Below are 72,089 nucleotides of genomic sequence, written 5' to 3' on the forward strand. Positions count from 1 at the left end.
GGCGGTATAATAATAAAACGCTAGAAATTCAACAGGGTCCTTTGTATTGGTGATACTGGCCCTGTAATTACTTGGTATTGAGTCATACCAAAATGTTTGGTATTTGGTGGAATTTGTGTTTTGTTTAATTTCTTATCCAAAATTACTCTCTTCAAAGTGATGCATACACACGTTTAAATGATACGTCAAGGGGCGTGATTGCATAAGTCACAACGTGTGGATTGGAATGTACTATATTTTATTACGTCCCTGTCTTTATTTCCTGGTTCAGTAACGTTCAGTCACCTCGGTTACACTTTTGGACTCGTCTGAACCGTTTTGTCCATTTGGAATGGTGCATATCGAAACCAACGTAGCGTGTAATAAGAGTATAACAGGTGTAACGTGTTCCAGGGAAATGTGCTGTACGTTTTTTTTTTTAAAAAAAAGCGGTTGTTTTGATAACCGCTGTTTCCGACGCTACGCCTGCGACTTGAACGCAATCCAGTGCACTCTGCCAGCTGGCTGCATGTCGGCGTGATGGGAAGGAGGAGGGAGGGAGGGGAGGGGGGAGTGAGCTGTGTTCTCCCCAGTCTTGTTCAGCCATGTTAGATTTTTCTGCTCTCCACTAACGATGAGCGAGGAGCCATGGCCTTGTCATTGAGCGGAGACGATGAGGAATATGATTCAGAGTCCGAACAGGTCAGAAAACAGCTTACACAACCACTATTATTTTATAATGTCTTTTACAATAATTCAAGCTTAACGCTATTTTTATGGTTTTTTAATTTTTTTTTTTTTAACGCGGCGTCGTTTTCGCGCAATTAACGATCTATGTTCACTGGCGTTTACTGAATCGCTGTGAGAAATGCGTTTTTTTTTCGCGGCTTGGTAATAGTGCACAGTAACGTAATTGCAACCGTTTAGTTGAAAGGGACCCGTTCAAAGCACGGCGTCCTCTGTGGTCACCGTCTATCTGCTGAGCACTGACCCATTTAGCCCTGTCCACCTCCTGAAAACAACACAAGTTTGGTGACATAAAAAGAGTCACATGTCACATGCTGCTACTACTTTGTCTGGTTGCCTCCATGTGCTGCTGCTACCTCCGCGTTTCTTACTGGAAAATGATGCATTTCATCACACTTCCTTAAGTTGCACTGTCTTTTAAGAAGGCATCAAGCCAAGTGTTCTCAAAGCACTGAAAGCAAGGGGCCGTAGAAGGTGGGGGGGGGGATGGGGAGAGGGAACAATGAAGTGTGTCTCCTTCTGTTGCATGCACAACATTGGTCCTAACACAACCAAGTTGACCCCTTGTTTACAATAACACAAGTATTACCTCCCATGATGCACTGCAAGGAACATGGCTACTCCATCAAACTTCATGTGTGACAATAGAGCAGTGTTTTTCAACCACAGTCGGGTGTGCGGTGGGAGATGATGTCATTTCACCTAATTGGGTTAAAAATATTTTGTGCATAATCCGCAAATAACGTGCCGTTGTTGAGTGTCTGTACTGTCCGGAGCTCGGCAGAGTAACCGTGTAATATTCTTCCATATCAGTAGGTGGCAGCAGGTAGTTAATTGCTTTGTAGATGTCGGGAACGACGACGGTGGTTTGTCGCGATCGCAATATGCAGGCGACAGCTGGAGGCAGCGTATGGGTAAAAAGGTATCTAAGGCCCCGTTTACACTAAGCCAGTGTTTCTTAACCTGGGTTCGATCGAACCCTAGGGGTTCGGTGAGTCGGGCTCAGGGGTTCGGCGGAGGTCAAGACACACCCGACTCATTGTGTAAATAAAAACTTCTCCCTATCGGCGTATTACGGATACGGCAACAGCAGAAGTCAGACTGATTTGCAGGTGTGTAATTTGTTGTGAGTTCATGCACTGTGTTGGTTTTGTTCTTTGAACAAGGTGATGTTCATGCACGGTTCATTTTGTGCACCAGTAAAAAAACATGGTAACACTTTAGTATGGGGAACATATTCACCATTAATTAGTTGCTTATTAACATGCAAATTAGTAACATATTGGCTCATAACTAGTTATTATTAAGTACTTATTAATGCCTTATTTGGCATGGCCTTATTATAACTCTAACCCTGGCCCTAACCCTCGAACCTTAACCCTAACCCTAACCAAATAACTCTAAATTAAGTCTTTGTTACTTAGAATATGTTCCCCTAGTGTCCAAATAAATAAATGATAATGATAAATGGGTTATACTTGTATAGCGCTTTTCTACCTTCAAGGTACTCAAAGCGCTTTGACAGTATTTCCACATTTACCCATTCACACACACATTCACACACTGATGGTGGGAGCTGCCATGCAAGGCGCTAACCAGCAGCCATCAGAGGCAAAGGGTGAAGTGTCTTGCCCAAGGACACAACGGACGTGACTAGGAAGGTAGAAGGTGGGAATTGAACCCCAGTAACCAGCAACACTCCGATTGCTGGCACAGCCACTCTACCAACTTCGCCACGCCGTCCCTAAATAACTCTAAATTAAGTCTTTGTTACTTAGAATATGTTCCCCATACTAAAGTGTTACCAAAAACATAAATTTGTCTTGAATTTGAAAAAAAAAAAGCATTTAATTTTTCACTAAAGAAGAGTTCGGTGAATGCGCATATGAAACTGGTGGGGTTCGGTACCTCCAACAAGGTTAAGAACCACTGGTCTAGTCTCTTACGTGAATGAGCTAAATAATATTATTTTATATTTTACAGTAATGTGTTAATAATTTCACATAGAAGTCGCTCCTGAGTATAAGTCGCACCCAAACTATTAAAAAAACTGCGACTTATAGTCCGAAAAATATGGTAATTGCTTTGTAGATGTCGGGAAGGACGACGGTGGTTTGTCGCGATCGCAATATGCAGGCGACAGCTGGAGGCAGTGTACAGGTAAAAAGGTATCCAAGGCCCCGTTTATACTAAGCTAAGGTTAAGGCTAAGGTTATCCAGGGTAAATCACACCTGACATATTTTTCGGAGTATAAGTCGCACCGGCCGAAAATGCATAATAAAGAAGGAAAAAAACATACTGTATATAAGTCGCTCCGGAGTATAAGTCGCACCGGCCGAAAATGCATAATAAAGAAGGAAAAAAACATAAGTCACACTGGAGTATAAGTTGCATTTTTTGGGGAAATTTATTTGATAAAATCCAACACCAAGAATAGACATTTGAAAGGCAATTTAAAATAAATAAAGAATAGTGAACAACAGGCTGAATAAGTGTACGTTATATGACGCATAAATAACCAACTGAGAACGTGCCTGGTATGTTAAAGTAACATTATGGTAAGAGTCATTCAAATAACTATAACATATAGAACAGTGGTTCTTAAATTGGGTTGGATCGAACCCTAGGGGTTCGGTGAGTCGGGCTCAGGGGTTCGGCGGAGGTCAAAACACACCCGACTCATCGTGTAAATATAAACTTCTCCCTATCGGCGTATTACGGATACGGCAACAGCAGAAGTCACACTGATTTGCAGGTGTGTAATTTGTTGTGGGTTTATGCACTGTGTTGGTTTTGTTCTTTGAACAAGGTGATGTTCATGCACGGTTCATTTTGTGCACCAGTAAAAAACATGGTAACACTTTAGTATGGGGAACATATTCACCATTAATTAGTTGCTTATTAACAGGCAAATTAGTAACATATTGGCTCTTAACTAGTCATTATTAAGTACTTATTAATGCCTTATTCGGCATGGCCTTATTATAACCCTAACCCTCTAACCCTGGCCCTAAGCCTCTAACCCTAACCAAATAACTCTAAATTAAGTCTTTGTTACTTAGAATATGTTCCCCATACTAAAGTGTTACCAAAAACATATAACTTTGTCTTGAATTTGAAAAAAAACATTTTATTTTTCACTAAAGAAGGGTTCGGTGAATGCACATATGAAACTGGTGGGGTTCGGTACCTCCAACAAGGTTAAGAACCACTGCACTAAGCTAAGGTTAAGGCTAAGGTTATCCAGGGTAAGTCACACCCAATCTTATCCGTGTCCACACAAAACAATGCCACCGTTTAAGTCCCCCGCCTCCCTCCGTCGACCTGGTACGCATGCGCGGAAAATGCACACGTCATAGTCACCTCCAGTGTTGCTTTGTGAGCAAGTTCTTAGATTAAATTTATCTGAACTAGGGCTGGGCGATATGGCCTTTTATTAATATCTCAATATTTTTAAGCCTTGTCACGATACATATCTCGATATTTTTCCTTAGCCTTGAATGAACACTTCATGCATATAATCACAGCAGTATGATGATTCTATGTGTCTACATTAAAACATTATTGTTCATACTGCATTAATATATGCTCAATTTAAACTTTCATGCAGAGAGGGAAACCACAATTAAGTCGATTTACCAAAACTGTATTTATTAAACAGTTACTAAGCAGTGGCACAAACATTCATGTCATTTCAAAACAGAAAGTGCAAGATTGTCAGAGACATTTTTAAAACAAGCTATGAGTGCACTTTTGTGCATGATGTCCCTAAGATGACATATCAAAACAACACTAAATTAAAGTGCACTTTTTGTACAGAACGCAACTACAATAGTTTAAAACAAATAAAGTGCACTTTTCTGCATGATGTCACACAAGATATTTAAATAATTGTCAAATAAAAATGAGCTGCATAATAGGAAATCAAATGTTTTATGTCCTTCGCTATGTGGTAGGTTCCTGTGGACGTTATCTCCTTCTGTTGCTGACTATTTTTTTCATATGGTGTTGATCTGGAAATGGTATCTTCGGCGTTTTGTGGGTATGGCACCGAACGGAGATGTTGACATGCGGAGTTTCACGCACTCTTCATTCTCTACCGGGTGACTTTTCAAATGATGCTACAAATTAGCAGTAGGTGCTACTTTTTGTAGCAACGCTTTTGCCGCATACTTGTTCGACGTCTTCCCGCTTGAAGCCAAACCACCGTCAAGACGATGGATCCCGTGCTGTTTTTCTTAGGAATAAATTCTTCCTTCATTTGTTACCAGATTCACACCTTCTTTCTCTCGTATTACCACTCGCACCGCTCCGCTAGCATCACAGCTAATGTCACCCATGCTGCTACCTGTCTGCTCCGCGAGGGCGTATGACGCGACAGTATGTGACGTATGTAAGAAGGTGCGCTTGTTTTAAGTCTCTGTGAGAAGGAGAGACAAGAAAGAGTGAAAAAAGCCTGTAGTGTAATGCCCGCAGCTAAAAGCAACTGCGTGAGAACGTATACTCGAATATCACGATATAATAATTTTCTATATCGCACAGAGACAAACCCGCGATATATCGAGTATATCGATATATCGCCCAGCCCTAGTTAAGGCTAAGGTTATCCAGGGTAAATCACACCTAATCTTGTCCTTATCCACACAAAACAATGCCACCGTTTAAGTCCCCCGCCTCCCTCCGTCCGCCGGCGCAACGCGAGTTAGTACGCATGCGCGGAAAATGCACACGTCATAGTCATCTCCAGTGTTGCTTTGTGTGCAAGTTTTTAGATTAAATTTATCTGAACAATATCCAGTGTTGTGGTATTTCAATTAACTGGAATCCAGTGTGCTGTGGGGCCCTATTTTAGTGAATCACACCCGAGCCATCATAAATTAATCAAATCTTTATTAGACACGTAAACAATGTGATAAAGAACATTTTAACTCAATCAATCTAGGGATCTAGATATCTGGTCAGGACACTCCTCACTCTTTTGCATTCACCTTCATTGTCCTTTAGTTTTTGGTGACTTTGTATACTCTGGACCTAGGCGTTGAGTCCGCGACATACATGGCGGACAATAACTGATACAGTCTGCTTTGCCAGTCCAAATGCATTCGCTGTTTTCCGTAGTTTTCCCTCGACGGCCAGGTAATGCAAAGCACACGCTACCTTTTTTAACACATCCACGGGAGCTCGCATTCTCGTTGACTCTCCTTCGACAAATGGACAAAGTTTTTCGCTAAGTAGAATCACATCTGACGTGGACATTTGAAAGTTATCTTGCCGTCTGAGAAGTGTTGTATCCGAAATAGCTGCAATCGCTTTCTCTTAAGGTATTCATGTGTGATTTGCACAAGCGTTTGTACACGTAGAAGAATGAGAAACACGGGCATGTCTGGATGACTCTCCTCCATCTTTCCAGTGGTTAGCTCCGAGTTACGAAACCGCTTTCTGTGTAGGGCGCGGTCCTTCTGGTGTCACTTCCTCTCTGAACTCAGTTTGTAAACAATCAATGAGTCCATACAAAGCTAAGTGCCGGAGATTCAAGAAATACACGGCGCACTTAGCCGTATAAAAATTTGTCCGAGGAGGGGGACCTTAAACGCTGGTTTAGTGTGGCTAAAACGGGGCTTATGTTAAATATGTATTCGTTTAAGGCGTTAAACGACTTAGTGTAGACATGGCCTACTGTTTAAACCAAGAATAAACAAAAGGTGAGTGCCCCTAAGAAAAGGCATTGAAGCTTAGGGAAGGCTATGCAGAACGAAACTAAAACTGAACTGGCTGCAAAGTAAACAAAAACAGAATGCTGGACGACAGCAAAGACTTACACCATGTGGAGCAGAGACGGCGTCCACAAAGTACATCCGTACATGACATTTAACAATGTCCACACAAAGAAGGATAAAAACAACATAGTCTTGATTTCTAAAAACAAAGCAGGTGTGGGGAATTGCGGTCAAGGGATACATGAAACTGCTACAGGACAATACCAACAAAACAGGAAAAGCCACCAAAATAGGAGCGCAAGACCAGAACTAAAACACGACACACAGGAAAACACCAAAAAACTCAAAATAAGTCACGGAGTGATGTGACAGTAGACCTACTTTGAGTCAAGAGCTATATTGATGCATGGTTGGTTATGGTTTAAAGTCATACCCAACAATTGTGACAACGACTTTTTGCTGTCTGTCGGCTGCTGAGTTTAATTTTTTTAATGTTTTCTGCTGGTGGTGTGCCTCCGGATTTTTTCAATGAAAAAAATGTGTCTTGGCTCACAAAAGGTTGAAAAACACTGCAATAGAGCATCCATGTTGTTTTTACATTTGTGTTCCCATTCAATGTTTTTTGCAAAATGCATGTAATACCTCTAAAACAGAAATTCCATTAGCCGCATTCCATACAATGCATGGTTGTGTTTATATCCGTGCACATGTAAGTTTTTAAAATATACATCCATGGAATACAAATGCATCTGCCTACTTGTAAAAAAGTGAGAGGAAAATGCTAACTTGCGTAATCGTGATTCATCAAAAATTAATCCGCGACAACCTGTTTAAAATGATTCATCATTTGACAGCATTAATTATGGCTAGAATGTGCAAAAGGCTTTTGACGCCCCAAATCACAAAAATAAGACATGCATTGAGCACTTTAAAGCAAGTTGTTGCATCATCACATATAGAAATCCTTTTCGACAAGGGTTTCAAACTCATTTTCACCATGGGCCACGTCGCAGTTAGGTAGGCCATTTGTAACTGGGAAACTATACAAATGTATGATCGCCACTTGATATAATTACACAATTGTCCCTTTGATTTGAATATTATTATACTGTTAAACTAACTGACAAATGGCTTTACAATCATAAATCAAGGTTACAAGCAGATATTTTGAAGTACAGCTATTGTAGATTTAAATAAGAAGAGTTCCAATTAAAAATTGCTTGGAATAGCTTTTTGCATCAAATAATATTGAGTTAAGAAGAGCTGCAATTGCATGTGATACAATTGTTTTCTTTCATAATAGTAACATTTACCGAAAATGACAAAATGCCTTATTGACATACATTTCCAGGTATTTGCGGGCCACATAAAATGAGATGTAGCCCCCTGTCATCAAGTTTGACAGCCATGCTTTTAACTATAACACTTTATTACAGATAAATAGTGTGGATGCTTAAAACTCATAGAAATAAGATGGAGTTTTAATTTGATCGTTTTTTTAAATGAAAATTTAATTAAGAAGAGTTCCAATGAAAAAATACTTGGAATAGCTTTTTTCAAATCAAATAATATAGTTTTAAGTTTATCATTTTTAAGAGTACTGTATTTTTCGGGCCAAAAATGCAAAACAAAGAAGGAAAAAAACATATATAAGTTGCACTGGAGTATAAGTCGCATTTTTTGGGGAAATGTATTTGATAAAACTCAACACCAAGAATAGACATTTGAAAGGCAATTTAAAATAAATAAAGAATAGTGAACAACAGGCTGAATAAGTGTACGTTATATGAGGCATAAATAACCAACTGAGAACGTGCCTGGTATGTTAACGTAACATATTATGGTAAGAGTCATTCAAATAACTATAACATATAAAACATGCTATACGTTTACCAAACAATCTGTCACTCCTAATCGCTAAATCCGATGAAATTTTATACATCTAGTCTCTTACGTGAATGAGCTAAATAATATTATTTGATATTTTACGGTAATGTGTGTATAATTTCACACATACGTCGCTCCTGAGTATAAGTCGCACCCCCGGCCAAACTATGAAAAAACTGCGATTTATAGTCCGAAAAATACGGTAATGGTAAATGACCAAATACAGTAGATTAATAATACTTTTGACAAAATAATACAGCTGGGAACTCCATATGTTAGAAGCCAAATTAGCAGCCCTTCTAAGGAGGCTGCGATATATAATCACAATATGGATTTTAGGCCATATTGGCCATCTTTAATGTAAAGACAACTGATACCTGCTTTAAGGATCACATAGCATTTCCGTATGTTTGAAACTACAATCGATCAGCAGAAATTGTGGCACAACCTTGCAGCTTCATCTCTTTCAAACAATGGCGTCAGGCAAATAGAGAGTTTGCTATTGGCAATGCATGAAAACTTGTGCACCCCAGAGATTATTTTGACATCAAAGCTACAAAGTATTTTATTTTGGCACAGTGCACCCTTGTGAAAATAAATAATATAAAAAGTAGCTGTGGTATTGGATGACATTGTATCGGACAGGTGTACACAAACTATCCATCTTAACTTCTCCAGAGGGCTAATAAGGAGTGTTTGTGTTCAACATGAAGGGACATGTTGTTCACTTCAGATAATCAAGGCAGCATAAATGATCTAAGTTGACTTTTTTTGGCTGAGGCAACTGAAGCTAGACCGGCTTTTGTTTTCTTCCTAGGTAGTGCCACCTTAAACACAATGCTGGTTTCTCGTTAGCCTGGAATGTCTTGATTGGTGGGTCTGCTGACGGGAATTTGGATTGCACTCAAGAGACACGGCTAACTTGCTCAAGCAGTTTATCTCATTTTTATGCAGGAGACTGTCAACAAACCCAGATGAGTGGCAGTCAAATAGTGGGCAATAAAGAAGGCATATTTGTAGTACAACAATAGGTGGATGCTCACTGTAAAACATAAACCTCTGCAATATCATTTTTCATGCATCCCCTGCAGTCATTTAAAAATCATATCCACCAGCAGCAAGGCGAGCGTGTTGCCTAGGTAACATCCCCAGTTGGAATAAGAAGCTCTGTAATACCCTGTGATTTGTCGTTTTTTTCTCTCTCTGATTTAGCATTCTTCCACAGCAACCATAAAGGTATTAGGAGATGAGAGCAATTCACATGGAAATTATATTTGAGCGATGTGTGTCACATGTTGTAGTCGTCATTCTGCTTTTTGTTTGTGTAGTTTGTTTTGATGAGTCACTTAGTTTGAGTGTAATTCATCATTCTGCTTTAGAGGATCACATTGCGCACGGAGATTTGAATACACAATAATGGCAACAACGAGTTAATTTTACATTCGATTGTAATATTCCTCAGATGTATTTATAACCCTGCCTTGTGTTACACTCTTGCAGCAGCGTGCAGCCAATCGTCCGAAGCCCAAGATGGCGACACCGTCGGCTGTTAAGCTGCCGTCCAGTCGCAGCTCGTCAGGAGCCAGACGGAGGAGAACGCGTTGCCGAAAGTGCGAGGCGTGCATGCGGACCGAGTGCGGGGAGTGTCACTTCTGCAAGGACATGAAGAAGTTTGGGGGTCCTGGCCGCATGAAACAGTCCTGCATTATGAGACAGTGCATAGCGGTGAGTCAGCAATTATTGATTTGAATGGTAGAGGTGACACTGTAAGCAGACTCCCCCATTGAGTAACAAATAAATGTGTGTAAGTGATACATACAAAACATAAGAGTTGTGTTTTACAAAAAAGCATTTTAAAATAAATGTTTTTTCCCCCTCTTTGCACTCTCCCCCTCCATGCAGCCTGTTCTGCCTCACACAGCGGTGTGTGTAGTGTGTAAGGAGGCTGGGAAGGAGGATACACTGGAGGAAGAGGAGGACAAGTTCAACTTCATGCTCATGGAATGTTCCATATGCAATGAAATTGTCCATCCCAACTGCCTCAAGGTACAAAGTAGCAGCCTGCGAACGGCGGCTTTCCCCCCCTCACTCGGATCACTCATCTGGTGACTCATTAGTTTGAGTTAGTCGTACGCCAGGAATGCGAGGTCACTATAACATCACGGGAGTTACTCAGCGGTTTTGAATGAAGGTGTATGAGCAAGAACGAGGGATGTTCCGGTCAGGGGTTTATACTGCCGATTCCAATACCGATCGTCCGTAAGTGAGCTCAGCCGATACAGATGTAATAACTTAAAATGGGTCAAGTCATACAGTCCTTGGTTTTCTGTCATCTTCATTACTGTCCTACAATATGGTCCGCTACGACTAAGTCTGACCTGAACAAACTGCAACTTGTTCAGAACAGAGCGGCTAGACTGGTACTTAAATGTTCTTTGCGCACTAATATTTCATTTATGCATTCACGTCTGTCCTGGTTGTCTGTTGAACAAAAGATGCTTTGTAGTCTCCATATGTTCTTTAGAACTATCATGTTAGATCAATCACCAGATTACTTTTACAAACAGTTTTTAAAATCAACTAACACACATATTCATGACACTAGGAATGCCAGCAATGGCTATTTGGCACTTCCTGCTCCCAGGACCAATCTCCTCAAACATAGTCATGAATGGGTTGCCATCTCACATTAATCTCTCACAAAGTAAATTGTCATTCAAGACAGCTTTGAAGATACACCTATTGCAGCTGCCCACATGACGTGAATTTTTAATACTGGGTTTAACTAACTTTTTTATCTTATGTTGTATTTTTCCTTTGTATAATGTTTGGTAATGCATGTATTCTTTGTATTTTTATTTTGTATGCTCCTATATGGACCCCAGGAAGACTAGCAGTCGCCTTGGTGTCAGCTAACGGGGATCCATTCAATAAACAACACCATTTTTAAAACCTAAAATGTTTCCATTAATTGTTGGTAACACTATTAACACAATATTTAAACTAGTGCTTTATTCTATATTGTTACATACAATTGTTTGAGCAAAACAAAGTCAGTATTACTCAGTAGTGCAAAAACGACTATCTACTACTCGACTTAATCACTTCAGTGTCGGATTTAAACTAGTGCTTTATTCTATATTGTTACATACAATTGTTTGAGCAAAACAAAGTCAGTATTACTCAGTAGTGCAAAAACGACTATCTACTACTCGACTTAATCACTTCAGTGTCGATAATATACTGATACTACTACTACTACCAATTTGTGGATCGATCCGCCCTCCGTTTACTTGTCGTGCACATGTGACAATTCTGACACACCAACAGTTATCTAATTCGCTCTTTAGACTCTTGTTAATGTACTTGAAAATGTCCTGTCAATAGCTGCTTACTTTCTGCTGCCTTCTACACTTCTTAAACTTTACTAATCACTTATTTCTTGATAATGTTTAAAGCTAGCTTGGTTATTCACATGCCTGCTCTCGGTTTGTAACCTGTTTAGCCTCACCCTCCAGTGATAATGGTAATTAAGATGCCAAGAAATGCAGTTTGTTTGGCGTAATGGAGGTAATTACTGAGAGGAGCAGCTCTACACTGTTTATGGAGACACATAACTAGCTGCTTGTCAGCCAGGGGACTATAAATAAATATGTGTCAGCCAGAAGGGATCTGTGTTTGTGATCGGTATTAATCGGCAATGGTGATTACGTACTTTTTAACGAGAACGGCTGATACTGCTTAGTGGCCGATGGATTGGCACATCCCGAGCAAAAACACCACTGTTTAACCTGATGTTTTCATAACCTGAGCATGACATCATCCAGTGCTTCATCACATCACATGGATGACTCGAACAAGACAAAACTGAAAATGTGTGTGTGTGTGTGTGTGCAAAATGTCACAGCATCACAGTTTCTTAGTAAACCACCACACCCTAATGTTAATTTGTGTATAAACGGAACAGGTTATCCTCAATATAGCGTAGGCCTGGTCAAACCAGTTCAACAAACGGCGTCGGTCTTTTTACCGCGTGCTCCCACTTTGGTATCGCTGACAGTGTCATGTCTAACATAACAGTCTTAACCTCATCCACTTATTTTGCACGTCATTTTTGGCTAAGGGCAAAAGTCACTATTGCTTTTTCTTCGTGGCACTTGCATCAACGCAAACTGTGCACATAATGCTGTTTAAGCTTTTTATTGTTATTGTTCTCAGGTGAGCGACGCCTCTGGCGTAGTCAACGACGAGCTCCCAAACTGCTGGGAGTGTCCGAAGTGCAACCATGCTGGAAAGAGCGGAAAAGTGAGTACAAATATTTGGGAGGCGTTGGATAAGGAAACATTGAGATGAAATTTGAGATGATTCTTAGGACAGGTATTTTTGCTCAAATAGTTAGGTGAGCTATTAAAAAAGCAGTACTACTTTCTGTATTTAAAGGGAAACTCCACTTTCGGGGGAATTTTCCTTGTCATTCACAATCTCTGTATGAGACAAGAACATTATCTTTTCTGTGCAGTCAAATCGTTAAAAAAAACTGCTAGCAAGAAGCGGCTAAGAATGCAGGTTCAAAAAAGCATTCACAAACCTTCCAACATTTTATATACATGCTGTAAGTATGTATGTAATGTAGTAACAGGTTCATGATAACATGTGCTTTCAACAGTATTTTGGGCATTACCGAAACTTCTTTTTCCGACGCATTGATTTTACAGAGAGCATAGCAACATTCTTTATATCCGTCAACAACAGCAACAACTACTAATCATGGCAGATTCTGTGAGAGCCAACAATGATTACTTTGGGACAAATTATGATCCAGAATTATTGAATTTAATTAAAGGCCGAAACACCCAATGACCCAGAGGAACACTACTGATGATGCGCACCTGTAAATTTTATCCGTCGGGTCTTCCATTCACGTTCACTGTTGTAGTCATTTTAATGTGTTAAGTCATTTTATGCATTTGTGTTTCGCACAAGAGGTAGAACATCTCTCTGTGTTTTCTGGAATCTGAACCTTACCTTTTTGGGTCTCACTACAAGGAGGATGATCAACAAGTTTTATATCCTGGGTGCTCGGCAGATCCAGCTATAGTGAAACTTTAAGCTTAATGTAGCAGTTTGTTAAGTTCTAAAGAAGAAATACAAACATAATAAAACAGTATTTGCAATGTCCGCTCTCACTGGGATGCAGACTGATTGGATATTTGTATCTTTTAGCAATACCCCCTTGTAGGCCTGGGTGATATGGCCCAAAATAAAAGCTCCAATTTCCCCTACTTTTCAAAGAAACCATTGAATACAAATGGCAGAGATAATTCAAAACATATTTTTCTTTTAATTGATCAGAAACTTTTACCTTAGATTTTTTTGTAGGAATTACACTGCATTTTACTCTTAGCAGACTTCTAATTTGTATTATGTTGTTCCTTGTAGATCAGATATACATTTGTACTTTTTATGGGATATTTTTTAAATAACTAAATTAAGAGCTTCCTTTTGACAAAATTGTTGCCTTGTACAGTGCATGCAAATCAATAATAATCTCTAACATTAAGATCAATAAAGTGCAAACTTAAAACTTCTGTCTTGAATAAAGTACTTATGTAACTAAAAATGTAGTATTCTACATTGTATGCAAATGAATAATCAAGTAAAACTTTGAGAGGACTATAGTTTGTTTCAGTAAGTTGATAAAGGCAGGCTTTATCATTCACACAACTTGGCGGTGTGAAGAGCGACTGCTTTAGTGATCGCTCTGCGCATTGTTCTTTTTTTAATCATACGTGGTACCATCATACATACCTGGTGTAAATAATTCCACCAATGTAAGCTGCTATTTAGCCTGTAGTTTGTTTGTTGCGGTCTTGTTTGCCTAGTAAACCTTTGCATTTCTCGCACTTGGCTGAAGGCTTCGGTTTCAGATGCTGGAATTAGTTTGTCTTTTCTCAACAAACTTTGCAGCGTAAAGTCATTTGTTCCACGTCTGTTGCAACAAAACCAAACTACTGACAACACTTTTATTTGGAACAAACATCTCGCTCTTGTTAGCATTAGCATAAGATATGTTTTGCTTGGTGTGTCACTAAGGAAGTTAGGTAACGGCGCAAGCTACGGAAGCTCCTGAGGGGCACAAATCATGCCGGAACAAGAAGAGAAAAAAATTGATTTAAAAATTTTTTTTTAATCATCTGCAACAAAAAACTGAAATATATCGATTAAATCGATATACCCCTGGCCTTTCCCCTTGTTTAGCTGTTGAAGTCATTATATCCTCACTCCTCAGAATAACAACAATGACCGTATTTTTCGGAGTATAAGTCGCTCCGGAGTATAAGTCGCTCCGGAGTATAAGTCGCACCGGCCGGAAATGCATAATAAAGAAGGAAAAAAAAATATATAAGTCGCATTGGAGTATAAGTCACATTTTTTGGGGAAATGTATTTGATAAAACCCAACACCAAGAATAGACATTTGAAAGGCAATTTAAAATAAATAAAGAATAGTGAACAACAGGCTGAATAAGTGTACGTTATATGACGCATAAATAACCAACTGAGAACGTGCCTGGTATGTTAACGTAACATATTATGGTAAGAGTCATTCAAATAACTATAACAAATAGAACATGCTATACGTTTACCAAACAATCTGTCACTCCTAATCGCTAAATCCCATGAAATCTTATACGTCTAGTCTCTTACGTGAATGAGCTAAATAATATTATTTGATATTTTACGGTAATGTATTAATAATTTCACACATAAGTCGCTCCTGAGTATAAGTCGCACCCCCGGCCAAACTATGAAAAAAACTGTGACTTATAGTCCGAAAAATACGGTAGTTTGTTGCGTCTTCCTAGCAATTTCTTTGGGTTCAAGTTTGATTTGATTTGATTTAGATTTATTGGTCCCCTTTGGGGAAATTCATTTTCACTGCCATACATTTGAATAATAGACATTACACATCACAAACAAAAATAACAAAAAGACATCATACATGACCAACACATTTACAGGCTTGTCAAAGTTGACCCCCTTCTCGGTTTATGTCCACAACCTTCTACTATACATGTGTGTGGCATGATTTATAATCTAGCATTAACTTTGACCAACTCAGAGACGATTCAGCAACAATAGCTCAATAGCTGCAGTAGTGAGCTTCCCTTTGTGAGCAAGTTGCTGTGTTAATCTCGTAATTACAATGTTGCTAATACTTGTTTAACATGCAGGTGACGGCATGTAAATGGAGCGTTGTTGGCAGTTTTTGGGTGTTTTTTTAGAGGGCTTTATGGACAGAATAAATTCCAATAGCTATATTGTTAGCCACCTTATATAAAGAGATTTTACAATTTGGAATGCACAAAAAATTTGTGAAAAAAAGTGTGTGTTCTTGTCCCACATAAGGATTGTGAATGACAGGAAAATTCCAGAAAAAGTGCAGTTCCTCTTTAAGACCAGTTAGCATTTTTAACCTGTCTTTCGGCGGCGGCACAATAGGCTTAAGGTATAAAGTTGTCTCGCACTTTTCACCCCTTTTGGTATTAAAGCAAAAAAGGGGTCCAGGGTTCAAGTATGCCTCCAACCTCCCTGGCTCTCTGCTGAGGGAACAGAAGCCTGTGAAGGAGGATGGGGACATGGTTGCTGCATTCAAAAGGAGGCCTGACAGAGAAGAGACGCCCAGGCAGCGGCCTGAGGATGCTCTCCTTCGGCAGCCGCCCCTGCTGTCCCCGAGCAGCCTGCCCCGACCCCGGCTTGAGGACAAGCTGAGGAAGAAGAGGAAGCTCTTTGAGGATGAAGAGGAAGAGGACTTCCGAGCAAGAAAGAAGGTTGGTGTCAGATTGTATTCCAAACTTCACTTACAAGGAATGTTAGGTGTTGCTACATTGTAAAGTTTCACAAAGTACTGTGTCAATGTAATAATTCACTAGCATCATACTGATTCATTTCTCTTCTCTATCTGTAGGAAAGGTCAGACGACCCATGTTTTTCTAAACTCTTGCACCAGATTAAAACCGAAGAGGAAGATGTCTATGAGGATGATGAGGAAGATGGAAGAGAACTTAATTTCCGGGGTTTTGTGGAGAGAAATGGGCGCCTGGGTGTTGCCGAGGACTTGGTAGATGACAGAGACTACAAGAACGAGCTTTTAAATTCTTCTCTCAAAACGCCTGTTATGGACAGCGACCAGTCGCACTGCAGTTCTCCACAAGCCGGTCCGAGCAGTGAGGGCGGAAGCGAGACGCAGGAGAAAGGTCCTCGGCCCAAAGCTCGCCGTAAACGCCGTTTACCCAACCGGGAGCTAAGTAGAGAACTGAGCAAAGCACTGAACCAGGAAATTCTGAAGACCGAAGACTGCCTGGCCAATGAAAACCGCCAGCCACTCAAGGTGGAGCCGGAGTCTGAAAACGAAGAACCCAAGAGGTTGTTCCGTAACAGCACTGACCTGGGAGAGCAGAGGCCCCATCTCAAGACCAAAGAGATGAACGGGACTCCCTGGGAATTGCGCCACTTCTACCCGAGTCAGATCACTCCGTTGGGCTTCAACAGGAGCACGCCGACAACACGACCTGTGCCTCCACGCTCACCGCCCAAGTGTGTCCAAATGGAGCGGCATGTTATTCGGCCTCCGCCAATAAGTCCACCTCCTGACAGACTGCCGCTAAAAGATGGGAAAATGCACGTTCTTCAGCGCGAGGTCTGGATGAAGATATTCAACCATCTCACACATCAGGAGCTCTGCTCCTGCATGAGAGTGTGCAAGACCTGGAACAGATGGTAAGTGCAACACCCTCAGCTAAGATAGCAATTAAGCATGTTTATGTATGTTATCAACCAGAAAATACGATTTCATTGGCGTAAAATACCACCAATGAAATAACCAAAGTATTATAATACCAATAAAAAAAACAGAACAGATGTAACAAACAAATACCTTTGGCACGATTAGATGTTATACTTTGTTTTAAAAAAGAATTGCTGTGCGGCCTAAATAAGATTATTGGCTTTCATGGCCATTAATCACGACTCCCGCCGCGAAACTATACTATATTTCAGAGATGTAACGATATGAAAATTCCCTATCACTGTTATCATTATTATCGAGGTATTGTTTTATGTGCTTAAAAATACTTACCGTATTTTTCGGATTATAAATCGCAGTTTTTTTCTTAGTTTGGGGGTGCGATTTATACTCTGGAGCGACTTATGTGTGAAATTATTAACACATTACTGTAAAATATCAAATAATACTAGGCGTATATCAGCAATCGTCACACACACACGTCAACCAATAAAAATTTGGCGGGGGCGGGTCATGGCAGAAGTGCATTGTGAAAAAAAAGATGCTACCTGCTACTACTTCCGTACCTATGAAAATTGATAATTTCAACATTGGCGTTAACTTATAAAAACTGAGAAGGGCTGAACAAAAATGGCACCGAAAAGGAAATCATATACTGCAGGTTACAAGCTGGAAGTAGTGAAATATACAGCTGTTGTTCACTATTCTTTATTTATTTTAAATTGCCTTTCAAATGTCTATTCTTGGTGTTGGATTTTATCAAATAAATTTCCCCCAAAAATGCGACTTATACTGTAGTGCGACTTGTATATGTTTTTTTCCTTCTTTATTGTCCATTTTCGGCCAGTGCGATTTATACTCCGGAGCGATTTATAATCCGAAAAATACGGTATACTGAAAATCCTTAAACCAATTTTTTTTAATAACTAAAACTAATTGTGGTGTCCTACTCTGTTCAGCGGTCCTTGAATGCACCGTAAAAACATCTTCTCATATTCCCCTGAGTATAGAGCAATTAGTCTGTGCAAAGAAAGCACAGCCTGTAGGTTCAGTGTGCACAATTGAATAGCTTAGTTGCTCAGAAAGTAATGTGTTTCCATAAGTTTAAATTGGGGTATGTTTGTTAGTGGGGACTGACGTTAATGGCTCTTGTTTTCATGTTAGCATTTAAGCCATGGAGCTGACGCCAGTAAGTCTGAGTTTTTCAAAATACAGTTATCAATTAATTGTAATTTTAAAACTGTAAGCAGTTTACTGTGGTTATCATTCATGCTGTCTATCGTTACATCCCTACTACATATTGATATTGAACCACGGAGTGAAAACGTGCTTTTCCAAACACTGCTTTTGCAATGCAGTATGTCAAGGTTTTTTTTTGCATACATTTGGTCGTCATCCTAAGAAGAGTGCTTAAACACGAGCCACCTCTGGGCATCCCCAAAACCGTGACAGAGTATGAATAGTGCTTCTGTCAAACATAAAAGGGTATTTATCAAGTGTTACTTTCACACATGGCAGCATCTAAAATAGTTTTCACCAAACTGCACAATTCACTGTTTTGCAATTGGTGTTTCTATAGTTGTACTTCTGTAGTTGGTAATGGAATTAAGGGATAATATAAAGTAGAATGGTGCACATTGGTTAATTGGTTAAGTTGTAGCTAGACAGACCAAATTATTTGGTTGACCTCCATGTGACAATAAAGTTATCTTCATTGAAAAGTACAGTGCTTTTCCTTCAAAAATAAGGACATTTCAATGTGACCCCAAACTTTTGAACGGTAGTGTATGTATATATATATATATATATACACACTACTGTTCCTTATTTTTTAATGAAGATAACTTTAAACTAGTCTTAACTTTAAAGAAGTACACTCTATACATTGCTAATGTGGTAAATGACTATTCTAGCTGCAAATGTCTGGATTTGGTGCAATATCTACATAGGTGTATAGAGGCCCATTTCCAGCAACTATCACTCCAGTGTTCTAATGGTACAATGTGTTTGCTCATTGGCTCAGAAGGCTAATTGATGATTAGAAAACCCTTGTGCAATCATGTTCACACATCTGAAAACAGTTTAGCTCGTTACAGAAGCTACAAAACTGACCTTCAGATTGAGTTTCTGGAGCATCACATTTGTGGGGTCAATTAAACGCTCAAAATGGCCAGAAAAAGAGACCTTTCATCTGAAACTCGACAGTCTATTCTTATTCTTAGAAATGAAGGCTAGTGTATATATATATATATGTGTATATATATATATATATATATATATATATATATATATATATATATATATATATATATATATATGTATGTATGTATGTATGTGTTTACATACTATATTAATATAATGGATATACAATTAATATAATTAAATATTGAGTATGTGAAAGTTCGACTTTTTACTTAATTTTAACATCTTTGGTGATTTGTTTTGTTTTACAAAAGTGAAAATACTGGAAGGATGTCATATTAATAGAACATCCATCACCAAGAGAGTTACATTATTACTCAAAAGTAATTGGACAAATAAACATAACCCTAATAAGTAAGTACAATTTTGCTTTTCAACATTTTGTTGAGAATACTTTGCAGGCAATGACTGCCTAAAGTCTGGTACCCATGGACATCACCAAATGCTGGGTTTCTTCCTTTGTGATGCTTTGCCACGCCTTTACGGCAGCTGTCTTCAGTTGTTGCTTGTTTGTGGGTCTTTCTGCCTTAAGTCTTGTCCTGAGCAAGTTAAATGCATGATTGACTGGGTTGAGTTCGGCCATTGCAGAATATTCCAATTCTTTGCTTTAAAACACTCCTTGGTTGCTTTTGCAGTTGGGCTGCCTGATTTGGAGAAAAAACACAATTGCAATTTTTTTTCCCTCCAAAATTTCGATTGCGATTCGATTTGCTATTTTATTGCGATTATTTTATACCTAAAATGCATAAAACTGTGAAAATAACAATTGAAGGAAGACATTTTACTTTAAGACTGTCAATCAACATATTCTTGTCTGAAGGTGCCGCACGTTAGAATAATATGCAATAATTTACTTAAAAAAATATTTGACTTTATGCAGACAGACACAGAGGTTTTGTGTACAGCACGCTCTTAAACTGCCCTGCCCCGCTCTTGTCCCCGCCGACACAAAGATTGTGTCTGAATGAAAAGAGCGGTCACTGTTCTACAGGTAAATAAATGCGCTGAGAGCAATGTACAAAGTAAGATCTCTTTCTTCTTCTGAAGCGAGAGACAAACAAACGTGAGGCTCAACAATTCTGATTGGCGAACATGGCAGTCAATGAAACGCCGGTGACGGCAGAGGAAAATAAAACCTCAGGCTCTTGTGGTAATTTACCGCACTAATTCAAATCTCGATGTCGATTGGATTAATATTAATCGTGCAGCCCTATTTCGAAGTATGTTTTGGATCATAGTCCATTTGTACCGTCCAATCAACTTTTCTGCATTTCTGAGCAGAAAGTATGTCACTATCCACTTCAGAATGTATCTGGCTGCTTGTCTTTTGTCACATCATCAATAAACACAAGTGACCCAGTGCCATTGGAAGACATGAATGCCCATGCCATCACACTGCCTCCACCATGTTTTGGTGCTCTATGGATCATGAGCTGTTCCAACAATTCTCCAAGCATTCTTCTTCCCATTATTTTGGTATAGGTAGATCTTAGTCTCATATGTCCAAAGAATGCTGTTCCAAAACTGGGCTGGCTTGTTCAGGTGTTTTTGGCAAAGTCAATTCTGGCCTTTCTGTTTTTAGGGGATTAATGATTTGTGGTGAATCCTTTGTATTTACTCTCATGAAGTCTTCTCTTTATGGTAGTCTTAGATACTTATTGTTCTTCACTTGAATAGATGTTGTGAAAGGGTTTTTCTTCACCATGGAACGGATTCCGCGATCATCCACCACTGTTGTCTATGTGGACGTCAATGCTTTTTTCAGTTCTAAGCTCACCAATGCACACTTATTTTCTCAGAATATGCCAAACTATTGATTTGGCCACCGCTAACATTTCTGCTATCTCTCTGATGGAGTTCTTCTTTTTTTCCAGCCTCAGTATGGTCCGTTTCACCTCCATTGAGAGCTACTTTGACCGCAATGTTGTGTTTTCACAGTAATAGATTCCAAATGCAAACGCCACACTTGGAATCATCTCCAGACCTTTTAACTGCTTAATTGATGACAGGTTAGCAAGGAAAGAGCCCATGCAGTCTTTTTTTTCTTCTTTTTTTCAGTCAATTGTCCAATTACTTTTGGTCCCTTGAAAAAGAGACGGCTACGTAATAAAGAGCTGTAATTCCTAAACCCTTGCTCCAAGTTGGATGTGAATACTCTTATACCAAAGACTATAAAAATGGGACCCATTACCTCCCTGCTTGGCACTCCGCATCAAGGGTTAGAATTGGGGGTTAAATCACCAAAAATGATTCCCGGGCATGGCCACCGCTACTGCCCACTGCTCCGCTCACCTCCCAGGGGGTGAACAAGGGGATGGGTCAAATGCGGAGGACACGTTTCACCACACCTAGTGTGTGTGTGACAATCATTGGTACTTTAACTCTTTTTAAATTACAGCTGAGTCTGCACTTTAAACCCATATTGATGACATAATTGTATCCTAAATATGTTGGCATAAACAGCTGAAAAAACCAAACTTGTGTCACTGTCCAAATATTTCTGTGCCTAACTGTATATCATGATATAGATTATCCTATGGTTTTGTTTTGTTACATAATGTGTGGGAATTACTGAGCTCTTTTGTTTCGCTGCCGACGTCCAGGTGCTGTGATAAAAGACTCTGGACAAAGATTGATCTCAACCGCTGTACCTCCATCACGCCGCTCATGCTCAGTGGGATCATCCGTCGACAGCCGCTGTCATTGGACCTCAGCTGGACCAACATTTCCAAGAAACAGTTAAGCTGGCTTATCAACAGGTTGCCAGGTACCTATTACCGAGATGACTATTCTGTTGATGTTGCGCTGCTTCAGTGTGTCAAAGTGCTGCTGTGTCTGTCAGGACTGCGAGTGTTAACGTTATCGGGGTGTTCGTGGGCTGCCGTGTCGGCGCTCTGCACCTCCAGCTGCCCGCTACTACGAACACTGGACATCCAGTGGGTGGAAGGACTCAAGGATGCCCAGATGAGGGACCTCCTATCACCTCCCACAGATAACAGACCAGGTAACTAAAGTGACTTCTAATATCAATGTCTATACACTGCAAAAAGCCAGTGTTCAAAAATAAGAAAAAAAATACAAAAATGAGGTGTATTTTATTTGAACTAAGCAAAATTATCTGTTAATAGAACAAGAAAATTTGTCTTGTCAAGACTTTCCAAAACAAGTAAAATCAGCTAACTTCAATGAACCCAAAAATACCTTAAAATAAGAATATTCTCACTAATAACAAGTGCACTTTTCTTGGTAGAAAAAAAAATTAGACCTTTTTGCTCAATATGTTGAAAAATATTCTTAAATCAAGTAAATGCTTGTGCCATTATCTTGACATAATGACATGCACTCGGCATTACATTTCTTGAAACTTATACTAAAAACTAATTTATTGTTCTTAATGGAAAGGCAACCGCTTGTTACTCTCGGGGTCTCCTAGCCGCTCAGGCAAATCATATGGTCTAAAAATGCTTTTTTCCATCGATAACATGACATCATCGCGCCAAGTGCGTGCTCTTTCAGTCAATTAGTGCGCATATATACAGCCTGACCCCCGGCCAAAAATGTTTTAATAGTAATTTTGAAGAATTTATCTGAACGTGCATGAACTATTTCTGTTCAAAATTGTTACAAATGTCACACGTTAAATGTTTAAATATTAATATCAGTTTGCTGTACTGTGCCAACTGTACTACTATATGAGTACGTGTTTTCTATTGTTTCATTGAAAATAAAACAGCAAAGTCCATTTGGCCGTCATCCGTTTTAATTGAGACACAATTGTTTTGATTTTTTTCATGTTTGAAATAAGAAATTATTACTTTAACAAAGTAGTTTTACACTCGTGAGTGTTGAAGACACGGCTTTTCAACAGTTGATATTCTAGTTTCAAGCATGTTTTACTCGATATAGGTCATCAAATCTCAGCAACAAGCTGTAATATCGTACTGAGATCTATTAGGACCAAAACCCTTAAAACAAGTAAAACACTCTGACATAAAATCTGCTTAGTGAGAAGAATGATCTTATCAGACAGAAAATAAGCAAATATCACCCTTATTTGAGATATTTAATCTTACTTAGATTTCAGTTTTTGCAGTGTAGTTTGATCATTCTAATCCAGATAAAATGTTTCCGTATAAGAAGGCAAAGTAAATGTCCCCAAATTTACGTTTATCTTCTATGACCGACTGGAATGGATTGGTCTCAAATGATTTCTGTGTCGCGATAAGCTTGCATCATTTTAACTGAAAATTTTAGACTTAAGACTTAGACAAACTTTAATGATCCACAAAGGAAATTGTTCCACACAGTAGCTCAGTTACAAAGGATGGAAAATACAATGCAGGTATAAAATAGACTAAATGCAGTATAAAATATAACATATATACGTAATATTTACATAATATATGTACAGTATAGGATATATACTGATATGTTTATATCATATATACAATATATAACAATTACCATGTACTACATTACATCGACGTCCCATTGGGGTTGTGAGTTTTTCCTTGCCCTTATGTGGGCTCTGTACCGCGTATGTCGTTGTGGCTTGTGCAGCCCTTTGAGACACCTGTGATTTAGGGCTATATAAATAAACATTGATTGACATTGATTGTTAGTGTGAATGTTGTCTGTCTGTCTGTCTGTGTTGGCCCTGTGATGAGGTGGTGACTTGTCCAGGGTGTACCCCGCCTTCCGCCCGAATGCAGCTGAGATAGGCTCCAGCACCCCCGCGACCCCAAAAGGGACAAGCGGTAGAAAATGGATGGATGGATGGATGACATTGATTGATGTACAATATTACAGTATAGGTAACAGCTGCAGCATAAAATAGAGAGTAAATCCAGCAGAAAATAGACACTATAAACAAAGAGAGGTAGCTAACATAGAAGGTGTCAGGTAATAGACAGAGATCATCTATTGCTGTATGGCGAGTGATTATACAGCTGGATGGAGTGCGGAATGAAGGAGTTCTTGAATCGAACACTGTGGGAACGAAGCTGAAGGAGCCTGTTGGAGTATGAGCTCTGCTGTCCCTCAACTGTCTGGTGGAGTGGGTAGGCAGGATTGTCCATGATGGCCAGCAGTTTGTCCAGTGTCCTCCTGTCCCTCACTGACACAAACACCTCTAACTGCGTGCCAATAGTTTGGCCGGCTTACCGGATCAGTTTGTCAATCCGGTTTAAGTCCCTTTTGCTGGTGCTGCTCCCCCAACAAACACCTGCAAAGTACAGGGCACTGGCCACAACAGCATCTCCAACAGCTTGCTGCACACATTAAAGGACCTAAGCTTCCTCAGGAAAAAAAGAGTCTGCTCATACATTTCTCGTAAACAGCTTTGCAGTTGTCAATAATATTGAAAATATTATGTATGCTACTCTCTGACGGACAGGTCAGATGGATAACCGCTACAAGTTGAGGAATGTGGAGGATTTGCGTCTGGCGGGCTTGGACATCACCGACACGTCTCTACGTCTCATCAGCCGCCAGATGCCTTTGCTGTCACGGCTCGACCTGAGCTACTGTAACCACGTCAACGACCAGTCCGTCAACCTGCTGACGGCGGCCGGGACCACCACTCGAGACTCGCTCACAGAAATCAACCTGTCAGGTAATGAGTTTGTGTAATAGATTATATAGATAATATTAAATGTCACATGCTCCCTCTTAAATATCCCTGATCCTGTTTTAAGTGGCGTTATTGCCAAGCAATTTGTAAAGCTGTAGAGCAGGGTCTAGGGTCGCACGATATGTATGATATAAAATGATACCAATTTGGCCGACGATAGAGCTTTTACTACTATCATCATATTGTGACAATGCATGATGACCTATTCTAGCTGTGTCTCACAACTGAGTTAGCGACAAGCGAACAAATCATATTTGCCAACCCTCCCGTTTTTAGCGGGAGAATCCCGGTATTCAGCGCCTCTCCCGACAACCTCCTGGCAGAGATTTTCTCCCGACAAACTCCCGGTATTCAGCCGGAGCTGGAGGCCACGCCCCCTCCAGCTCAATGCGGACCTGAGACTGAGTGGGGACAGCCTGTTCTCACGTCCGCTTTGCCTAACGAATTCAAACGAATGGAAACAAGAATTTCAGTTCATCCAGGACAGTTCGAAGGGGAAGGTGTATGTTGCCTGTAAATATGTAGAACAGACTTCTCCATTGAACACGGTGGCCGAAATGATATACTCCTCATGAACGGAGAAGTTAAACAGGACAATACTGCCATCTAATGGATAGCCACCGGAACACTGAAATTCAAGTATTTCTTTTATGTAAATAAAATACATATATATATATATATATATATATATATATATATATATATATATATATATATATATATATATATATATATATATAGCTAGAATTCACTGCAAGTCAAGTATTTCATACATATATATATATACATATATATATATATATATATATATACATATATATATATATATATATATATATATATATGAAATACTCGAGTTGGTGAATTCTAGCTGTAAATAACCACGCCCCCAACCACCCCCCACCCCCCACCCCTTACCCCCCACCTCCCGATATTGGAGGTCTCAAGGTTGGCAAGTATGGAACAAATAGCTATTGGCTAATGTCCCTCCACAGTGCAGCTTCTAAACCGCTAATCTTCGCATCCATGGTAGCAAGTAATCTGTGTTTATTTTACAAGAATAAATATGACTGGAGGACTAGAGAACAAGGAATAGCTAAACATGCTACACTACACACGGAGGAGGATACAGAAACATGGCCAACTGCTAAGCTAGAGCTCTTGAATGTAAACATGGGTGGGCAGATAGATACAAATATTGACCGAAATTATTACAGGTGTGAATGAATGATGGGTTCTCACTTCTCTGTGAGCGCTTTGAGTATCTAATAATAGAAAAGCGCTATATAAAATCTAATCCATTATTATTATTATTAAGTATTGGATCAGTTAATGGTCAATACTACGAATATTGTAATATACCACAATCGTTTTTTGTTGTTTTTGCAAATGCAAGAAATAAGAGCCAATAATAGTTTTTACTTGTATTTCTTTATTTTGTACTATTTACTTTATTATTAGAGATGTCCGATAATGGCTTTTTTGCCGATATCCGATATTCCGATATTTTCCAACTCTTAATTACCGATTCTGATATCAACCGATATATACAGTCGTGGAATTAACACATTATTATGCCTAATTTTGTTGTGATGCCCCGCTGGATGCATTAAACAATGTAACAAGGTTTTTCAAAATAAATCAACACAAGTTATGGAAAAAAAATGCCAACATGGCACTGCCATATTTATTATTGAAGTCACAAAGTGCATTATTTTTTTAAACATGCCTCAAAACAGCAGCTTGGAATTTGGGACATGTTCTCCCTGAGAGAGCATGAGGAAGTTGAGGTGGGCGGGAGAGTCCTGGAAGAGTTAGTGCTGCAAGGGGTTCTGGGTATTTGTTCTGTTGTGTTTATGTTGTGTTACGGTGCGGACGTTCTCCCGAAATGTGTTTGTCATTCTTGTTTGGTGTGGGTTCAGAGTGTGGCGCATATTTGTAACAGTGTTAAAGTTGTTTATTCGGCCACCCTCAGTGTGACCTGTAGGGCTGTTGACCAAGTATGACTTGCATTCACTTGTGTGTGTGAAAAGCCGTAGATATTATGTGACTTGGCCGGCACGCAAAGGCAGTGCCTTTAAGGTTTATTGGCGCTCTGTACTTCTCCCTAAGTCCGTGTACACAGCGTCATACATTTTACTTTTTGAAACAGATACCGATAATTTCCGATATTACATTTTAAAGCATTTATCGGCCGATAATATAGGCAGTCCGATATTATCGGACATCTCTATTATACATTTTGTATAAAAAAAGAAAATTATTTGAATATATAATTGATTTTGTTATGCCGTTATCCTGTTTTTGTCTGATTATAACTGTGATCAAGAATGCAATCATTCAATGATCTTGAAAAATTAAGATATAAGCATTGGTATGACAATACTGTCCCTGTAACTACTTGGTATTTGGTTGATACCCAAATTTGTAGTATCACACAAAACAGTATGAAAACAGAAGAAGAAGAAGTGCTTTTTACATTTCAACAGAAGTGTAGATAGAAACATGTTACAACAGAAAATAAACCACATAAAAGAGTAAAGTATCAAGTACGTTTATGATAGTTTAGAGAAAATAATACAACTGGAAATGATGCAATTTTACAGCATACGTCAGCAGCTACATTAGGAGCCTTTGTAACCCGTTTTAAGTGGTTCTAATTATTATCATTTACATACCAAATAATATATTGTGATATATAATGGTATCACAAGAGGCTGCAAAATAGATCATAATATATCTTAGCTCTATCGCCCTTCTTTAGCAGGGTCCCCACTTTGCTGTGGCAAATGGTGTGTCCGTTGTAGCAATGCTGTGCTGACTCATCACCTGCAGAAATCACGTCCTTTGCCATTAAAGCTCAGCATACCAAATGTACGCCTGGAACTTGATGTAACGCTCCTCCCTGGCGCTGCGTCTGCCAGCGAGCTAGCTTTATTGTGCAATGCAAAGTGTCAGAGTGGCGTAAATCACGCATCACGCAGTAGAAACATGTTCTGTGAAGAGATCAATCAAGTTCTTATCTGACAAGTCTGACTGGGGGAACTTGGCAGTGAAGGGAAAACCTTGTAATAGTGAATGTGTCTATGGATGTTCTCATTCATCCAGGTCATTGTATTCTCAGGGCATTCCATCAATTGTAACTGGACTGTTTGGTTGGTCTTTGAAGACGTTTTGCCTCTCATCCAAGTCGGCTTCATCAGTTCATGCTTTATAGACTTAAATACTTAGATTGGTCAGATCTAACTAGAGATATCCGGTAATGGCTTTTTTGCCAATATCCGATATGCCGATATTGTCCAACTCTTAATTACCGATTCCGATATCAACCGATACATACAGTCGTGGAATTAACACATTATTATGCCTAATTCTGTTGTGATGCCCCGCTGGATGCATTAAAGGCCTACTGAAATGAAATGTTCTTATTTAAACGGGGATAGCAGGTCCATTCTATGTGTCATACTTGATCATTTCGCGATATTGCCATATTTTTGCTGAAAGGATTTAGTAGAGAACATCGACGATAAAGTTTGCAACTTTTGTTCGCTGATAAAAAAGCCTTGCCTGTATCGGAAGTAGCGTGACGTCACAGGTTGTGGAGCTCCTCACATCTGCACATTGTTTACAATCATGGCCACCAGCAGCGAGAGCGATTCGGACTGAGAAAGCGACGATTACCCCATTAATTTGAGCGAGGATGAAAGATTTGTGGATGAGGAAAGTGAGAGTGAAGGATTAGAGGGCAGTGGAAGTGATTCAGATAGGGAAGATGCTGTGAGAGGCGGGTGGGACCTGATATTCAGCTGGGAATGACTAAAACAGTAAATAAACACAAGACATATATATACTCTATTAGCCACAACACAACCAGGCTTATATTTAATATGCCACAAATTAATCCCACATAACAAACACCTCCCCCCTCCCGTCCATATAACCCGCCAATACAAATCAAACACCCGCGCAACACACTCAATCCCACAGCCCAAAGTACCGTTCACCTCCGCAAAGTTCATACAGCACATATATTTCCCCAAAGTTACGTACGTGACATGCACATAGCGGCACGCACGTGCGGGCAAGCGATCAAATGTTTGGAAGCCGCAGCTGCGTACTCACGGTAGCGCGTATCCAACTCAAAGTCCTCCTGGTTGTGTTGCTGCAGCCGGCCGCTAATACACCGCTTCCCACCTACAGCTTTCTTCTTTGCTGTCTTCATTGTTCATTAAACAAATTGCAAAAGATTCACCAACAAAGATGTCCAGAATACTGTGGAATTTTGCGATGAAAACAGACGACTTAATAGCTGGCCACAATGCTGTCCCAATATGTCCGCTACAATCCGTGACGTCACGCGCAAACGTCATCATACCGAGACGTTTTCAGCAGGATATTTTGCGGGAAATTTAAAATTGCACTTTACTAATCTAACCCGGCCGTATTGGCATGTGTTGCAATGTTAAGATTTCATCATTGATATATAAACTATCAGACTGCGTGGTCGGTAGTAGTGGGTTTCAGTAGGCCTTTAAACAATGTAACACGGTTTTCCAAAATAAATCAACTCAAGTTATGGAAAAAAGTGCCAACATGGCACTGCCATATTTATTATTGAAGTCACAAAGTGCATTATTTTTTTTAACATGCCTCAATACAGCAGCTTGGAATTTGGGACATGCTCTCCCTGAGATAACCCAGATACCTACTACAACTATGGGAAATACTATACTTTGTGCATAATTTTTTTTAACATGCCTCAAAACAACAGCTACAAAAACAATGAAGGCACACAGCTTCAGTCCAGAGTATACTAGAGTAATAAAGTAAACGATAACATAGTCCTCATTTAGTGCAAGACTGTGTGGTACTACTTTTTTTTCGCTGTTTGCTTTTCATCCATCTTCCGCTTGTATTCATCGTGTATCTCCTTATGATTCTTGAAGAGGTGGGAGATCAAATTGCTCGCATTAAAGGAAGACATCTTGGTTCCTCCTCGCATAACCAACTTTTCGCAGTCATTGCAAATTGCCAGTTTTTTATCCGTCAGACACACTTTAAAATAATCCCAAACCATAGACATGGTGTCGTTAGTCAGTCACCGAGCGAGCTCGCTTGTTAGCCACGGCTACAGCACCGGCAACAACACACTCTTGTTGTTGTTATGCTATGCTCGCGGCGGTTTGATGAGGTCATCAAGCGTCGCCAGTAAACCTCTCAGGCTGCAGTCGTGCTGCAACTCCTGTGTTGTGTGTGGGAAAGGGGAGGGGCTGCTGACTGGGAGACACAACTGCTCCTACGTCCGTGTACCGCTTCGTACAGCGGCGTTTTAAAAAGTCATGAATTTTACTTTTTGAAACCGATATTACATTTTAAAGCATTTATCGGCCGATCTAACCAAATAAGTCTAGGACTAGATCTGACCAATCTAAGTCTATGAGCATGAATTTATGAAGCCGACTTAGATAGGAGGCGAAACGTCTTCTAAGACCAACCAAACAGTCCCATTTGAATTCCCTGAAATTACTTGGAATAGTGAAGCCACTTACTTCCAGATCAGGGATAAATCTTAGATGCTCATTTTACCAAGATTTTTTTTTCTCCAACTTCTTGTAAACCTTTTCTTTTTTTTAAAATGACTACCATAATGTTCAGAGTAGGGTAGATAAACAAGGGGTGTCCCGATCCAATATTGCTATTGGCTAATATATATATATATATATATATATATTTTTTACATAAAGAAATACAATCATGTGTGCTTACGGACTGTATCCCTGCAGAGTGTATTGATCTATATTGATATATAATGTATATATTGTGTTTTTTATGTTGATTTAATTAAAAAAAGAAATTTTAAAAAATTATTATTAATTTCTTGTGCGGCTTGGTACCAATCCGGTCCGCGGCCCCGTGGTTGGGGACCACTGATCTAAAATGTCCGATACGAGCAGTCCTGCAGCGCGTCTAATTGAGCAAAGCTGGACAGCCAGTTAACATCTAAATGTCCTCCAATAATCGCACACGGTTGATCTTTTCTTGTGTTTTAGTCAAGTAATTTACAAAAGGTAAACCTGGTAGGCTACTTGGAGCTAGCAGCTACACAACAGCTAAGCACACATTAGCACACAAGCTAGACATATGTAATAAGGGACCTCAATTGAACAATATTTCAGTCTAAAACGGCACATTTGTCAATATAAACAAGAATCAAATAACCCCGAAAGGGACAAGTGGTAGAAAATGGATGGATGGATGGATGGATACACAATAATTCGATAACGATCAAAACACATTTTATGACCAATTTTATGCAGAAATCCAAGTAATCCCAAAGGGTTCACATACTTTTTCTTGCAACTGTGTGTCTATATATACAGTATGTATATATACAGTATGTATATATATATATATATATATATATATATATATATATATATATATATATATATATATATATATATATATATATCAGTGGAGGCTCCTCCATAGAGGTGGAGGAGGCCTGGCCTCCCCAATAATTTGAGAGAAGAGAGAGATTTAAAAAAAACAATAAATATATTTATTTTATTTATTTATTTTAACAAAAAACATATTTTTTGTTTTTTATATTCATATTATTTTAGTTTTGTTCATAAATCTAAATGTTCCCATGGCTAAAACCCAATATTGCAATTGTAAAGCAACAGGCCAGATTTCCCTATCAGTTTGTATTAAGGGAGGCCAGGCCTCCCCTAGGAAATTAGCTTCTCATAGAAGTCAATGTAATGCATGCTTTTTCATGCCAATATGTGATTGGCCAGATCACTGAAAATGGGTGGGCAACGGAGGCCTGGCCTCACCATGCATTGTGTCCAGGGCTGAAAGATTGACATTTTGTTCGTCCAATCACATGCTACTGGTTCATTTGGAATCAATCCTTTCCTTTCCTAATCAACACAGAAGCCATTTTGAGAATTCGCCAGCCACTTCAGTCAAACAAACACTCGCCATAGTGGCTACGAGTGTCCTATCAACTTGTGCTTTTCAGGAAATTTAGAGAACACCCCTGGCTATCATCCGTGAAGTTTATAGCTCATATAGCCAAATACTTTTGCTTAAAACGACCTCGGAAATCGGCACCAACCTGTGGAGTGGAGTCCAGGAGAGAGCATGCCGCCCCTCAGCTAAACCAGATGTGAGTTGAACTAATTAGATGTCTCTACCAGTGTTACACCACTAGTTCTCAGTAGTAATAACACTCCATTTTGTCTGTGTTTCTCAGCAGATAAAGCCAACTGGAACCATATTTTTACATATTTTATATTAAATATATTGAATAAAACTACATATGATAAAGAAAGTGTTATCTTATCTTTTTTATATGCTAAACTTGATTAAATTGGTGATTACATGTTGAAGCTGTAGAAGAATGAAAAATGTAAGCTAAACAAAATTGTTTTTAACTACATAATTAAAATTCCTGCCTTTTACACATGTTCACTTGGCGTTTATATAACATCCAAATGTCATTTCTCAGCTTAATTATCAGGCAGGCTCATAGACTTACAGCAATGTAATTTCTTCAGGAAGGCACAAGGCTAAGCTCTGCACAATGAATTGCATCAGCAAGAACTTTCTGACTGTAGCTTACACTCCAAATAGTATGCCTTTGGCCAGCACAAAGACAGATAAGAGAACAGGGAACATTCCATCGCGAGTGAAGTGAGCAAGCGGAAAAAAATGGCCTCCTCAATTCTGGAAGTCACCAGCCTCCACTGATATATATATATATTTGTGTGTGTGTATGTATATCCATCCATCCATTTTCTACTGCTTGTCCCTATGTATATTTATTTAAATCCATTTTTACTAAGATGTTTTGAGGCCATCTCCATGTAACATTTAAGCTGTTTTGGCAAAGTTTCATTATAAATATTATACCAAACAATACATTGCGAGAATCCATTCTGAATCGAATCGTCATGCCCAAAGATTCACACCCCTAATATTTACTGTTGTTATTTAGCACTTTATAGTCACCATATTGTGTGGAAACAAATATTGCCTGCTATAGTTTATTGATTATTATGCCAGCCTGCTGCTGCGCAGAGAAAAACTGAGTGTTGACTCAAACTCCAGACAAAAAAGATAATCAGTGTTTTGTGGCACATGACTGCCAGGAGAGGGCAGCACATGTGTCACCTAAAAGTGAAGTGGTGAAGTGAATTATATTTATATAGCGCTTTTCTCTAGTGACTCAAAGCGCTTTACATAGTGAAACCCAATATCTAAGTTTTCTGGTTGTCATGACAACTGTCGCAGAAAGACCACATGCGTCAAACTCAATGCTTGTGGGCCACTTCATTTTAAGCCTGGAAATAATATGCCTCGATAAAGTGCTTTTTCTTCCTAATGTATTTATTTCCATCTTGACATTAAAAATATATCTTTTAAACTTTTATCTTACTGCTCCCCTCACCTCCCAGGGGGTGGAACAAGGGTCAAATGCAGAGGGTAATTTCACCACACCTAGTGTGTGTTTGACTATCAGTGGTACTTTAACTTTAACTTAACTTTAATAATACTACAAAATACTATATTCTCATACATTCCAAGACATTTTTGTTTAAAATACATATTTAAGTATCTGATTTAGTTATGATTTCAAAGCAATGTATACATCAAATGGTACACTGTAAAAATGACAATAGATTTTACAATAAAATTCCGGGGCCTGAACTGCCAGTTTGGTTTTTTTACCGTGTAAACAACTTTCGTACCGTTTTTCCAAAGGTGTTTTATCGGGTTCAGGTCAGGACTCTGTGCAGGCCAGTCAAGTTCATCCACACCAGACTCTGTCATCCATGTCTTTATGGACCTTGCTTCGTGCACTGGTGCACAGTCATGTTGGAAGAGGAAGGGGCTCGCTCCAAACTGTTCCCACAAAGTTGGGAGCATGGAATTGTCCAAAATGTTTTGGTATCCTGGAGCATTCAAAGTTCCTTTCACTGGAACTAAGGGACCAAGCCCAACCCCTGAAAAACAACCCCACACCATAATTCCTACCACTTTGTGGCTGAGTTGTTGTTGTTCCCAAACTCTTCCATTTTCTTACAATAAAGCTGACAGTTGACTTTGGAATATTTAGGAGCGAGGAAATTTCATGACTGGATGTGTTGCACAGGTGGCATCCTATGACAGTTCCACGCTGGAAATCACTGAGAGCGGCCCATTCTTTCACAAATGTTTGTAGAAACAGTCTCCATGCCTAAGTGCTTGATTTTATACACCTGTGGCCGGGCCAAGTGATTAGGACACCTGATTCTGATCATTTGGATGTGTGGTCAAATACTTTTGGCAGTATAGTGTAGGTAAACAAATATAAGTGCATTGGCAATGATGTAATATTATGAGACAAATCCTTCTACATTTGTATTAACTAGAGATGTCCGATAATATCGGCAGTCCGATCTTATCGGCCGATAAATGCTTCAAAATGTAATATCGGAAATTATCGGTATCTGTTTCAAAAAGTCTTACATTTTTAAAACGCCGCTGTGTACACGGACGTAGGGAGAAGTACAGAGCGCCAATACACCTTAAAGGCACTGCCTTTGCGTGCCGGCCCAGTCACATAATATCTACGGCTTTTCACACACACAAGTGAATGCAAGGCATACTTGAGGGTGGCCGTATAAACAACTTTAACACTGTTACAAATATGCGCCACACTGTGAACCCACACCAAACAAGAATGACAAACACATTTTGGGAGAACATCCGCACCGTAACACAACATAAACACAACAGAACAAATACCCAGAACCCCTTGCAGCACTAACTCTTCCGGGACGCTACAATATACACCACCCGCTACAAAACCCCGCCTTCCCGCCCAACTTAACCTCCTCATGCTCATGTCCCAAATTCCAAGCTGCTGTTTTGAGGCATGTTAGAAAAAAATAATGCACTTTGTGACTTCAATAATAAATATGGCAGTGCCATGTTGGCACTTTTTTCCATAACTTGAGTTGATTTATTTTGGAAAACCTTGTTACATTGCTTAATGCATCCAGTGGGGCATCACAACAAAATTAGGCATAATAATGTGTTCATTCCACGACTGTATATATCGGTATCGGTTGATATCGGAATCTGTAATTTAAGAGTTGGACAATATTGGAATATCGGATATCGGCAAAAAAGCCATTATCGGACATATCTAGTATTAACATATTATTCACTGTTGTAAGCGGCCCTCTGAGGGCCACCATATGTGGCCCTCGATTAAAATGAGTTTGACACGCCTAAGATAGATCAGTATCTTACTTTTTTTTTTTAAACTTGTGCATGTATGATAATTGCCATTCTTTATTTTCTTTCCTTCTAGTCTGCAACCGGGTCACAGATCATTCCCTGACCTTTTTCAAGCGTTGCGGGAGCATCTGCCAGATCGACCTTCGCTTCTGCAAGCAGGTGACCAAGACGGCGTGCGAGCGGTTCATCGCCGAGATGTCCGTCAGCGTCCCGTTCAGACTGAAGGAGGACAAACTGCTGCAAAAAGCCAGCTAGTCCACAATGACCAAATGGATTGGAAGACAATTTGCACTTACTGGGGACATTTTTTTTAATTTTTTTTGGCATACCGGAGACGGCCTGCGATGGATCTGGAAATGGACGTCACGAGCATGCGTCGGTGTGGACTTTTTTATTTCTCTAAAAACGTGCTTGGTTGTTTTCATGATGTTCCTTCAATATTTGAAAGCAGTATTTTTATACAAACATGTTTACTGTGTGTGCCAACCTCCCAGCTTTCAAAATCTTGTTTTGACACGAGGACACTTAACGTCTTTCTAACAAAAAGAACATGTACAGTACATATAATACATGGATTTAAGTTATGATAAAAGTTCCTGGATATGCAGGATGTATTTCACTAATGGAGTCGACGCACTCCTTCACTTGTCATCAGTTTTTGTGTTGTGGTTGATGGGATTCCCTGACATTTTACACATGTATTTATTTTTTCCTACAGTTTGTATTTATTCAAGCGTCGAGTAACCCGTCTTTTAAAATAGCAGGATCAAATATTTTATCCAAAAAGAAGCAAAAGTAGTTGGAAGCCGACGAAACAAATAGAGCACTGATTTTTACACGACATTATCTGTTTAAAAATAAGCAACGATGTGTAAATATGTCACTTTGATGCGGTCGGTGTTGTGTTTTTGGGGTTGTCTTGTGTTGTGATGAACCTGCTATCACCTCAGGAGAATCACGGTTATATTTGTAAATTCAGAAAAACTGATATGCATTAAAATACTTGCATTTGTACTATTACCTTGTTTTTTTCAAAAAGAAACTGCACTTGACACCAACTTGAATTAAGTCTTTTAATTATTAAAATAAAACAGTCCCAAATACAAAGACAAAAATGGTTGCAATCCAAAAAGAAAAGTGCGACCTGCTCTGATGCGGTTAAAAGGGTTAGTAATGTCTAATAGCAGCATTTGTGGAGGTAATCAAGTTCAGAGCTGGATAACATGGAATTCTGAGAGGTTAAAAAGGGTGGAAGAAAAAAAAACAAGCAGATTATATCCACTCAAGAAAAACAGTAATTCCAATCCAAGGGACATGTCAATCATTTTACTATACACAAGTGAAATCAAATGGAAAAAAAATATATAGCTATTTACATCTCATACGCATTACAATGTACATTAGCAAGTTATATCACTTAACATTTATCTTTGAATCTTCACAGAAAATTAAAAAAATAATACACTTCATTCCACTTCTGACAGTAGACAAAACACATTCAGATTATATCCAGTTGCACTAGAAAATAGCAAAGAGGGTGAAGTGAGTTTAGCACCGAGTTTTGTCCCCAGCGTGGCGACAACGGAGAAGATGAATATTGCTGTGATGATCTTGAGCAGGGGTCCCCAAACTTTTTGACTCGGGGGGCCGCATTGGGTTAAAAAAATTTGGCCGGGGGCCGGACTGTGTGTGTGTATATATATATATACATTGTCTTTATATTCCAGCGAGTTAATCCGTTTTGTCATTTAACATCAATTAACATTGATGTTCATCAACATTTAACATTGTCATGTTATCGATGGGAATATTAATTTTTAGACAATATGATTTGCCTGAGTGGCTAGGAGACACCGAGAGTAACAAGCGGTAGAAAATGGATTAGAAATTAAAGATTAAAAAAATAAAATAAAAAAAAAACATTTTGGATGCTAGGGGGTCGGATCTGGCCCGCGGGCCATAGTTTGGGGACCCCTGATCTTGAGAAAAGAAGTGCAAACACACGCTGCCTTTTATTGGTCATTCATGGAGTTAGTTAGTGGGCTGCAGGACACAACGTGAGCATTCAATAATTAGTAAACATGCTGTTTTAGCCTCCTGTGGTGGTCTTCAAGTCGAGTGAGCAAAGCATCCTGCTAAAAAGTGGAAGAATGTGATGGGGTGAGAAGCTCCGCCCATTGTTTGGCACCGTTTGCGTACCGTCGGTTGTTACTAAGATACCGTATTTTTCGGACTATAAGTCGCAGTTTTTTTCATAGTGCGCCTTATACTCAGGAGCGACTTATGTGTGAAATTATTAACACTTTACCGTAAAATATCAAATTATTTAGCTCATTCATGTAAGAGACTAGACCAGGGGTCGGCAACCCAAAATGTTGAAAGAGCCATATTGGACCAAAAATACAAAAACAAATCTGTCTGGAGCCGCAACAAATTAAAAGCCATATTACATGTGTCATGAGATATAAATTTATTTAAGAGGACTTAAAGGAAACTAAATGAGCTCAAATATACCTACAAATGAAGCATAATGATGCAATATGTACATATCGCTAGCATAAATAGCATGTTAGCATCGATTAGCTTGCAGTCATGCAGTGACCAAATATGTCTGATTAGCACTCCACACAAGTCAATAACATCAACAAAACTCACCTTTGTGCCTTCACGCACAACGTTAAAAGTGTGGTGGACAAAATGAGACAGAAAAAGTGGCATAAAACACGTCCTAGAAAGTCGGAGAAAGTTATATATGTAAACAAACTATACGGTGAGTTCAAGGACCGCCAAAATAAGTAGGACAAAACGGCGCTCGCCAAATACTCGAATCAGTGAAGCATGTTTAATATAAACAGTGTGATTTATAACAATTAGCGAGGTTTGTGTCATGTTTGTCCTCCTACAGAAAACATTCTAAAACAAAAAAATAGATTTTTTTCCCCTCATCTTTTTCCATTCTTCATACATTTTTGAAAAATTTCCAGAGAGCCACTAGGGCGGCGCTAAAGAGCCGCATGCGGCTCTAGAGCTGCGGGTTGCCGACCCCCGGACTAGACGTATAAGATTTCATGGGATTTAGCGATTAGGAGTGACAGATTGTTTGGTAAACGTATAGCATGTTCTATATGTTATAGTTATTTGAATGACTCTTACCATAATATGTTACGTTAACATACCAGGCACGTTCTCAGTTGGTTATTTATGCCTCATATAACGTACACTTATTCAGCCTGTTGTTCACTATTCTTTATTTATTTTAAATTGCCTTTGAAATGTCTATTCTTGGTGTTGCTTTATCAAATAAATTTCCCCAAAAAATGTGACTTATACTCCAGTGCGACTTATATATGTTTTTTTCCTTCTTTATCATGCATTTTCGGCCGGTGCGACTTATACTCCGGAGCGACTTATACTCCGAAAAATACGGTACTGTGAATGACTGGAGGGAAGAATGTTTACTGGAAAGAATAGAAGCTATTTCTCCAATGAGGAGCATTAATGAAGATGTACCGTCTGAGTGCGTTAGGACTTGAAGACGTGCACGGCCCGCACCACGTACTGCCTGCAGATGGGGCACTCGCTCATCCTCTTGCCACACTTTGTGCACGTCACCATGTGGCCGCACTCCAGCAGAACGCAGTCGATCGCGGCGTCCATGCAGATCCTGCACAGGTTCTCGTCGCGGAACATCAGCGGGTTCTTCTCGCCGTCTGCAAAGGACCAAAAGGAAAAATGCTTGTGAGGGGTTTTTGTGGTCAAAAATGGCGACGGTCCAAGTGGACCGCGATGAGAAATGGATGGCTGATTTGTAAGAATACGGCGGTACCTCAACTTAAGAGTGTTTTGAGATAAGAGCTGTCTCTCGGATAATTGTTGTGCTTTAAGTTGCAAGTTAAAGTTAAAGTACAAACCCCGTTTCCATATAAGTTGGGAAAGTGAAGCCGGCGGCGTTTCTGGGTGTTGTTGATAAATGGCTTTCGCTTTGCATAGTAGAGCTTTAACTTGCACTTACAGATGTAGCGACCAACTGTATTTAGTGACAGTGGTTTTCTGAAGTGTTCCTGAGCCCATGTGGTGATATCCTTTAGAGATTGATACAGTGCCGTCAGAGGGATCGAAGGTCACGGTCATTCAATGTTGGTTTCCGGCCATGCTGCTTACGTGGAGTAATTTCTCCAGATTCTCTGAACCTTTTGATGATATTATGGACCGTAGATGTTGAAATCCCTAAATTTCTTGCAATTGCACTTTGACAAACGTTCTTAAACTGTTTGACTATTTGCTCACGCAGTTGTGGACAAAGGGGTGTACCTCGCCCCATCCTTTCTTGTGAAAGACTGAGCATGTTTTGGGAAGCTGTTTTTATACCCAATCATGGCACCCACCTGTTCCCAATTAGCCTGCACACCTGTGGGATGTTCCAAATAAGTGTTTGATGAGCATTCCTCAACTTTATCAGTATTTATTGCCACCTTTCCCAACTTCTTTGTCACGTGTTGCTGGCATCAAATTCTAAAGTTAATGATTATTTGCCAAAAAAAAAAAATGTTTATGAGTTTGAACATCAAATATGTTGTCTTTGTAGCATATTCAACTGAATATGGGTTGGAAATGATTTGCAAATCATTGTATTCCGTTTATATTTACATCTAACACAATTTCCCAACTCATATGGAAACGGGGTTTCTCCCTTGGTAGTCACACACACACTAGGTGTGGTGAAATTACTTCCTGCATTCGACCCATCCCCTTATTCCACCCCCTGGGAGGTGAGGGGAGCAGTGAGCAGCAGCGGTGTTCGCGCTCGAGAATCATTTTGGTGATTTAACCCCCAATTCCAACCCTCGATGCTGAGTGCCAAGCAGGGAGGTTTTTTATAGTCTTTGGTATGACTCGGTGTTAGAATAATTATGTATATATTATCACACTAACTTTATGCTTAAGGGCCGTTGCTATAAATGATTGTCAATTGTGCTGAAGTGGTATATTTGTGTCTGTGCAAAGCTGGAAATCCAAAAGATTGCCAGCCATCTTTATCAGTGTTGTGTTCAGACTCGGCCTGCTGACTGCCAAGGCCGAACACCGCCGTGACGCAGACAGAGCAGAGACAAGGCGATATGACCTGCGTCAACTCATTTTCATTTATTCTATAACAGTGGTTCTTAACCTGGGTTCGATCGAACCCTAGGGGTTCGGTGAGTCGGCCTCAGGGGTTCGGCAGAGCCTCCACCGCGGAGGTCAAGACACGCCCGACTCATTGTGTAAACACAAACTTCTCCCTGTCGGCGTATTATGGATACCCCCAAACAATGTTCCCTCTAATTTTCCATAAGCGTGAGCAAACGCAAAAACTCCCTGAGCATTCCGTGGAGTACATGTGAGCGACGTCAGACGTGCACATGCACTGTGGTCACACCTGCAGCACACCTGTCCCAAACCTGGCTAAATAACAAGTTAGATGTTTTATTATTATAATCAAATGACAGCAGTCATTTCCATGAGATTATTTTCTAATATAAGTGTTTTGGCCCACTTACAATGACTATAACATATTGTTTTTCATGAGCTGTGTACTAGTATTATATGTCTGGGTGGGGGTCTTGCTTTGGAAATAATGTGTACCCCTTTCCCACTAAAACATTAACATGTTGCACAATGAGATGTAAACATGGGATCATGTGTACATTCCTGTAACTTTCCGTTTGTAAAATATATCTTTATTAGTATTTCTTTAATATAATAACACAATTTTATGATTACAGTTCGGGTTCGGTGAATGCGCATATGAAACTGGTGGGGTTCGGTAACTCCAACAAGGTTAAGAACCACTGTTCTGTAATCATATATTGTGTCTAACTGGAGTTGTGGAGATTACGGTACCTCCTTCCCTCAGCGACAGCTTCAGTGATGTAACAGGGACCTTCCAAATAAATAGAGGAGGCACGCGGGCTGGACTTTTAGAACGTAGTTTGGATCTGTAACCAGAATACAGTACCAAAACACGTGTCTCCTCATATGAGCCAAATTGAACTCTGTCTCTGCATGATTCCTTGCTTCTTGTCTGATTAATAGATGTTATCAGTGTTGGAATCTGACACTCGGCCGACTCGACTCGATCTCAGGGCGGACACTCTAACCACAAGACAACTGAGCAGGCTTAGCATCCCCGCTATTACTTAGTGTTCCTTGTATTTTGTCACCTGACTTCTTCCCGAAAATAAAAAACTGTGTGCAGCAAGGAGCACACGAACTATCTGAGTACACAAGCGGCCTAGATCTTCCTGAAGAAGACCAGAACACATTTATTGTCCAATTTATGCAGAAATCCAAGTAATCCCAAAGGGCTCACATACTTTTTCTGGCAACTGTATCTTGTGCTCCAGACGTCATTGTACGCGGCAACAAAGATGAAAACTTGGAACAGCACGAAGGCCTACAACTAATTTGTGTGTGGCTGACACAAGAAAATTGTTATCAAGACTCTCCCGGATACATTAGCTCAGGTCAGGTTGTATTTCGTGATTTAACTTTGCGTCTTGCAAGGACGCCTCCATGTAAACAAACTAAAATTGCCATGATATAGCAACAGACAGCTGCCACCTGGGACTGCATATCCATTTAACAAACTAACAATTACTGAATCGTCACTGTATTTGATTTTTGTCCTGTTATCATATGGACTCTGACACATTTGTGTACAGAATAAACAAGAGGGGAGACGTAGAAGTAGCTTTCCTGACAAAGTATTATTTACCCTGACTTTCTGGTTTCTGTTTGTTAAAAATAAAATATAAACAATATTAAGAGAATACTTCAATGGTAAATACTAAACAAGTAAAGTACCGTATTTTTCGTAGTATAAGTCACTCCGGTCGCATCGGCCGAAAATGCATAATAAAGAAGGGAAAAATCATATATAAGTCGCACTGGAGTATAAGTCGCATTTTTTGGGGAAATTTATTTGATAAAACCCAACACCAAGAATAGACATTTGAAAGGCAATTTAAAATAAATTAAGAATAGTGAACAACAGGCTGAACAAGTGTACGTTATATGACGCATAAATAACCAACTGAGAACGTGCCTGGTATGTTAACGTAACATATTATGGTAAGAGTCATTCAAATAACTATAACATATAGAACATGCTATACGTTTACCAAACAATCTGTCACTCCTAATCGCTAAATCCCATGAAATCTTATACGTCTAGTCTCTTACGTGAATGAGCTAATTAATATTAATTGATATTTTACGGTAATGTGGTAATAATTTCACACATAAGTCGCTCCTGAGTATAAGTCGCACCCCCGGCCAAACTATGAAAAAAACTGCGACTTATAGTCCGAAAAATACGGTATATCAAACAAAGCTTTAACAAAGTGGTCACTGCAAACTCGTGTGTTCTTCCAATCTGCTCCCTAAGTTGGACTGGAGTGTGTGCCACTTTTCTCGTCGTCTTTCGTAAAATCTTGCATTCTTCCGTCCTTCTTTATAACCTCTCGAGGAACTCTGAAGAAACCTTTATCCTTTTTGTGATCTGAACGGTTCGTACAGCCAAAAACAACACCAGAATAGGGCATTTTTCTTCGGGAAAGGCTAAATGGCGCAGAGTGCCCATTGAGAACAGACGCTGGCTTGACCACCACGCATACTTAATGAGCCAGACGTAATAATTCTAATACAAGCAATAGCCAGTTTCACAATGGATCCCGTAAGATCCGACCAAAACATCTGGTGTTTTAAGTGAAAATATGTCAAAAACTGCTGATTGTGTGTTTGACAGAGAAACAGCTGGAAATAATTACTGTAAGAGTCCTCTCTCCAAGGTAAATATTGTGCAATATTATTACATTACTTCATAAAACTACTGTAGTTAAATTAGAAATAATCGATTATAAAACACATTTTCATACGTAGAGCATGAAAAACTTTTTACAACTTTCTAAATACATTTTGCTACATTATGAGAGCCCTCTAGACCAGTTCTTCTCAAACTGTGGTATGTCTATTACTAGTGGTACACCAAAGAATCAATTGATTAAAGTACAGTGTTTTATTTTCATATATTCAAACACAGTTACTGTTTGAACTGTGTGTAATGTTACAGTGGCCAAAATATCAATATAAAATATTTTATATCTTAATGAATATTTAGCCCTATTACCCTACTGTATTTTAATGTTAGTCGTGATGGTGGTACTTGGAGAGCCACGTTTTTTCTGAGGTGGCACTTGGTGAAAACAGTTTGAGAACCACTGACCTGAACAATAAATAACAACCTTTAGTCCCCTGTATACGCCTTTAAACAAATATAGTAAAGCTGCCCGAGGTTGAGTCAATCAGTGGCCACAATACTATACAGGTACAGAGCACTCTGCTGCTATGGGTAATGCTACTGCAGTGTTAAAGTTAAAGTCCCAATGATAGTCACACACACACTAGGTGTCCTCTGCATTTGACCCATCCCTATGTTCATCACCTGGGAGGTGAGGGGAGCAGTGAGCAGCAGTGGTGGCCACGCTCAGGAATCATTTAGTGATTTAACCACCAATTCCAACCCTTAAGGCTGAGTGCCAAGCAGGTATGCAATGGGTCCCATTTTTATAGGCCGGGGTTTGAACTCACGACCTTCCAGTCTCAGTGCGGACACTCTAACCACAAGGTTGATATTTTTTGTTCATTTAGCCATTTTTATGCTTGCAAATGCTGAATTTAGGCCAAAAATGTTGTACAATATGCTTCAGAATTATTTATTTTTTTACAATTTAAAGCGCTACAGCCACCCCCGGGACCCGGGGAGGGACAAGCAGTACAAAATGAATGGATGGAAGCGCAATGTGGCGAGGGACGCCCTGGAGAGTGGCCCCATGTTGGCTCTGTTTAAGGCCGGTCATACTGAGGTTCCCAGGACAACATTAAAGCAGTGACTTGATAGACAATAAACGTACAACACAGTTCATCATCATTACTTGCTTAAATTGTGGATGTGAACATTCTATGGTGGACCACTACCTTAAATCACATGCAGGAACATGGTGATAATACGCATAACAGGGTTTAATAACGATGGTGTTGATGAGGACAGTAGATGGTGTTTATAGGATGACACGGACCACAGTTAGTAAACTTACCTCCAATGGCCCCATTGCAGATAGGAGGGGGGAAGGCCACCACTTTGGTGTGGGAGGAGAGATTTGAGCAACATTTAGAAAAAGACGTTGCTCCGTTTGTGCTTTAGCTTTAGATTTGCTTTTTGGAAAAAGTAGGATGAAGGCAAACTCACACGGGCGCTTACCTTTGGTTACAGTACTGCTCACATTTTCCACTGCAAGAAAATGAAAAAAATACAAATTTAATGTTTTACCAAAATGTAAATATCCACTTTTTTAGAGTACTTGTGTTGATACAGATCAAAAGGTGCACTCATGCATTCATATGCAAAATATAACTACCCTATTTTTCGGACTACAAGACACATTTGAAATCCTTCAACTTTTTAAAAAATCGACAGTGCGCCTTACAACCCGGTGCGCCTAATCTATGTATTAATTCTAGTTGTGCTTACCGACTTTGAAACTATTTTTTGGTAAATGGTTAAATGATAAGGGTGACTAGTACATGGCAGTCATACGTGTGCACTGCAGGTTGACGACGCCTGTTCAATAAACGACGGTAGCAAGTACCGGTAAGCAAGGACCAAAACTTACTGTAAATCTTTTATTGAGAATATAGAACATTACGCACGGTGCTCAAAAATTACAGATGTCCGATAATGGCTTTTTTGCCGATATCCGATATTGTCCAATTCTTAATTACCGATTCCGGTATCAACCGATACCAATATATACAGTCGTGGAATTAACACATTATTATGCCTAATTTTGTTGTGATGCCCCGCTGGATGCATTAAACAATGTAACAAGGTTTTCCAAAATAAATCAACTCAAGTTATGGGAAAAAATGCCAACATGGCACTGCCATATTTATTATTGAAGTCACAAAGTGCATTATTTTTTTAACATGCCTCAAAACAGCAGCTTGGAATTTGGGACATGCTCTCACTGAGAGAGCATGAGGTGGTTGAGGTGGGCGGGGTTGTATATTGTAGCGTCCCGGAAGAGTGTGTGCTGCAAGGGGTTCTGGGTATTTGTTCTGTTGTGTTTATGTTGTGTTACGGTGCGGATGTTCTCCCGAAATGTGTTTGTCATTCTTGTTTGGTGTGGGTTCACAGTGTGGCGCATATTTGTAACAGTGTTAAGGTTGTTTATACGGCTACCCTCAGTGTGACCTGTATGGCTGTTAACCAAGTATGCCTTGCATTCACTTGTGTGTGTGAAAAGCCGTAGATGTTATGTGACTGGGCCAACACGCAAAGGCAGTGCCTTTAAGGTTTATTGGTGCTCTGTACTTCTCCCTATGTCCGTGTACACAGCGGCGTTTTAAAAAGTCATAAATTTTACTTTTTGAAACCGATACCGATAATTTTGAAACCGATAATTTCCGATATTACATTTTAAAGCATTGATCGGTCGATAATATCGGCAGTCCGATTTTATCGGACATCCCTAGTTCAAACTTATTTGTCAGTAACCTCGCTATGGAAGCGTTAAGAACTACAACAAAAGATGACGGAGCGAAAACGCTGTCAAAGTGGAGCCACGTAAATAGGACCCGCCAACAAACCGGCGCATCGCGACGATACGGTCAGAAAGGAACATGATCTTTGTAACATTTTGATTAAATAACCACCAATACATGTAATGTAGACCACAAGGAAACGTTTTAAATGTAGAAAAATACATAGTGTGGCCACTTTAATGTGCCTTATAATCCGATGCGCCTTATGTATGAAAATAGACCCGTTCATCGACAGTGCGCCTTATAGCCTAGTGCACCTTGTGTTCCACAAATACAGTAATAGTATAGTGTCTTAAGATCATACAATAAGGCAGGGCTAGTCTACTGGCGGCCCACGTGCCAAATCCGGCCCGGGAATGACATCATACCAGCCCCCGAGTTCAGTTGCATTGACATTTTAACTTTGCTAGCAAACATAGAACACTGGGGTCCAAACTTGTGATTTACATAATTGAGGCATACCTTAAGGCAGTGGTCCCCAACCACCGGGCCGCGCGATTGGTACCGGGCCGCACAAGAAATTTTAAAAAAAATAAAAAAATAAAAAATAAAAAAATAAAAAATTTTATGAAATCAACATAAAAAACACAATATATACATTATATATCAATATAGATCAATACAGTCTGCAGGGATACAGTCCGTAAGCACACATGATTGTATTTATTTATGTAAAAAAAAAAATTAAATAAAAATTTTAAATACACCCCCCCACACCCCCCACCGGTCCGTGGGACACATTTTCAAGCGTTGACCGGTCCGCAGCTACAAAAAGGTTGGGGACCACTGCCTTAAGGCACCCCTCCAAGTTTTTCCTAATGTGATTTATGTAACTAAGGTGTTGCTGTTGCTTGTTTACTTCAGATGCAGTCAGTAGTCATTTGTGCTTTAGTTATACTAGTGGTGTTCCTCAAGGTTCTATTTTAGGTCCTCTCTTTTTCATCATTTGGGCTATTCAGAGTGCAGTTGAAAAAACTTAGGAGAGACTTACATTTTTGCAGCAGATTCTTAAAGTAGCAAAGCCCTCCTGTAGCTCTGATAAAATCAAAAATCAAATGTCTACTGCAGAGGACGCTGGTTCTATTAAGTATACAAAATAAGACTATTAGCAATTAGAGAAGTCTGAGCCCCTTATCTTTCTGAAAATGTGGCTCACAAAACAATGTTGTTGAATATCCTCCCAATAATGCAAGTGTCATGTGTTGCAAAAAATTAAGGAGCATAAATTGTCATCCATCCATCCATCCATTTTCTACCGCTTATCCCTTTTGGGGTCGCGGGGGGCGCTGGAGCCTATCTCAGCTACAATCGGGCGGAAGGCGGGGTACACCCTGGACAAGTCGCCACCTCATCGCAGGGCCAACACAGATAGACAGACAACATTCACACTCACATTGACACACTAGGGCTAGTGTATTCTATAGTTAAAAATAGAAAGACGGGTTGTTCTGAGTAACCAAAAAAATACCCACGCGATTTCCTGTTCTCCTCAGTCTCTCTGTAAAGTCTGCTGACTCGCTCCACCAGCTCCCACTTCTCGCAGCACCCTGAATAGTTGACAAAGTTCCGAGCCAGGATCTCCTTCAGCTGCCTGACGGAGAGGCCTTCAATGTCCCTCAGGCTGGAGATGTCCGTGAGAGATGCTCTGAGCCGACGGCACGCCTGAGGACTCGTCTGTAGCGTTAAAAAAAGGAGGCTTGTGAGCCGCAGGCAAAAATCCTCTTTTGCGCTAAAGCAATTGTGTCAAAAAACAACTCATGCATTTGCATTAACATTACACCATTACCTCGGGTGTGATATCACTAGGATCCAAGTTTAGGAGTGACACCGATGTTGCATCACCAATGTCCTGCATCAGAACAAAGAGCACATATTCAGTATGTGCAAGAAAACACACTGATGATGCCAGTGATGTCTTTAGTACAACAATGGCTGCCTGCTTTCATTCATAGAAAGGCTTACTGGTCCCAAATCAGGCTAAGTTTGCATATATACAGTGAACCACATAACATACAGAATACAGAAAGACGGAGTAAATTAATAAATGACTATTTGACATCCCTTTTACGTTTACTAAAAACAGGAAGTGGTACCTTCATAGTTATTTCTTGGATTCAATAGTGTTTCTCACCTTCTATATCAAAGTGCTGACACATGCAACGTTCTTTATTCCCATTGTGGCTTATTTTGCAGTCAATTAAAAAAGCACGGAGACTGAGTCACCAACGCGTGGGCTTCTTTGTTTGGGTACTCTATTCCGCAGATTCTGATTGATATGCAGATGGTAAACAAACTACAATGGAACCTTGATTTACAAACTACAGACTGAATAAAAATATGCTCTGTTGTACGGATCTTGTCTCAGTGTACAATTGTTTCATCAATCCATTTTGAGAATCTCCGGTGCTCATTCAGTCGGGACAGCAGTGCTGTCATTAGCTACTTAGCTCCTTTGTGTGCTTTTTAACGGCTGTTTAGCCTTTTTACAGCTTTTGTCTAGATTTGCTATCTCAATAGAAGTCTAAAGAAAACAATAGACAAGCGATGTGGTTTGAAACATTCAAAAAGTATTCACAGCGCTGTCGACACTGTCTCCTAAACCATTCTGCGGCTGCATGTCACAAACATTACCAAGAAGGTAAAATGGATTTAATTGGTTATTCCTAATCATTGTTGCGACCTGGATGTTAAAGTTAAGGAGTTTTTTTTATTTCAAACTGTGAGTGCGCCACAGGGCTAGTGACAGTGTGTGTGCATGTTGTCTGGGCGGCTGCAAAAGTGCAAACAAGGACGACAGTCTCGCTAGTTGTTTTGGCTTTGTTCTTCCTAATCATTGTTGCGACCTGGATGTTAAAGTTAAGGAGTTTTGTGATTTCAAACTGTGAGTGCACCACAGGGCTAGTGACAGTGTGTGTGTGTGTGTTGACAGGGCGGCTGCAAAAGTGCAAACAAGGAGGAAAGTCGAGTTAGTTGTTGTTGTTGTTTTGGCTTTACTATTAAATAGAAAGCTGATCCATAACCTCCTTGTTATGTTTGTTTGATATACAGTACTGTATAGCGCTTTATATTGAGTTCAAAGTGTACAAACCTTTACTAAAATATGGACTTGGTCAAAACTGGAAACTATTATTCACATTTACAGTTCCTTGTAGATATTTTTTTAATTTTATTTTATTTTTTAGACTTTTTCTATTTACGAACCGTGTTCAGGAAAGCATTTAAGTTTGTAAATGGAGGTTTCCCTTTGGTTTGTTAAGCACAATGTCAGGCTGTATGAGAATCCTGGTGTACGAAAAGCGTGGCAAGATGTTGGCCGAATGGTATGAGAAGTTTGGCGTAGGAATACTGAGGTACCGCTATATGTGTAACTGGTCAGGTGGTTGGTATTGCTGCTTCAATTCCCAGATTGATTTCCAGTCATACAGCAGCAACTTCCACTATGGTCAGTTAAAGAAATCATTGTTTTATGATTGTTATCTCTTTTGTTATTAGTCCAGTCCTCCTCAAATCGTGGGGCTTTCCCTGCTGACCTCAGGAACAAGTTTTTTTTTTCAGAACTAGAATATGCACGTCGTGCTTGGCTTCACTGTGGGAGATGAGGAAAGACTGGTGTGTTGTTTTCTTTAAGGTTCATAAGAAAACAATGTTATGCAGAGGTGTACTTTTAAAAATTTTATTGACATATAGTACTATTTATAGTTGCGGTTGAGAGTGAGGGTGCGCAAAATATTTCCTACTTTTAGGGGAGATGTAACAGAAAATAATTGGGAAGCACTTTATGGGCCTAACCTTGGCAAAGACATGCGTTCAAATGAACGCTAGTTTCCATGTCAGTTATTGATTTTGCTGGTGAGAAATGTTTCCGCCTTCAGTGCTTTGTCTTGTACTTGTTAAATGTGAAGTTACAATAAAAAAGAATGAATGTGCTGACCTCGTTGGTATCAGAACTATCACTCCTGCTGAGAGGCTCCTCTTGAGAGGCAGCGAGTGTGGACAGCTCCGAGGCAGACTGTGTGGTCGAAGGGGGCGGCGTGTACAGGGATCGCGAGTGCAGGCTACTTGTGTCAGGCTCGTCCTCTCCTTCGCTGCCTTGGTGACAGAGCACCAGGTCCACCAGGTCTTCTTTTTCCCTGCAAGTGTCTGTTGGGACGTTGTGGAGCAGCAAGTACTGCCGCAGGTCCCTGACCTTCAGTCGCATGAGCCGCGGCCGCTGGAAGGAAGTTGCCTTCAGCAAATGACACGTGGCACAGATGCGCACATTCTCCAGAAGCACGGAGCACAGAGAGCAGTAGCTCTTCTTGCAGTCGCTACAAATATGCTGAAAAGAAAAAGAGACCAGTGTTGGAAATTGGACATACAGTTGCAGTTAGAAATGTATATGCACATAATCATGTTGGAAGAGTGGTTAACATGTCTGCCTTGCAATCAGGATGTAAGGGCTGTTAAAAACCCTATTTAATCACTAAAATAATGTCAGTTGAAAGAGATATCTAAAAAACCACACAAAAACATGTTGATCTGCTCCAGTGTTCATTTCGTTGGCTAATAATTTTCGTCTTAAATATCGTCAGCAACCTATTTTCCCCTGACTAAAATAAAGACGATATAATATAATAAAATAAGATGCTTTCTGGCCGTCTCTTCAGAATGCGCTGTTTTGTGGGCAGTCTTATTTACGCTCCATAACCCTCCTCCAGGCCAGGCCCCGTTCGCCTGCGTCTCCTCCCCATCAGCCATATTGTAGTTTTCAGCGCTTCCATACTGAGTCACATACTGACACATACGTTAGAATTGTACTCTACTTTTTGTTACAAATGGCAACAGCTAATGATTTTAGAATGCACATGCATGTACAAGCCAGTCTCCCCCACTACAAGAAGATAAGAAAGAAAAAAGGAATTTATTGACTACAACTTTGAACTACAACTGGATAAAAATTGCGCACTAGTGTAAAGCTCTTCAGTTAAAACTATATCATATATGGAGATAGCCGCTGAAACTGTCAGTTACAGAAAATATCCGATGTAGACCACATTATGCAAAGAATGGCAAAAAATAAACTGTATTTTTTTTATTTATGTGTGTGAAAACTCTATTAAAATGATCACTCACACAGGATTACCTGTAATTAATGTTAAAGATGAGGACTTTCTACACACACTGTATAGAAAGCAGAGTTTAAAAAAAAAACAACACATACACAATCTTTGCAAAAAATTTATAAAGTTAAAATATATAAAAAGATGCCTGAAAGATATTTACTGATATTGACAGACATGCAGAGCAAAAAATTACTAAATATAAGCTCATGTGCCTTTACTTATTTAATGTATTGTTACATTAGTTAATATTTTTATTACTATAGTACAATAGTGATTGTGTCAATACTGTATTATTACAGTTTACTACTCATATTTGTACAGTGGGGAAAAAAAGTATTTAATCAGGCCCCGTTCTCCCACTTAAAATGATGACAGAGGTCTTTAATTATCATCATAGGTTAACTTCTACTGTGGGAGACAGAATGTGAAAAAAATCCAGGAAAGTACAATGTAGGATTTTTTTTAAATTTCTTTGCAAACCATGGTGGAATATAAGTATTTGGTTATCAACAAACAAACAAGATTTCTGAAAAAAAGAACATTTGACATGTGTTTACCGGTAATTGTATTTTGTATTACAATAAACAAATGGGGGCAGCAGGGTGACAGAGGGGTTAGTGCGTCTGCCTCACAATACGAAGGTCCTGAGTTGTCCTGAGTTCAATCCCGGGCTCGGGATCTTTCTGTGTGGAGTTTGCATGTTCTCCCTGTGACTGCGTGGGTTCCCTCTGGGTACTCCGGCTTCCTCCCACCTCCAAAAACATGCACCTGGGGATAGGTTGATTGGCAACACTAAATTGGCCCTAGTGTGTGAATGTGAGTGTGAATGTTGTCTGTCTATCTGTGTTGGCCCTGCGATGAGGTGGCGACTTGTCCAGAGTGTACCCTGCCTTCCGCCCGATTGTAGCTGAGATAGGCTCCAGCGCCCCCCGCGACCACGAAGGGAATAAGCTGTAGTAAATGGATGGAATAAACAAATGTTTAAAAAAAAAACAAGCAAGATTTCTGGCTCTCGCAAACCTGTAACAACTTCTTTACAAAACGCTTCTGTCCTCCATTCATTACCTGTATTAATGGCCTATTTGAACTCGCCTGTATAACAGACACTTGACCACAGCCACACACAGTCAGACTCCAAACTCCACTCTGGTTAAGACCAAATAGCTGTTAAAGGGCATTAGGAACACAATTGTAGACCTGCACAAGGTTGGGAGAGTGAATCTATAATAGGTAAGCAGCTTGTCGTCCATCTATCCATTTTCTACCACTTGTCCCGTTCGGGGTCTCGGGGGTGCCGGAGCCTATGATTAAATCAAATGTGGGAGCAATTTTTAAAAAATGGTAGACATACGGCGTGGCTCGGTTGGTAGAGCGGCAATGCCGGCAACTTGAGGGTTCCTAGTTTGATCCCTGCTTCCGCCGTCCGAGTCACTGCCATTGTGTCTTTGAGCAAGACACTTTACCCACCTGCTCCCAGTGCCACAGACACTAGTTAAAAATGTAACTTAAAAATATGACACGGATGAAGACTGTCTGTACGTGCTTCCTGTGTGTGTAAAGCTGGCGCCCCGCTCTCCATCTACCGAGACAAAGATTGTGAATGACTATCAAGAGGGCTCACAGCGTTAAATAATACTGTTAAATAAATGCGCAGATGTGCTGAGAGCAATGCACTGTTTGAAGCAAGAGACGAACAAATGCGAGGCTCAACAATTCTGATTGGCAAACACGTCTGTCACTCAAATGCCGGTGACGGTGGAGAAAAAAAAACCCTCTGCGTCTGTTAATTCATCCCACTAATTAAAACTTCAATGTCAATTAATCGTGCAGCCCTCACTACTACTACTTCCTATTCAGGTTCACGGGGAGATGGAGCATATCCCAGCTGACAAACACAAGGCACACCCATTCACACTTCCACCGAACGCATGCTGGCTGCATGGAAGTCAGCCAAGGTAACCACTTCACTCTCAGTGATTGCTGGAGGGCAGAAAATGATTAAATATAATGTCTTTCCACAATGTGTAACTGAATATGCTTCGCCTTCCAAAAAGTATTACAGACACGGAGTCAGGACCTACCTTCCTCCTGAAGACTGAGAAGGCCAGACCACAGGACTTGCACACAAGGCTGGGACTCCCTGAGCTGGTGGGCGGGTATGTGGAGTATCCTGCACTGGGTGCAAACCTAAAGGGTCCGGCGCCGGCCCCGAACCCTGGCTGCTGACCTCTGACGGCTCCAGTACCCATAACTTCATTCAGCAGACCGCAGCATGAAGCCCACACGGACGAAGCCCCTGCCTGTTTATAAAAGGAACAGATACAGTTCAGCTTTTCATGTACAGTTTATGTTATATGTTCAGTATGTGTATGAAAAAGAGAAAAAAACTACAGACGTTCATGACCGAGACACAGCTTTCAGGCAGTCTCGGTCCCCCTGTTTGGTCTGGTCTTTTTTGTCCTGGACTGCGTTTACACTTGCGGAAACAAACAATACTAGCAGCCTGAACACCCTATAAGCCTGAACACCCTATTACAACATGCGCAAGTGTGACAGTATCAAATTCATTACTAACATCCATCCATCCATTTTTACAAAAAAAAATATGCAACATAAAGTGGCAAGAAATATGTTAATAATGAATAAAGCAAAATACACTATATTGCCAAAAGTATTTGGCCACCTGCCTTGACTCACATATGAACTTGAAGTGCCACACCATTCCTAACACATAGGGTTCATTCAATATGATATCGGTCCACCTTTTGCAGCTATTTCAGCTTCAACTCTTCTGGGAAGGCTGTCCACAAGGTTCCGTAGTGTTTTTATAGGAATTTTCGACCATTCTTCTGGTGAGGTCACACACTGATGTTGGTCGAGAAGACCTGACTCTCAGTCTCCGTTCTAATTCATCCCAAAGGTATTCTATCGGGTTCAGGTCAGGGCTCTGTGTAGGCCAGTAAAGTTCATCCGCACCAGACTCTGTCATCCATGTCTTTGTGGACCTTGCTTTGTGCACAGTCATGTTGGAAGAGGAAGGGGCCCGCTCCAAACTGCTCCCACAAGGTTGGGAGCCTGGAATTGTCCAAAATGTTTTGGTATCCTGGAGCATTCAAAGTCCCCCGTCCCCCCATCTCCCGAATTCGGAGGTCTCAAGGTTGGCAAGTATGGCTCCAGCACCCCCCGCGGCCCCAAAAGGGACAAGCGGTAGAAAATGGATACTGACATACTAAAGGTTTTAAGTGTTGTACGAGCATACATATGTTCTAAATTAGATTTTCCTCTAAGGTTACATTTCTCCTCTTTTGTTGAGAAGAATTGTTGTACATTCTTGGGTTGCAGGTTATAGTTTGCTTTATACATAATTTCAGCTATTTGCAAATGCACCAAATCGTTGAAAACACGTGTTAGTAATTGCTATAAAGTGGAAAAAGAGAGGGATTAAATAAGCTCTGCTTCTTACTACTCCTTTTCGGATATGTTGTAAACAGAAATGAAAATGTATGAAATATGTGACGTATCACATTGTTGGAAATAAACTTTAACCACCCAACATTAACGTCTCATAATAGTGAATTGTGGATTAGACGACCTAAAGAGTTAAATAAAGGCAATAATATACTAACATGAGTAACACTGCCAGCGATACCAGGGACTCGGGTTACTTCGCTAATGCTAGCTAGCTAACCCCGAGCAATCATCTTAAGCAGGAAGCGAAGCTATAAATGACACATAGTTTACATGAAATTGCACCTTCATTTCGGCTCCGGCGTGTCTACTGGGTATGGAGAAGTTGACAATGAATTCATTGCAAGATGGAACGTCCTTTAGAAAGATGAAGTGTGTGGACGCGTCTTTTTGTGATTATAGCATTAGACAGAGCGCTGAGATTTCTTCCTTGTTTTGGTTAAACGGGCGAAAGGACACAACGGAATAGTTTTTACTGCCATCTAGCGGGTGTCTGGTAGGAGTGCAGCCATACGATTAGATAGATAGATAGATAGATAGATAGATAGATAGATAGATAGATAGATAGATAGATAGATAGATAGATAGATAGATAGATAGATAGATAGATAGATAGATAGATAGATAGATAGATATAAAATGTATAAATGGAAACAAAATAGAAAAATATTACAATAAGAATAAAAATAAAAAGCAACAATGAGAATAAAAATAGAACAGTAAAATAAGAGTATAACAAGAGAAACTAGAAATTAGTATTCAAATTGATTATTTTAACATGGCAGGATAATTTTTTATTTTCGTGACCAACATCATGTTTTGTTTAAGTTTATTTTTTTCTTAAAATGGCATTTTTTTGACTCTCGGATTCTGACAAGAACATTAGGATGTTGGTCTTTTTTTAGTTTTCACACAAAAATACACAAAAGACTGCGCACTCTTGTTATTAATCTGATACCCTATGAAATAGTCACGTAAGTATATAGAGGATAAAATGGAACACAATTAAATGATTTAACAAATCTATTTAAAAAAATACTTTAGTATGTAATTAATACATTGTAATTTGAATTAAATACATAAATGTGTATTAAATGCATATTTAATGTAAAAGTACATTTAATAAATACATAATTATTTAATAATGTATTTAGTTATTAATTTCAATATATCATTATTTAATTAAACACCTCACGATGTAGTTATTTATTTCTGGATGTATTTATTTCATGAACCTTTGTATCAGTGCTTAATGAATTAAATTTATCCGTCATACTCACCCCAGGTGCATGTCTTGGGAGATGGGAGGAAGCCGGAGTACCCACGCAGTCATAGGGAGAACATGCAAACTCCACACAGAAAGACCCCGAGCCTGGAAATGGAACCCAGGACCTTCCCCGGCAAAGTCAGTCCTAAATAAATAATTAACTAAATATTAACCAATAATAAACCAATAATTGATATGCCAATAATTAACTCAACGATTAATTAAATGCTGAAATAAGTTCAGTTCAGTTCAGTTCAGTTTCAGTTTATTTCGAACATGCATATGATACAATGTAATGCATCACACAAGTCCAGTTGTTTCATTACAGCCCGTCCGAAAAGGAGTAGGAAGAAGCAGAGCTTATTTAATCCTACCCCTTTTCATACCATAGCAATTTTATCCAATTTCCTTGTTCTCTGTAACAGAACAGTGAACAACTAAATAATAAATAAATAATATACCGTAGTAAGTAGACAATTATTAAATACATACCGGTAAATAATATTTGTATGAATAAAAAATAAAAACACATTTAAAAAAGGAAAAAAAGGGTTCAAGATGTTCATCATGATTCTTGTTCTGTGTACTTTTTGAACACTTGTAAGTAATTAACTTAAAAACAAATGTGCTCTAAGGTTAAGTAAACTAATGCCACATTTAACAACACATACATGTATTAAACTTCTATTATAATGAATTAATTACACATTTAAGTAATTATTTAAAGTTAATTGTATTTATGTATACGTAATTTTGTCACATTTGACTCGCCATAGTATATTAAATTGCTGTTTTTTTTTAAAAATTATGTTTTGTATACGAATATATATATAAATAATTAATATTTTCCAATATGGCGGATCTTTTGTTTTGTGTTGATGTTTCCCTCTTGTTTTGTGTTTTTTGCCGTTTGGATCAGGCCCTTTCTAAACTGTGCAATAAAGGGTGACATTTTCGTGACTTCTGCGCTGCTTTTTTGTGAACGTTTGGATCTGCCTGCCAACTGCCACACTGTAGTCTGCGTGGAGAGACAGGGCTACTGAGCTTGTATTGAGCGTCGGGATGCACAGGCTGGTTGCATCAGCTCTGCTCTTTTAATGTCTTTAATGTCCTTTGTGTTCTTTGATGTTTCCCTCTTACACACATGTAAGAGGGATGTGTGCTATGGCTATGAGTTGTTTTTTCCCTTGGCCTCAGTCTGGACCCCCTCTCCAGGGGCCCAGGCTTAGACCAATTTTTTTTTTCTTTCTCACCCCCCAAACCATCCACCCCCCCATTGTTTACCTGTATCTCACCCTTTTTTGTAAGGGGCGCTGGAAGTTGGCAGACCCGTCAGCGATCCTGTTCTGTCTCCCTGTAATGTTTGTCTGATCTTGAATGGGATTGTGCTGAAAACAGGTATCGGACACTTCGGTCTCCTTAGACGCATCCATGCATCTCGCTCATCCATGCAGACTAGACACTGGCCGAGAGTTGGTGGGGTCGACTCTCTTGGTTGCTTTGTTGGGTCTGCTCCTGTCTCTGGCCATGCTTCCCCGACCCCAGCAGACGATGGCGTGGAACACCGCAGAGGCCACCACAGTGTATATGTTTTTTTGTTTTACTTTTGTGGCTGTGTGTAGAAGTGGCTGGTTGCATCAGCCCTGCTCTTGTCTTTAATGTCCTTTTGGTTCTTTGATGTTTCCCTCTTACACACATGTTTTTGTGTGCTATGGCTAAGAGTTTTTTAAATATATATATATATATATATATTTTTTTTTCTCTTCCTTGGCCTCAGTCTGGACCCCTTCTCCAGGGGCCCAGGCATAGACTGATTTTTTTCCTCACCCCCCCTTCCTCCCTGTTTCTCACCATTTTTGTAAGGGGCGCCGGAAGTTGGCAGACCCGCCAGCGATCCCGTTCTGTCTCCCTGTAATGTTTGTCTGCTCTTTAATGGGATTGTGCTGAAAATGTCAATTTACCCTCTGGGATTATTAAAGTATTTCTGATTCTGATTCTGATTAATAAAGTATTGCTGATCTGATCTGATTCTGATATGATTTATGACACAAAAAATTTCCAAAGTTTGTGGATAATATGCGCAGTATAAATGTAATCCATAATTATTATTATTATGTAAATAGTCATGAAAATAAAGAAAACGCATTGAAATGAGGTGTGTCCAAACCTTTGGCATGTACCGTATATTATATATATATATATATATATATATATATATATATATATATATATATATATATATATATATATATATATATATATATATATATATATATATATATATATATATATATATATATATATATATATATATATATATAAAGGGGTGCGCAAAAAATCGATGTGTTTGATCAATGTTTATTATATAATAATAAATGTAGATTTTCTTGAATCCAAATCCTGACTTTTCTAAATTGCTTTTGTTTAAAAAATGAATAAAACAAGTTGGCCGATATCTATCTATCTATCTATCTATCTATCTATCTATCTATCTATCTATCTATCTATCTATCTATCTATCTATCTATCTATCTATCCATCTATCTATCTATCTATCTATCTATCTATCTATCTCGTAAAACAAAATATCTATTTATAAAATGGACAGGCGTGCCACCGTCCCCTTCTGATGACGTCACTTGTGTTTGTGTCTTCAAGTTTGAGCGCGTGCTTATCGCCCAGGTGACATCAACGGAAGTGTTGTGTGCGAAGTGTCGTTCAAGGATGGAAGCTGACGCCTCGGCTACCAGTTGGATGGTTATGTATGAGGACGAGTCTGTGGATATTCGCTACGAAAACGGGGCCCGATTACAACTTTCGCCGTGCGGTAGCCAGTTTATGCTAGTGAAATGCTCAGACCCTTCTGGACATCCTCTTCAAAACCCCGCGAGAGTTCGACAACAAACCAGGTTCACCATCAGCGCCTACAAAGTAAAAGCTCGTTTTCGAAATGATAACTGTAAAAAATGTCATCGGTCCTTAAAGTGTTGTCATCCATAGGAGAAGATAATCGCTGCACTGGCGTTCAGGAATAAGTATGCCAGTCGACCATATCTTCCAGAGGAGCTCATTCCTGCCAGTCAAAAACAGGTACAATGACTGTGTCTAATGAATCATTTTTATTTTATTTTTATTTTTTAATTGAATAACACACATTCCTTTATAATTCAAACAAAAGTCAAGACACTTTCAACATCAAGGAAAGAAAATACAAGCAAATATCGAGAGTCATAATACTAAACAAATGTAAAAAAAAAAATAAAAACACAAAAAGGGCTACGTAAATCACTTTAAATGTTTTTAACAAAGATATTAACCTTAAAGGTAGGGGTGTGCGATCGGTCTAAGCCTGGGCCCCTGGAGAGGGGTCCACACTGAGGCCAAGGGAAAAAACAACTCATAGCCATAGCACATATCCCTCTTACATGTGTGTATAAGGAAACATCAAAGAACACAAAGGACATTAAATACATTAAAAAGAGCAGAGCTGATGCAACCAGCCACTTCTACATACAGCTATGAATAAAAAGTAAAAGAAACATATACACTGTGGTGGCCTCTGCGGTGTTCCACGCCATCGTCTGCTGGGGTGGAGGGAGCATGGCCAGAGACAGGAGCAGACCCAACAAAGCAACCAAGATATATAGATAGTACTTTATTGATTCCTTCAGGAGAGTTCCCTCAGGAAAATTAAAATTCCAGCAGCAGTGTACAAAATTGAGATCGAATTTAAATAGTGAAAAGTAAATAATGGGGGTGTAAATGGAAACAAAATGGAGACTGTATTGATATATAATGTATATATTGTGTTTTTTATGTTGATTTAATAAAAATAAAAAAAATAAAAAATTATTTTATTTTATTTATTTTTTTATTTCTTGTGCGGCCCGGTACCTACCGGTCCGCAGCCCGGTGGTTGGGGACCACTGCTCTACAGCTCCACATATATAACAGCCGTCACCTTCCATGTTAAATTTAAGTTTAAAAAAATCCTTTGAAGGGTATATTCCATTAATTTTTTTTAAATTGTATTTCTTTAATTTTGGGAAGAATTGAGTATGTAGTATATCTTGTCCTTATTGTGTCCAATGAATCATGTCAGCCTTACTATTTACCGTATTTTTCGGAGTATAAGTCGCTCCGGAGTATAAGTCGCTCTGGAGTATAAGTCGCACCGGCCGAAAATGCATAATAAAGAAGGAAAAAAAACATATACAAGTCGCACTGGAGTATAAGTCGCATTTTTGGGGGAAATTTATTTGATAAAACCCAACACCAAGAATAGACATTTGAAAGGCAATTTAAAATAAATAAAGAATAGTGAACTACAGGCTGAATAAGTGTACGTTATATGACGCATAAATAACCAACTGAGAACGTGCCTGGTATGTTAACGTAACATATTATGGTAAGAGTCATTCAAATAACTATAACATATAGAACATGCTATACGTTTACCAAACAATCTGTCACTCCTAATCGCTAAATCCCATGAAATCTTATACGTCTAGTCTCTTACGTGAATGAGCTAAATAATATTATTTGATATTTTACAGTAATGTGTTAATCATTTCACACATAAGTCGCTCCTGAGTATAAGTCGCACCCCCGGCCAAACTATGAAAAAAACTGCGACCTATAGTCCGGAAAATACGGTATGCTTTTTGATTGCTGATTCCAATCCAGTATTTTTATTTTTTTACCTTCACAGCCATTGCTGAGTATGAACCTGGATGTGCAGTGGCCCAGCTGGTCCTCCTGTGAGGCTGAGTTTGGGCCTGGTAGCGAGCCCACCATCAGGTCAGAGGACAAACGAGCTGTGTTGATGCTGTTACCATCAGGGGAAGAGTTCTTTGTGAAGTTTGCATCCAGGTTCAGCTTACCTCTCCATCAGCAAGCACAGTGCCTTCATGACTTCAAAGATCTGAGCAGCAACTCTAAATGCAACCCTGATAGTCGACGGAGCAGCTTGGCCCATTTAAATATGGACTGCCCCAGAGATGACACCCCAGAGGTTCATTGTGAGAAAGGAAACAGAAAGGACAAGTCATTTCAGGCGAGGTCTTGTTCTCCTCGAATGATTACTACTGAGTCCAAGGTGAGGTGGTTACTTATTTCAAATAAGTTACCTTTTTATTGTTTGTGACTGCAGCATCTACATTTTTATCCAGAATGAGCAGTAAGGACATTTCCTTTACATCTTAGTCCGATACCATAGATAGAGGGTTTAATACAAATGCATTATATTTTTGAAAATCTGTCATTGTTGAAAACAACTTTTTTAGTTAAATACAGTCGTGGTCAAAAATGTACATACACTTGTAAAGAACATAATGTCATGGCTGTCTTGAGTTTCCAATAATTTCTACAACTTTAATTTTTTTGTGATAGAGTGATTGGAGCACATACTTGTTGGTCACAAAAAAACATTCATGAAGTTTGGTTCTTTGGTCTACTGAAAATGTGACCAAATCTGCTGGGTCAAAAGTATACATACAGCAATGTTAATATTTGGTTACATGTCCCTTGGCAAGTTTCACTGCAATAAGGTGCTTTTGGTAGCCATCCACAAGCTTCTGGCAAGCTTATAGTTGAATTTTTGACCACTCCTCTTGACAAAATTGGTGCAGTTCAACTAAATTTGTTGTTTTTCTAACATGGACTTGTTTCTTCAGCATTGTCCACACGATTAAGTCAGGACTTTGGGAAGGCCATTCAAAAACCTTAATTCTAGCCTGATATAGCCATTCCTTTACTACTTTTGACATGTGTTTGGGGGTCATTGTCCTGTTGGAACACCCAACTGCGCCCAAGACCCAACCTCCGAGCTGATGATTTTAGGTTGTCCTGAAGAATTTGGAGGTAATCCTCCTTCCATTTACTCTCTGTAAAGCACCAGTTCCATTGGCAGCAAAACAGGCCCAGAGCATAATACTACCACCACCATGCTTGACGGTAGGCATGATGTTCCTGGGATTAAAGGCCTCACCTTTTCTCCTCCAAACATATTGCTGGGTATTGTGGCCAAACAGCTCAATTTTTTTGAAATCTGACATCGCATGGACAAAGATAAGACCTTCTGGAGGAAAGTTCTGTGGTCAGATGAAACAAAAATTGAGCTGTATGGATGAAAAACAATTACAATAAGAAAGTAATCAAATAAAATGATAGATAGATAGTACTTTATTGATTTGATGATTAATGTTACACTTTTTCATTCAAAATTTTTTGTACAATTTGTACAAAAAGTTGTTTATTGATGTGCGTATCATGATTTGACATTAGTTAGACCAGGTTTCACCAAGATCTATGCCAAATTTTCACATTTGGCACAAGTAAGCGTATTAAGACTCTTCTCCATCTGTAAAAACTCATCAGAATGGCTCGGTGTCCAAAGATCCTTTTAATTTTTCAGTATGTGGCTCTTGGTGGAAAACGTATTCTACAGTCCATACCCATCTTGAGCTATTTAGGTCCCAGATTCGTAACTGTTTACTTGCTGATTTCAAAGTGGACACATGTTTTTGTGCTGTGTGAGATATTGAAGTACAACTCTGATACTGTGTTTTACATGGCTTGTCTTTTCAGCCAGAGGAGAAGTACCAATGTGTCACAGTGGTCCAGCATCACTCCTGCCATGCAGTTGCACCCGCTTGGCACTATCCTCTCTCCTTGGCCCGCCGTCACCAGACAGCCCGTCTCTCCAACCCTGCTGTTGGTGCAGCAGAGGGAAGCAGACATGCAAATTACGCTGATGACATTCCGAACAAATCCAACTTGGATAGTGACACAAAATCTCTCCTTCCTCCAACTCTGCCTCTTACCTGTCCATCCCCTCACTGGCACAGGTTTACTGTTGGGGTGTCTTGAGTTTTGAATATTAATGTATCTCGTCTTTTATTAACTTGTGCATCTCTTTTTTTAAGCTGGCGGTTTAAAGACCCAGTGGCCGAAAAAGAAGAAGCCGATCAGCACTATCCTGCAGAGCTGGTGAAAGTTATGTGGCTTCAAGGCGTGACCTACAGGTGCTCAGGAATTTTAAAGTTGCTAAAGCAAATGAAATGCTTTGCATGTGCTTTAAAATAAGCAGACTCCTCTATTATTTTATTATTTGTTAAGTCTCAAAGGGGAACTGCACTTTTTAAAAAAAATGTTGCTTATCGTTCACAATCATTATGAAAGACATGATGACGGATGTTTTTGTCAATATTCATTCTAAATATTAAATAAATGGGATCAAAAGTCCGCTTACAATGGAGCCTATGGTAGCTGCTCTATTCTGCCTATAAAATCCCTTTAAAAAACTTCCAAACACCTCCATTAAGGTTTTATATACCGTATTTTTCGGACTATAAGTCACAGTTTTTTTCATAGTTTGGCCGGGGGTGCGACTTATACTCAGGAGCGACTTATGTGTGAAATTATTAACACATTACCGTAAAATATCAAATATTATTTAGCTCATTCACGTAAGAGACTAGACGTATAAGATTTCATGGGATTTAGCGATTAGGAGTGACAGATTGTTTGGTAAACGTATAGCATGTTCTATATGTTATAGTTATTTGAATGACTCTTACCATAATATGTTACGTGAGTGACAGATTGTTTGGTAAACGTATAGCATGTTCTATATGTTATAGTTATTTGAATGACTCTTACCATAATATGTTACGTTAACATACCAGGCACGTTCTCAGTTGGTTATTTATGCGTCATATAACGTACACTTATTCAGCCTGTTGTTCACTATTCTTTATTTATTTTAAATTGCCTTTCAAATGTCCATTCTTGGTGTTGGCTTTTATCAAATAAATTCCCCCCAAAAATGCGACTTATACTACAGTGTACTATATGTTTTTTTCCTTCTTTATTATGCATTTTCGGCCGGTGCGACTTATACTCCGGAGCGATTTATACTCCGAAAAATATGGTACATACTGTAAGTATGTATGTAATGTAGTAATAGGAACATGTATAATAACATTTGATATTTATGTATTTGGCTCATTTTTAGTAACGCGGCGCATAATTTTAAAAACGCATCACGACGTTCACTTTTTCCCCCCTAACGTCACTGATTATTACTCACTGCAGACTTCATGAGAGCCAACAAACATAATAAAACATCACTTACTCTGCAATGTCTGCTGTCATTAGGATGCTGACTGCTGGGATGTTCATGTATTCCCATTTAGATGAAGAATGACTCATAATCCTCGCAAAGAAAATTTGGGTAGAATCAAGTGTCTTTCTCGCAATTGTGTAAATTGGTTCTTAAAGTGTACTAACTTGTCGGAATACGTCCTCGTACTTCTATCCAGTTGAGAGGCATGATTTCTGATCTACAATAAAGTTTGACGAGCAAGGAAACGAGGAAGCAGCTGGTCAGTCGATCATGTCAACATTGGCACCCAAGCTCGTGATCACAGCGCCGCTATAAATAGTTTCACTAATACTTGGTTATTAATATTCAAGTCACAAAATGTAAATGGAGTATTGTTGGCGGTTTTTAAATGTTGTTTTATTGGGTTGTATAGGTGGAATAAAGGACCTCCCAGACTTTTATTTACGTGCAAGAATGCATTAAAAAAATACATCTGTTGTCATGTACAGTATTTTATAACGATTGTGAACGATAGGCAAAATTCCCCAAAAAGTGCAGTCCTCCTTTAAAATGTTTCTTCTTTACCAAATTATACACAACTGTGTTTTCCTTGAAAGTGGTTTAAAAGTGTAAGTTTAATTGAACTAATGCTATATTTTTTTTATTGTCATGTAAACATGTACAGCAGTCCCTCATGTATTGTTAATTGGTTCCTGTTTCCGTGAAGTATGAATTATTAAAGGGGTCATATCATGATTTTTTTTCTGCATTTAAAACACATACTTGTGGTCTACATCAGTGGTCCCCAACCACGGGGCCGCGGACAAGTACCGGTCCGTGGATCGATTGGTACCGGGCCGCACAAGAAATTTAAAAAAAAACCTTTTTATTTATTTTTTTTTTTTTTTTTAATTAAGTCAACATAAAAAACACAAGATACACTTACAATTAGTGCACCAACCCAAAAAACCTCCCTCCCCCATTTACACTCATTCGCACAAAAGGGTTGTTTCTTTCTGTTATTAATATTTCTGGTTCCTACATTATATATCAATATAGATCAATACAGTCTGCAGTCCGTAAGCACGCATGATTGTATTTTTTTAAGACAACCCCCCCCCTTGGTACGTGGGACAAATTTTCAAGCATTGACCGGTCCGCGGTTAAAAAAAGGTTGGGGACCACTGGTCTACATAACATGTAATGGTGGTTCTTTGGTCAAAATGTGGCATAGATTATGATTTACAGACCGTTATTTCGAGCCACTTTCTGACCGTCTCTTCAGGGGGCGCCGTTTTGTGGGCGGTCTTGTTTACATGTTTCCACTTCGACTGCGTCTTCTTCCCGCCCTCTTTTTTTTTTAGCGCTTCCATAGTAAGTTTACTGATACATATAAGTGAGAACTATACACTACTTTGTATTAGAAATGACAACAGCAGAGGATGCATGTGCATGTACAAGCCAGTCTGCCCCACAACAAAAGGATAGCGTAAAAGAAAGAGCTTATTGACTACAGCACGGACTATGATGGCGGATGCACGTAGAGGCACTCTTGGTACATTCATATGATATATGGATAATTTGCTGACGGTTTTCCCAATTTGTGACGTCACCAATTGTGCAAAGGTGTGACTTTTTTTTAGTATTTGGAGGTAGAACCTGGCGGAGGTCTGCGCTCTCCGGGTGCTTTTCTAGTTATTTGCTGTATTGCTATTAGGGATGTCCGATAATGGCTTTTTGCCGATATCCGATATTCCGATTTTGTCCAACTCTTAATTACCGATACCGATATCAACCGATACCGATATATACAGTCGTGGAATTAACACATTATTATGCCTAATTTGGACAACCAGGTATGGTGAAGATAAGGTCTTTTTTTTTTAAAATTATAAAATAAGATAAATAAATTAACATTTTCTTGAATAAAAAAAGTAAAACAATATAAAAACAGTTACATAGAAACTAGTAATTAATGAAAATGAGTAAAATTAACTGTTAAAGGTTAGTACTATTAGTGGACCAGCAGCACGCACAATCATGTGTGCTTACGGACTGTATCCCTTGCAGACTATTGATATATATTGATATATAATGTAGGAACCAGAATATTAATAACAGAAAGAAACAACCCTTTTGTGTGAATCCGTGTAAATGGGGAAGGGAGGTTTTTTTGGGTTAGTGTACTAATTGTAAGTGTATCTTGTGTTTTTTATGTTGATTTAATAAAAAATAAAAATAATAAAAAAAATAAAATAACTGATCATTTAAAAAAACGATACCGATAATTTCCGATATTACATTTTAAAGCATTTATCGGCCGATATTATCGACATCTCTAATTGCAATTGATATGGAAAAACAAACGCATCTCTATTTTATCTTACATTTTCTCTGAGGCCCTCATACACACACCCATGTCAGTTACTGCATGCTAATTTGCTTAAATGTCTCTTGTGTAGGATACTGGGCAAAGATATCTCCATCATAGAGGTCTCGCCTGGTGATGGATCTATCATTCGGTCTGATGGAGTCTTCGGCATGTACTTCACTCATTACAAGCCAGAGTGGCATTCGACGCAGGCAAATGTCAGCCTAACATGAGTCTATCATACATTTCCGCTGTTTAATGATATGGCGTATCTGCATGGTTTTTAAACCCCCTTTTATTTCCTCCTCAAAGGTCAAAGAGGTGACATATCACCTTAACAGCCTCCCACCCGACAGACCGAGACAGTTGTATTCAATTTGCTCCGTTGTAGGTCGTGCAAGCAGGTAAGCTTCCGCATGAATTAATGGTGCTGCATTGATTCCACACACCTCTTCTGCTTTCACAAGGATTCTTGCAAGCTACAACGAGGCTAAAACATCACTGAGGCTACGTGTCACACCCAGCTGCTTGCTGCAGGTTGTGACATTGATGCTCGTTAGATGTTACACACACCTTTGTAAATTCATGTTGCTTTGTTCATAGTTGAGTGACGTCTCCAAACCAACAATGCTTGAAACAAATTATTCACCTGTGAGCCATCATAAGTCTGATACAGATACGCAAGGAAATCGGTGAGTAGATTTTCTTACAGTATCACTAAGTCAAATTATGCCTTCAATTTTATTGTTAATTGTGTTGCTTCTTTACACTCACCTCAGGCAAGAACTTGAAAAGATAAAACGAGTCAACTGTATCCTTCAGCAATTAAATAATGGTGGAAGAAGCCACCAGCATACTGTATCTTTTGTTTTATCTGTGTGTAATCCCAACTTCATAAGATAGATAAATATATACTTTAACACTGTGGGCTCAGTTACGATTGAAAACAGCAACTTGCTCGGAAGAAAGGAGAAAAGACTCGCACAAAATGGTTCGCCTGAAATCACCTCTGAACCAGTGAGTGAGGTCGACGTCGCAAAAGCTCTTCAGATGATATCCAAAGCCATACAGGATATTGATGCTGTCATAACTGTAACAAAACAAAATTGAAAGTGCATGACGTTTGAGTGTTGGGACTTTAAAGATATATTTTTCTTTTTACTCAAGTGACTTAAATAAATACATTAAGATGTATTTGTTGACATTGGCCTGCTTTGGCCCCATTGTATGATGTTTTACATATATCATCTGATGAAGGTTACATAATTACCAAACTTTGTATTTATTATTTCATGATTTTGTTTTTTTGTTAATAAAATTCTGCAAAAAGCTCTCTGTTGATTTTATTGATTTATCTGATCGCCTTTCCGCACACTGATTTTACACAACGTCAAATGACGAAACAATTGATCATCATACAGTATTTCTATAACCTGATCATCATATTTATACAACCATACTTCTTATTAGTGGCTTGATTATTAAACACATTTTAAAATGTTCTCATAGGATTATATTTACTATTATGGTTTAGTGGTTGATATTATTTTGATCTTTTAAGTGTGTGACACAAATCAGAAATGACCAAATAATGGAATCTACTTTAATCTATTTAGAATTCCATCCATCTTCTTCCGCTTATCTGAGGTCGGGTCGCGGGGGCAGCAGCCTAAGCAGGGTAGCCCAGTCTTCCCTCTCCCCAGCCACTTCGTCCAGCTCCTCCCGGGGGATCCCGAGGCGTTCCCAGGCCAGCCGGGAGAGACAGTCTTCCCAACGTGTCCTGGGTCTTCCCCGGGGCCTCCTACCTATTTAGAATTGTATTTCAGTAAAACTATCTGATGAGTCGAATTATTTACTTGGGGAAATAACTACACTGCAAAAAAGCTGTCAAAATATAATAAAACTAGAATTTAGGAAAAATACTAAAAACTAGTGAAATTAACTAGCTGCATTGACAGATCATTTTACTTGCTTGATAGACCTACTCAGTGACCTAGTGGTTAGAGTGTCTGCCCTGAGATCAGTAGGTTGTGAGTTCAAACCCCGTCCGAGTCATACCAAAGACAATAAAAACGGGACTCGTTGCCTCCCTGCTTGGCACTCAGCATCAAAGGTTGGAATTGGGGGTTAAATCACCAAAAATGATTCCCGGGCGCGGCCACCACCACTCACTGCTCCCCTCACCTCCCAGGGGGTGATCAAGGGTGATGGGTCAAATGCAGAGAATAACTTTGCCACACCAAGTGTGTATGACAATTATTGATACTTTACTTTAAATAAGATATCCTAAATTAAGATTTGTACATTTAGAAATTAGCATGACTTTTAAGATAGAAATATGTATTTTATTCTGAAAACAAGTAAATTGTATTTATGAAGCGCTTTTCACATATAGAAATTACAAAGCGCTGTACAAAATATAGGTGAATTAAAACAACTATTAAATTAAAACAAAAGGGGCAACATCATAAAAAGGAATTTAAAAAAAAGTCCAAGCATTATTCAACTTGCAATTTTTAAATTAACCTCTAAAGGCCTTAGTGGCCACATGCGTGGACAGCACCTTTTAGCTCTTATTTCCAAAATTGTGTACACTACTGAATTGGGGTCCTATGCCGACATATGGACACTTTAACTGCTATCTGGTGGTGTCAGAAGAGTATAACATACAATGGAATTTGGAAAAAAAAAAGTGTAAAAATAAAAATGTGCATGTCACTACACATGAAGTACACAATGGTGCACACATGGACTAAGTACATCATATTAAAAGATGATTTTTAGTTTTTATTAAAGTTAGGGTCCAATGAACCCAAATAGCAAAGAGAAATAAAAAAAACATGTAAACAAACAGCTTGGGCCTTAAGAGGTTAAGGATCTTGGAGATATTGCCGAATCTTTAAACATGATTTTCTATGTGGGGGTTGAGGGGAACCAAATTATCCTATTTGAATATTTATTTTCTCAATTTTAACTAGGGATGTCCGATAATGGCTTTTTGCCGATATCCGATATTCCGATATTGTCCAACTCTTAATTACCGATACCGATATGAACCGATACCGATATATACAGTCGTGGAATCAACACATTATTATGCCTAATTTGGACAACCAGGTATGATGAAGATAAGGTCCTTTTTTAAAAAATTAATTAAATTAAATAAGATAAATAAATTAAAAACATTTTCTTGAATACAAAAGAAAGTAAAACAATATAAAAACAGTTACATAAAAACTAGTAATTAATGAAAATTAGTAAAATTAACTGTTAAAGGTTAGTACTATTAGTGGACCAGCAGCACACACAATCATGTGCTTACGGACTGTATCCCTTGCAGACTGTATTGATATATATTGATATGGTTCTGCAGCCTCCGAAGTAGAACCTCCAGGTTCTGTAACAGCTTCTTCCCTCAGGCCGTAAGACTCTTGAACGCATCATAATTAAATTATCCCCTCAACTCCCCCCAAAATGGATTAACTCGCTGGAATAAAAAAGACAATACAACATACATCCATAAACGTGGACGCATGTGAAAAAGTGCAATATATTTATCTGTACAGTAACCTATTTATTTATTTATATATGCACCTTATTGCTTTTTTTATCCTGCACTATCATGAGCTAATGTAACGAAATGTTGTTCTTATCTGTACTGTAAAGTTCAAATTTGAATGACGATAAAAAGGAAGTCTAAGTCTAAGTCTAAGTCTAAATATGTAATGTAGGAACCAGAATATTAGTAACAGAAAGAAACAACCCTTTTGTGTGAATGAGTGTAAATGGGGGAGGTAGGTTTTTTGGGTTTGTGTACTAATTGTAAGTGTATCTTGTGTTTTTTATGTTGATTTAATAAAAAACAAACAAACAACAACAAAAACGATACCGATAATAAATAAAACGATACCAATAATTTCTGATATGACATTTTAAAGCATTTATTAACTAATTTTAACATATACATGTTAATGCTACAAGTAAGATTAGTCAAAGACTAAAAATAAGGAAATAGCTCTTAAAATTAGGGACATTTCTAGAAAAAATTTGAAATATCTGCAAGTGGCAAATAATTTGCAGTATATATATATATACACACTTGATGTGCTACTCTGCGGTGGAGGGTACGATCAACCGTGATGAAGACGTTCTTTCTTCACAAACTGACACTGGGTCGGATTTCACATTTGCCGTCTTGATAGTGTTTCAACGGAGATCGAGCCGCATTCATCTGATCCCGAATCTGCGAGACGGTATGTCGTGACAACAACCCTCGTTGTGTTTGTTTTCTCGCGAGAAGCCACGAAGTTTCCGGTGTTGTGGATGTTCCTGGAAACATGGCGGCCAGCTTCCGCGGCCGTCCTATCCGGAGTCTTCGGATGCGAGGTAAGCGTGAAAAAGCCGACTCGGCGCTGTGGTTCTCATTGCCATTTTGCGAATATTGCGTTTCTCAGTCACCCGATGACCTCGCCGTCTTCACCTGCAATGCCCGCCGTGTGTGTTTTTGACAGGTCGGAATGACAGCGGGGAAGAGAACGTACCGCTGGATCTGACCAGAGGTAAGGCTTGTTCACATCATACTGAAAGCGATTATTGTTCAATATGGATGGAGACATTTCCCCCACAAACCAAGCCGTGCAAAGCTAAAGACAATACCTTACGTTTATACGTCGCCCCGTTATGCCATTTAGTTTGTTCCCTGTCCTGTTTATAGTAATAACATTGCAAGCCGCATCTTAATAACAGGCGTTCGCAAGCTAACTAACTAGCTGAGTTAGCCGTAGCTAGCTGCCATAGCTAACCAACCCATGACGGCACTGTTGTTTTGATTGGCGAGTCTGCGGGATAGGCTGTAAATAGGTCTAGCAGACATTATTGTTGCCGGTCTACCTTGTGGAAATTGGCTTTTAATGTTGACAGTTGAGCAACATTCTAGCAGCACATGGTGTGCAGAGGAGATCTGGTGCTATGGTGAAACGCACAGGCTCTTTAGATTTACACTCCCTCTCTGATTGTTTACATTTTACATATAATCTTATGTGTTTTTTTCTTTAAGTATGTGTATTATTATGCATTCACTTGTGATTCATTATGAATGCATATAGCACAAATCGATTTCTAACTAAGACTTATCTTGTTGATAGCATGACTGCCTGTGTTGATGGCCAGCTATTGTGAACTGGGTTGCAGAATGAACTCCAGCCGTGTTTTTCAACCACTGTGCCGCGGCACACTGGCATACTTGCCAACCCTCCCGAATTTCAGTGCCCCTCTCGAAAATCTCCCGGGGCAACCATTCTCCCTAATTTCTCCCGATTTCCACCCGGACAACAATATTGGGGGCGTGCCTTTAAGGCACTGCCTTCAGCGTCCTCTCTAACCTGAAACCTTCACACCTTAACAGCCGCATGCTTTCCAGGCGTCCGCTTTTCCTCCATATAAACATCGTGCCGGCGCAGTCACATAATAATGTAGCGTAGGACGGGTTTAAAAATGGTCTTTACTGCTGGAGGACAGAGTAAAACAACTTGCACTGAGCCTAGTCTATAAAATCCTCCCTGATACCGAAGTACATGTCAAACTACTTCCATAACGTAAATGACCGCCATAACCACAACACCAGGGGGAGCTCCACAAACCACGTTAAACCCAGATTCCGATCTAACAAAGGTCTTAACTCATTCTCCTTCTATGCCACATTAATATGGAATACACTCCCAACAGGTGTAAAAGAAAGTGCATCTCTATCCTCCTTCAAAACCTCACTAAAAGAACACCTCCAGACAACTTCAACCCTAAACTAACACCCTCCCTTCCACATCATACCTCTTCGGATTGTAAATAATCAAATGTAGACACTTTTT

General features: G+C 39.3%; 4 protein-coding genes across 13 annotated transcripts in view; 3 read left to right on the forward strand and 1 right to left on the reverse strand.

The window, feature by feature from the left end:
- Positions 1–523: 523 nt before the first annotated feature.
- kdm2ba (lysine (K)-specific demethylase 2Ba) lies at positions 524–35,579 on the forward strand. 5 transcript variants are annotated; one of them, XM_062051155.1, is made up of 10 exons: positions 524–681; positions 9,832–10,056; positions 10,234–10,377; positions 12,550–12,636; positions 15,875–16,162; positions 16,300–17,111; positions 21,942–22,105; positions 22,181–22,342; positions 24,734–24,952; positions 35,343–35,579. In XM_062051155.1, exons 1-10 carry the CDS (start codon positions 628–630, stop codon positions 35,522–35,524), a joined length of 2,337 nt encoding a protein of 778 aa, XP_061907139.1. In that variant the 5' UTR covers positions 524–627; the 3' UTR covers positions 35,525–35,579. The 5 variants fall into 5 exon arrangements, with proteins under 5 accessions (XP_061907139.1, XP_061907141.1, XP_061907142.1 ...); XM_062051157.1 differs by having other exon boundaries at positions 15,884–16,162; XM_062051156.1 differs by having other exon boundaries at positions 527–681; positions 9,835–10,056.
- A 755-nt stretch (positions 35,580–36,334) lies between these two features.
- On the reverse strand, positions 36,335–54,901 carry rnf34a (ring finger protein 34a). Of its 3 annotated transcripts, none has more exons than XM_062051163.1 (8): positions 54,766–54,901; positions 53,094–53,312; positions 49,842–50,228; positions 47,697–47,759; positions 47,383–47,584; positions 44,568–44,597; positions 44,404–44,445; positions 36,335–38,979 (listed from the first exon to the last, which is right to left on the reverse strand). In XM_062051163.1, exons 1-8 carry the CDS (start codon positions 54,769–54,771, stop codon positions 38,792–38,794), a joined length of 1,137 nt encoding a protein of 378 aa, XP_061907147.1. In that variant the 5' UTR covers positions 54,772–54,901; the 3' UTR covers positions 36,335–38,791. The 3 variants fall into 3 exon arrangements, with proteins under 3 accessions (XP_061907147.1, XP_061907146.1, XP_061907148.1); XM_062051162.1 differs by having other exon boundaries at positions 54,754–54,901; XM_062051164.1 differs by lacking the exon at positions 44,404–44,445 and having other exon boundaries at positions 54,754–54,901.
- Positions 54,902–58,376: 3,475 nt separating this feature from the next.
- On the forward strand, positions 58,377–67,556 carry lg06h5orf34 (linkage group 06 C5orf34 homolog). 2 transcript variants are annotated; one of them, XM_062049599.1, is made up of 12 exons: positions 58,377–58,678; positions 58,748–58,837; positions 60,459–60,547; positions 60,620–60,845; positions 62,336–62,595; positions 62,674–62,772; positions 66,317–66,443; positions 66,538–66,629; positions 66,693–66,762; positions 66,829–66,917; positions 67,005–67,036; positions 67,160–67,556. In XM_062049599.1, exons 1-12 carry the CDS (start codon positions 58,472–58,474, stop codon positions 67,333–67,335), a joined length of 1,557 nt encoding a protein of 518 aa, XP_061905583.1. In that variant the 5' UTR covers positions 58,377–58,471; the 3' UTR covers positions 67,336–67,556. The 2 variants fall into 2 exon arrangements, with proteins under 2 accessions (XP_061905583.1, XP_061905581.1); XM_062049597.1 differs by having other exon boundaries at positions 60,459–60,845.
- A 2,950-nt stretch (positions 67,557–70,506) lies between these two features.
- The window catches only part of LOC133652419 (rapamycin-insensitive companion of mTOR-like), a 50,000-nt gene continuing 48,417 nt past the window's right edge, over positions 70,507–72,089 (forward strand). For all 3 annotated transcript variants that reach the window (XM_062051165.1, XM_062051166.1, XM_062051167.1), the window contains exons 1-2: positions 70,507–70,611; positions 70,737–70,784. In XM_062051165.1, the coding sequence (XP_061907149.1) occupies positions 70,563–70,611; positions 70,737–70,784 (97 nt within the window). In that variant the 5' untranslated portion in view covers positions 70,507–70,562. The remainder of the gene's footprint in view (positions 70,612–70,736; positions 70,785–72,089) is intronic.

Source organism: Entelurus aequoreus, linkage group LG06, assembly GCF_033978785.1.
Source record: "Entelurus aequoreus isolate RoL-2023_Sb linkage group LG06, RoL_Eaeq_v1.1, whole genome shotgun sequence".
Classification (NCBI taxonomy): domain Eukaryota; kingdom Metazoa; phylum Chordata; class Actinopteri; order Syngnathiformes; family Syngnathidae; genus Entelurus; species Entelurus aequoreus.

Bases quoted from the DNA above. Each gene is read 5' to 3' on its own strand.
- kdm2ba (XM_062051155.1), top strand. From the start codon at position 628: ATGGCCTTGTCATTGAGCGGAGACGATGAGGAATATGATTCAGAGTCC. The intron at 17,112-21,941 runs GTAAGTGCAACA...GCCGACGTCCAG, and splicing joins TGCAAGACCTGGAACAGATG to GTGCTGTGATAAAAGACTCT. The intron at 22,343-24,733 runs GTAACTAAAGTG...TCTGACGGACAG, and splicing joins TCCCACAGATAACAGACCAG to GTCAGATGGATAACCGCTAC.
- rnf34a (XM_062051162.1), bottom strand. The intron at 44,598-47,382 runs GTGGGTATTTTT...ATTTTCTTGCAG, and splicing joins TGAGGAGAACAGGAAATCGC to TGGAAAATGTGAGCAGTACT. The intron at 38,980-44,403 runs GTAAGTTTACTA...GGTCCTTTGCAG, and splicing joins CTGCAATGGGGCCATTGGAG to ACGGCGAGAAGAACCCGCTG.
- lg06h5orf34 (XM_062049597.1), top strand. From the start codon at position 58,472: ATGGAAGCTGACGCCTCGGCTACCAGTTGGATGGTTATGTATGAGGAC. The intron at 66,630-66,692 runs GTAAGCTTCCGC...TGCTTTCACAAG, and splicing joins GTTGTAGGTCGTGCAAGCAG to GATTCTTGCAAGCTACAACG. The intron at 66,763-66,828 runs GTTGTGACATTG...CTTTGTTCATAG, and splicing joins CACCCAGCTGCTTGCTGCAG to TTGAGTGACGTCTCCAAACC.